This window comes from Cupressus sempervirens, chromosome 10 (genome assembly GCF_028749045.1).
Source record: "Cupressus sempervirens isolate cs-2001-9-10 chromosome 10, ASM2874904v1, whole genome shotgun sequence".
NCBI classification, from domain to species: Eukaryota; Viridiplantae; Streptophyta; class Pinopsida; order Cupressales; family Cupressaceae; genus Cupressus; species Cupressus sempervirens.
In genome coordinates, this window is record NC_143127.1 from 838,906,283 (window position 1) to 838,978,371 (window position 72,089).

The 72,089-nt window shown below is 33.1% G+C and overlaps 1 pseudogene; it reads right to left on the reverse strand.

Annotated features, from left to right (window-relative positions):
* Positions 1-26,568: 26,568 nt before the first annotated feature.
* LOC149536599 (G-type lectin S-receptor-like serine/threonine-protein kinase At2g19130) lies at positions 26,569-36,485 on the reverse strand (annotated as a pseudogene).
* Between the last annotated feature and the right edge of the window lie 35,604 nt (positions 36,486-72,089).

Below are 72,089 nucleotides of genomic sequence, written 5' to 3' on the forward strand. Positions count from 1 at the left end.
CTTAGGTATGATATATATGCATGTTTTTATAGTGTATGAAAAATGTAGTGTACAAATTATGTACTTTTTAGACAAATTATGTACTTTTTAGTTTACGTACTTTGTAATTCATGTATATATAATTTTGACTCAACATTTATGTATCCATAATTTTAAGACTATGTCACCATGAGTGTTGTTGAGAGTACAAGACTAAGCTTTATGGATTTATGTACATCATCCTTTGAGGTTAGTATTGTGATTTATGTACATACATAATTCATTATGCTCTTTATCAAATTTTAAAAATGTATGTATTGTAAATTACAGGACCTCACCACTGTCACATTTGGTAGCTTTTACAGTGCACCTCCTCCCATTATAGAGGGACAACCATCTTATGTGGTATTATTTTTATTATGTGGTGAATATTTAATTTATTTGCAAGCTAGATTTTGAAACCCATTTCAATTAAGCATGTACATGATGAGATATCTCATGTTACACAAGATGATCCATCTGCATCACGAGGTGTCGCACATGATAAGACCACTCATATTACATAGGATGATCCATCTGAGTCCTCTTCATGTGGAGTAAAGAGGACTGCAAATCAGATAGATTAGGTCTTGTTGGCACCTTTAGATTGTGTTTTTATGACACATATTGTTTATTTTGATACACTTTATATTAGGACTGTTAACTATATTATATGTATTTTTTGACTTCATATATCATGTTATGACATGTTAGACCATTTATTATTATTTTATGACTTCTTATCATGCTATTGTATGTAGTACATATATTATTGTGTTATCATGTTGTAAGTATTCAAACCATTTTCTTTGTTGCGACATATTTTATTCATTTTATGACACATTTTGTAAGTATATGGTAAATGAACAAAATTTTTAACTATTTATATACAAACATTAATTTAAACATGTTTGAATGTAAAAGTAATGGAAAAAAATAGGAGGTCATCACTTGAATTGACAATTAATTTATAATATCAAGTGCACACCTTTAACTTTTAAATAGAAGTAAACTCTTGTTTTTAAATGTTTACAACATGTTTCACAATATATTTAAGACAATGTGAATGACATACTTATAGAAGTGAACTCAAAATATAAAACTGGTTCAACACATTTCTTCAAATGACATCCTATAAAATATAATTATAAAACAAAAACACATGTTAATAAAAGCATAAATTAATATGAGCTATCTGATCTATGCAAATATGTGTAATTTGTATGTACTCACTATGTGTAATTGCACAAGATGTTCATGTTCCATCCACCTTAACATTTAAATTTGCATAAATTGTAATTGAGACTTGAATAAGAGGTATATATAAGTTCTCTAATCTACTATTGACAATGCATACATAAATGTAATTAAATATACTAAGGACATATATAAAAATAGCACAATAAAGAAAAAAACTTACATGTGTTTGATTTAAATGTAGTCATCCCACTGTACCATCTGCATCCTCTCTCTTTTGCAATGCATCAATGATTGTCTAGTGCTTGTCCATTGAAATTGTCCATAATACCTTATTGGTGGGTCTCCCTTTGTATCTTTCTAATTTGATATTCATTTCCACAACCAAATGAGAATAGTGTAAAATCTTCCTTTCGGATTAGTAGTCTTCAAATGTTGGTAAACCATTACTTCTTATTAGGTATCTATGTAGCTAGGTTCTAGCTACAACAATAGACCCAACTGGATACTCAAAACCATCATCGTCTACTTGATGACATATCAATTTTTTCTTAGGTTCCAAACATCTAGCTAGCCAATACTCAATATGTTCATTGTTATAATTAGGTGCAATAACGACATAAACATGTCCTACAAGATAAGATAAAGTACATAAACACTTTAATCACGTGTTCATATATAAATAATATGTTAAAGACATGTATCTACTTGAATTATATTAATGACGTGTACATAAATAAATAATATAAATTGAAGCATGATCAAAACAAAATCTAATTACATTATGCATAGTAGGCTATATGAGGTTTGAAATACAATCATAAAATTTTGATGCAAAAGTAACATTTTGACCTTCATTTACTATATCATCTTGAAAATGTGTGTCAATAGGTGCTAACTACTTTTTTTCCAATCTTCAACCCATTTTGTATTGTCGCATTCTTCCCATTCACTTGCAAGACAAAATTGACAAAAACAAGCAAGCTCCCTAGTCCATATAGTCCAACTATTAGAATCTGAACTCCTTAATGAATGCCATTTAGCTAATGCACTAATTGTATCACAGTCATATCTTGAAAGGATATTCTTCTCTTCAACTAGGTATAAGAAATGTTTGATTTTAGACTTCTCACTTGATCCTGTGTATAAATATTTGTTACACCATTCGGCAATTTTATGTGCATTTTTAAATTTGACTTTTTCCTCAAATTTTAATTGCTCTCTACTAAAGCCTCTCTTCACACTTGCACTAGCACCATCATGTTCTCCTTTACCATGTCCAGCCTCAAAAAAACTCCACACATGTTGGATGTTAGTTTGCCTATGTGTCCTACTCAATGAATAGAATATTCTAGCATTCTTAAATTGTCCTATGCAATTATCTAACCATATCCAATGTAGTGTCATTTGAATTTGTCTCTTTTTAAAATTATCAAAAAAGACCTTGAAACAATATTGGACAAAGTCAGATGAATGAAGTTTATTATCACTCATATAAAAATGTTACTCTCTCAATATTTTTTGATCCTCCTCTATACTAACAGGTGCATGCCTATAAACTATATGAACATAAATTATTACTTGCATTGAATTGTAATATTGTGGTTGTACCTCATCTTGTGGTGCAAGTGTGTAGTTCTCTGCAAAGTCAACAACTAAGAGTATAGTACCAATCGGAAATGTATTCTTACATATGCAAAATTTTCCATCAAGCCATCTAGCATATTGAGAGTATTTAACATAGTTTGGTATGATTACACTCTTAAACTCATCCATAAATGTATGACAACTAAATTTATCTATAACTAGATCACACCTTCTTCCAATCTTCCCATCCTTCAATGGATATTCAATAGTTTTGAATCTTTTTACCTCAACTAATTGTTGTCCAAAAGTAGTCAAAGTATTTTCATGCAAATATTCATCTAACAAAGAAAGATTGCCACACATATCACATGTACTAAAAGACATGCATTGAAAAGAAAGTATTGATCATTACGTGGCTTACAAAACGAACTTGATATGAAATCCTTTATAGTTTAAGGTGGTGTTTTTATACCACATTCTTGCAACATTTCTTTACTATGCATGGTACCACCTATAGATTGAAATACATCATAATGGTAACAAAATTGAATATGATTTTTGCAACATGTGATTTTTTCCTTGTTAATCCTTACATACCATGGTTTATACTTTTTAAAAGACCTTTGACTAATGGTAATAGTTAAACACCTTACCATCTACAAATTTTCTAAACAATTCAGTTTGAGTCATGTCCAAAAGGTTTTTAGAATGTGAATCACATATTTTTGAACCAACTCTCAATTTAACAACATCTCTTGAATTAGGTGATACTCTTGTATTATCATGCCAAAAATTTTCAACCAAACTTTTGACTTCACTAGTAAGTTTCATATCACATCTCAGGAGTCTACCATTAGAAGTCGACAAAATATTTGTTGGATTACATTCAAAGTTAACCCTTCTCTTTACAACTCTTTCTAAAGTCTTACTATTCACATTAAGATATCCACTTATGTTGCTATTCAATGTTTTGTCAGTTGTTGATTTGTTAACTAAAGCTGTTGTTATTGTTCGTTGTGCTGCATTCTTATCTTTATAGCAACTTTTCTTTCTGATAACATCAAAGGCATTAGAAACAATGGATATAAATTGTTTTAAAGAATCATTTTTATTCTTGGGTTTTACATACATTCTTAACCTTTTCATTACTTTTCACATTTTAGATATTTTAATTAGCTGCAACAGCAATTGACATTGAAACCCAAATTTCTTATTATAAAAAATATGTCTATATAGTATATTAGGACGTGTCCTAATTTGTCTCCATAAAACCAATCCCTCAAGATTATCTAGCACAACATTATGAAAATGAAAATAATGTTCTGGCGCTTTAGCATCGTTCTGACATGTTTGTTCACTAATTGGTTTTTCTATGTCTGCATTCATACAATTGTTATTTTCAATTGGTATTTAATTTTCACTATTATTTGGGATCTGAATCTTATTTTGAATTTTTCTTGGTATTTCTTTTGGAGCATGCATTTCCATTGGAGTTTGTTGTGCAAGATCATTTGACAATCTATTCTCATGAAGAAAATCTAAATTGTTTAAATTATAACTTGCTTCTAAAAAATCACCAATTTTATCATGAGAAAAAAATTGAGGGTTTGGAGACACACCTGTATTGAATGTTTGTTTAGAATGTGCACCTTAATATCCTTGTAATGGGTTCTCTTCTTTAGCCTCTTCATCCATTGTGGTATCCTCAATGTCTTTCTCCTTTGAAACATTGCTCAATTCTCTAATTCTTTGTCTTCTCTCTCATTGATGTTGTGCTTCACACTCTTTATTTTTGGCAATCTCCTCATTTGTTAGAACTTTTAGTTTCTTCTTTCTTTGTTTTTTTGATCCCATGTTTGCACCAGTTTTGAATTCAAATCAACAACTTGAAAATTGTAGAAGAAGATAAGAAATAGAATAACTATGATAGAGTTTGCTATTGTAGATTGAAATTGTTATTAAATCATTGAAAAATAGTTTGTGGGGAATCTTTTGGGGCCCAATAGGTAGATTAGAATCAAGTACCTAATTGTTTAAAAACTAGGTACTCGATTTTTAAACAATCTGATACTCAATTTTTAAGCAATCGAGTGCCTGTTTGCGTCAACAACTCAAACCAAATCAGGTACCCAATTTTTGAATTACAAATTGGGTGCCTTATTCTAGTTGACATAGGTGAGAATTTGGAATGGCCACAAATTTGCTTCAGGTTATGCCTTGGGGAAAGGCATGGCACAAGCTTGGTCCAACCAAGCCATGCCTTCATAAACCATTTTTTTTCTCAAGCATTTAATCAAAAATTTTAGGGATTATTGTAATTTTTATATGGTTGTCCCCATTTAATTTTTTGATGAAATGAAAATCCGTTATAGGTCTTACTATTTTGATTTCAAAAATGTAAATTTTATAGTGTTATGAGTTCATTTGCTACTTTTCCATTATTTTTTAATCAAGAGTATCTCTTAAATGTTAAATAGTGACATTCACTAAAAATTTAATAAATTTTTAAATTTTTCATACTTTGTAAATTAATTTACATGTCATCAATCCTCACACAATTCTTTTATAGTTGAAAAAAAGATTAAATTTTGATTAAATTATGACTCTGTACATGAGACGTTTTAGAAATTAGCTTAATCGTTAATTAAAAATTAATTAAAAAAATTCATTAAAAATTCAAGAAAAATATTCTCATCAATCTTTAGTGTGTCAAGTAACATTGTTTAAAAAGATTTGCAAAAATTCATTTAGTTGTGTCAAATTATGGTGTATGTATACGAGCGTGGTATGGTCTTGAAACAAGCATTTTGAAAAAGTGGTTTTTAAAGATCCAAACCAAAAAAATAATCTATCATATGGGTATACAAATAAATTACATATTCAAAAAGAAGATCCTAGGCACTACAATTTTTATTTCTAGAGTTTTTTTAACATTTAATCTCTAAATGCCTCAAATTTTGGCATCAATTGACAAAATATTTCAAAAATAGGAAAAACACTGCCACTTTTTGGCCAAAAGTGAGACCCAACTTCTTGCATTGACACTAGTCACTAATGGGATTAGCTCATATAGAAATTACTCAATGACTAGAAAACTTACTCAACTCCTATAGAGATCGGTACATACTTGCTTATGTACATGACTTGACCTATATAGAGTAACGCAGATGCAGTGATGACTGTTTAACTCTGCCTTGTAAATGACTAAGTGGTTCACACTAATAGAAAAATATGGTTAGAGATACAAACAATTTTAACATGAAATCCCATTGAAAATTGATGCAAAATCTTTTAGGCAAAGAGAAATACCTATCAGCCCAATGTTATCCCTAAAGATGAAAGAAGAGTTATTTAAAATGAGAGAAGCCATAATTATAAAACCTATCAAATACTACACCTGGGTATCTAACCTTGTTGAATAGTAAGAAAAAAGAATGGAGATATAGGACTATGTGTAGATTTTAGATATCTAACTATATCACACTTTAAAGAATGTTATGCATTCCACAAGATGGAAGCATTATTATGAAAGGTGTCAGAAAAGGAATCTCTCTCTATGATGGATTTTTTTTTCACGATATAACCCAATGAAGGTCAATGACCTAGAGAAATGCAAAATAATATTTGCTACTCCCTGGAGAACATATATATTTTCCATAATAATTTTTTTGTGGTTAACTAATGTGGGTGACACTTTTCAAATAGCTATGGCTATTGCCTTTAAAGGCCTAATTTATTTCATTTTGGGTGTCTATCAATATGACCCTAGTGCCTACTTCAAGAAGTAAGAATATCATTACAAACACTTAGAAAATATTCTTTTGAGAGCTCTTGAATATGGAATATCAGTCAACCCCAACAAGTGTCATTTTGGAGTCAATGAGGGAAAACTTTTGGGTCATATCATATCTAAAGTAGGAGTGAGATTTGATTGATATAAATTAATTGATAATATTATGGCACCTAAATTAATGACGACTATCCAATCATTCTTTGGTCATATCAACTTTGTAAGGAGATTTTTTTCTAACTTTGGAGAAACTACCAAGCCAATTGCTATGATGTTGACAATGTGAGAAAAGATGACATGGAAAAATGAAGCCTTGCAAGCATTCATAGTAATAAAAAAGGTAATCAAAGAAGCATTAGTACTTAAGACTCCCTATTTTAGGAAACCATTCCAATTTTTCTCTTTTGCACCCTATCACACTTTAGTTGTTGTCATGTTGTAGAAAAAATGAAGCAAGATATAGAGATTCTATTACATTTTTTTTAACAAAGATTCTACAAGAATATTATCTTAGTTATGATATTAATGAGAAGTAGGCATATGCATTGGTTAATGAAGTCAAATAATTTAGGCCTTCATGGGAGCAAATATGATTGCATAAGTACCCAATGTAGTAGATAAGGATATCTTCAGGCAAACAAAACTACTAGAAGGAGGTGTGGATGTATAAATCAAGTCTAGGAATTTATTATTGATATCCAAAATAAAAAATTGGTTAGAGAATGAGGATTGACTAAACTAATGACCAATAAAAATATAGAGGTAGAATAGGTGGATCAAGTTGATCTTGAGCACATAGAGGAGATAATAGAAAGATTTTCTTAGTATCATCAAATAGTTTATTATTTAAGGCACATAAAATGTCATGTTGATTTAAGTGAGAATCAAAAGAGAACTATTAGACTCAAAGCTTCAAAGTATGTTTTGATTCAACGCAATCTTTATTGGAAGAATAGAGATGGAGTTTTTATTTTTTGCTTGGATACATATCAAGTAGAATATATTCTCAAAGAGATCCCTGAAAGTGTTTCTAGTGTCTATTTTTCAACTAAGATAACAACACATAAGATTTTATGTGAAGGGTAGTATTGGTTGTAACTCTTCAAGCATTGTTGTGCTTATGCGAGGAAATATGAATCCTATCAAAAAGTTTTCTAGAAAGTTAAAATACAATAGTGCACTTTCACTGAGGACCTTCCAAAAAAAGGAACCTTGTTAGATGAAAAGGATATAATTCATAGGATAAATAAGTGACAAGAAAAGTGGGGGGCATAATTGAATCTTAGTAGCAACTGATCATTTCACCAAATGGGTGGAGGTCATCCCTACTAGACATTATAATAGCATAGTAGTGATTAAATTCCTAATGGAGGATATTTAAATTAAAGTTCGAGTACCCCACAAGATTATTATAGATAATAATATGTTCTTTAGATCAAAAGAGGTTTTTATTATTTTTTTGTGAAAATTGTCTCCTATTAATCCCAATGTCACATGAGGGAGATGGGAAAGAAGAATCTAGCAATAAGAATATATTAATTATCATTAGGATAATTCTAGATTACAATAAAAGGGCATGGGCCTCAAAATCAAATTTAGCGTTTTGGGTAGATATAATTATAGTTAAAAATTCAATTGCTTTCTCCCTTTTAAACTGGGTCTATAGTAAAAAGGTAAGGCTCCACTTGAACATTTCATTTCTAGTATACAAATACATAACTAAGGATTACTTTGAGGATGTAAACTATATGGAGAAAAGGTCAAATGTACTTTTATAACCTGATCATATCAAAATAAAAATATAGGAGTGGAGTGTTGTCATGTAGAAATAGGTCAAGTTTCTTTGTGATAAGATATCTAGAGAAAGATCTTTTAGTGCAAGAAACTACTAGGTTTTGAAGTGGAATGCTAAGGATTAGGATAAGGGAAAAATTGTAAATTTGAAGCCCTTTGGTTAGGGCCTTCCATAATTTCATAGAAGGTGAGAGAATACTCCTATTTCTTATAGGATACCAATGAGAAAAATCAATAGTTCCTACTGCATGGTCAGCATCTCAAACCCTTTTTTCTCTACAATTAAGAAGGATGTATTTTTTATGTATATGGTAAAATAGTTTTCTTTTTTAATATATTTTAATGTTTTAATTTATGTCTCACAGATACCTTGGCTCTCGCCATATTTGTAAGAATTATGCATCCCTAGATAGAGCCACTGATGGAACACGAAAAGAACATCACTTCAGACAACCCATCAAAGAGAGATTTTTTTTCATTTCATAGGAAATAGAATAATTAATTGCAAAAAATAGAAATTTCTCCATTTCATAGCTATCAATATAGGAGACATCAAATTAGTGAATTTTTGTTGGTTCACAGGCAATTAGTAGTAGAGTTTCAAAATAGAGACACATCACTAATTAATAGGCTTAATAATTTAGAGATTTAGAATATATATTTTTTCTCAAGCATAAAAGGTAAAAATATAGGGAGAGAAATGAAAATTGAAAAGTTAGATTTTTGGTATTAATGAGATTTTATTTGATGAGAAATTCAACAAAAGTATTCATATAAGAAAGGAAAAATGAAGAATTTATCATGCATAAAATATCTTTGAAAGAAATTCATAATTAAATGAGATTTAAATGTTTATTTTATATAATGATTGAAGGTGTTATAATTCACATCATACTATCCCAACTCACATTTTTCATTTCAACTATCAGAGAGAATGGAGTTACCTACTAATAATAATTTGGGGAATGAATATCCCCAGCCAACAATGCAACTAGATTGGATAGATATGCAGGAAGACCAAGTTGACATAACAAATAGCTTATATGCAATAGCATGGGAATTGTTCAAAATTTATGCTAGGTATGAGAGTGACTATTAAAAGATTAGAAATGAATAAGATATGGTTGAAGTCCAAGAGATTGTTGTTGTATTGGGAGTTAGAAATTGAAAAGAGAATCACGTGATGGATCTATTATTGATAGTTAGGATTATTTAGCTAGTATATAAATATTTTGGTGTTCATTTTTGAAATTATAACCAAAATGTATTTTAGTTGCATTAGTTTTAAATTAGTTATAGTAATACAAGGCTCTAACACTTTGTTGCGCCCTTTCATTCTCTATAAGAAATGATACCAAGACCTTATAGAATATAAGATACATATTTAATAAGATTATAAGATAAAAGATAGATAATTTTGTAGTTTTTAGATAGGCACATGCAACTAAAACACAACTCAATTGTACTTCCTTTTTTGAAATTAATATAAAAGACTCTTCTTTTTCTCTCCAGCTTGGAAAATTAAATGTATAGGTACTTGCATCTGAATTGTCTTGTAGGAATTTTTACTATTGTATGATAGATTGAACTACCTATATATTTCTCGATCATCAAAGTTTCATGTGAAAACTATCTATGTAGTCTTTATCTAAATTGGTATTCCTTATCAGGAAGTTAATTCAATTATACTAGGGTTTATTTTATAAGTTTTGTGTCTAGTGGCTAACATGGTAAATGATCATTGTCTCCTAAGAGCTTTATGAAAATAGTTGAGGTAAGCTTGACTCCATTTTCAAAAAAATGAAAAAAGGAGTGTTGATAAAGCATCTGTTTCATTTCAAAGTTGATATACTTTTGTAGTTTTTGAAATTCATTGCCTCATTCATTTGTCATTCATCCAACATTAATACTCACAAATAGTAAATTTACTTTAAAGAAATCCAAAGTATGTAATTTTTTAAATTTTTTTTCTTCAGAACTTCTTGGCATATTGAGAAGAATGGCTAAGTTTTCTTCAAAGTTATCTTCTATAAAAAAACCTCTACTCAATTAATTGAGGAAGAAGAATAGGTTTACCCACATAGGTCCCATAGATCCTTAAGTGAAGGAGAGTTGGATCATAGCTGATCTCTTCTTCATAGGCTAAGTCAAATTGGAGATCCTAGAATTGAGGAGGGAAACTTATAGGATTTCCAGTTAGTTGATTTGAGTACCAATAGGTATAACTACACTTAAAGATGTCTTTAGAAGTTCTTTTGGATTCCTACCTCTAAGAGGCTTTAATGTTAGAAAAACCACAAAGAATTGTAGTGTAAATGAAAATTTACTATAGGTATTGCATTGAATCAAAATAAAAGATCAACTTACTAAACATTGAATAATAGATATTTACTTTTTTTAACCTATAAATGTAGGGCCACACAATTGAGAAAGCATAAAATAATTATTGTAAAGTATTGAAAAATTAAGAAAGAATAGATGGAACTATAAATGAATTCTTTTCTCCATCATTTTATAGTGAATGTAAAACAATAGTTGTTGTAAATGGAGAAAAAAATAGTCAATAAAAATGAAATTATAAGTGACAAGTAATAAAATGTATTTTTTTGGCATTCAAGCACCTACAATTTAGAATAAATGTTGATTAAGACGCTTTCAAATGTGTATTTCTTATAATGAATAGAATATCAGTCATAATTTCACACACCATTCTGGTGTCACTCTTGGTTGTCACCTACTAAGATAACTTGAGCACATTTTCAATTATTAGAGTAAATAATTAATTATTAATTATTTATTCTATTTACTTAAGTTTACTTGGGTTAATGCATTCATTTAATTGTTGTAGTGATGAGTTGTTGACAACACGGGAGTTTGTTCCCTTCTAGCATGTTCCACCTTTTTGTGGAAGAGTGCTTAGTTGGCAACCTTATCTTCTACCACTTTCTAGCTTGTTCTAGAAGCCTCCATGAGACCTTTATATTTGGGCTCTCTCTTTGTATTTTCTCAACTCATTGTAAATACATTTTTCTTTATTTTGCAATATGTTCTCTCTCAAGTCCGTTTAGGGTTTTTCCAAGCTCCACCTCTTCCTTCCTTAGTTTCCCTTTGATAGGTTATTTGCAAGTTGGTGATCTTGGTAAGTTGTGGAGTTGGATTTCATCAAATCCTACATGGTATCAGAGCCTCCCTACAACTTCTTCATTGAAGGATTTTTGAAGCCACAATTTGGAGACACAAACCCTAGTTTGTTTATGATAATTTCTTCAATCTGGGGAAGAGCATTTTTTGGAGCACTTTGGGCTCAAATGAACATTGCCATTGGATCTAGAAGGTCATTTACTATCAGGATTCATATACAATTTTATGATTTTGGAGATAGAGCTCCAGGAGGCAAAAAAAAATTTGGTTGTAGGCCCTACCGTATAGCCATATGGACGATCTGATAAAAAAAACTAAAAAAATATATATTTGGGCCACACCACTATGGCTCCACCCAACAATCACCATGGGGATGCCTATGCACCACCGGCACCTCGCCACGACTGGCTGTGTCACCAAAGCACTTCTGTGACTTGCATGTAGCTCGAGCGCCACCCTCCCTCCACTGTAGCTTGGTGGTGCCTCCCTTTTCTACTACATGTGCCAATGTCACCACTCTTTAGCCTCCTGCACTTCACTCCGCACAATCAACAACACCTGCGTGGCATTTTGAACAATCACCGCAACATTGAGCAATCTGTGGGTGACACATGGCATGGATGCCATGTGGCATCTACCACATGGACCCTGCCATGTCACCCATCACCTTAGCCATCTGTCACATAACATACAAGTGGCACTACCATGTGGCCCTTTTTTTGTACTAACGGCCCCCAAGCTGTCAATTTTTTTTTAGTGTTTTGCTAATGTTAGCATGATGTCACATCATCTTTTCAAAAATGCTTTCATTTCCTTTAGATTTTGGCCCATGCTCTTTCTATCATATTTTTGGCATTTTTCCTCTATGGTGGATAACTTGGGTGTTCCAGGTTTGAGGATCATTTTTCTAGCATGGAATCTTTTTTTTGGGCTGTACTATCTTTTGTATTATCTTTTTTTCCTTTTCTAATCATTATAGCCATCATTTGTAAGAACTTTTATGTATACACACTAAGATAAAGTGCCACTCTTGCATTTTGAGTTCATGAATGTTGTTTTGAGATAATTGTACTTGCACTATTTTTATAAAGCACCATGGAGAGGATAGTTGTTTGCTATTTTTGGCTTTCTCCCTTTTGTTTTCTCATGTCGAGTTGGTGTGACCATGTCTTTATAGGTGTCTGTACCTCTTCCCCTCTCTCGTTGTTCTTGGTTCTATCTGTAGAAGATTTTGGCACACCTTCTTAGTTTCCTATCATCTCACACCGTGTGCATTAAGGGGGGGTTATTCTAGTGTTCTAATGCTTTTTTAGTTTGATGGTTCAATAGTGTGAGCTATGTATTGAGTGGTTGATCATATATACGAGGCAATTGCAGTGGCTAGCTACCTATGCATTTCAGTGAGATGGATAATCTACCATATAGACACGCTTGATTTGTGCCTTCTTCTTCCATGGAGGTTCTTCAAATCAATAGTTTTTTTCTAATAAATTTTTTTTTGGCTTCTTCATGCTTTAGTGATGCTCTTCATGATCACTCTTTATTCCTATTTTATGGGGACATTCCTCTAGTTGGAGGCTTCTTTAGTCCTTCACTAAGTTCTTACCTCTTTTTGGGGGAGGGCTTTTCCCATGTGGTTTTCTCTCTTTCCTAGTTTTTAGAGGTTGCACCTCTTTGCATTGTACATGGGTACCTAACATGGCCTCATTGCTGAAACCCATTCTACATTTTCATCTTAGTTTTGTGAGCTTAAGGCATTCCCCTAAGTTGAACTTAAGGGGGGGTGTTAGAGTAAATAAATAATTATTTATTATTTATTTTATTTACTTAAGTTTACTTAGGTTAATGCATTAATTTTATTGTTGTAGTGATGAGTTGTTGACAACACCGAGAGTTTGTTCGCTTCTAGCATGTTCCACCTTTTTGTGGAAGAGTTCTTAGTTGTCAACCTTATCTTCTACCACTTTCTAGCTTGTTCTACAAGCTTCCATGAGGCCTTTATATTTGGGCTCTCTCTTTGTATTTTCTCAACTCATTGTAAATATATTTTTCTTTATTTTGCAATATGTTTTCTCTCGAGTTCGTTTAGGGTTTTTCCAAGCTCCACCTCTTCCTTCTTTGGTTTCCCTTCAATAGGTTATTTGCATGTAGGTGATCTTGGTGAGCTATGGAGTTGGATTTCATCAACTCCTACATCAATTACTTAAAGTATCGATCAATATAGTGAACTCTCTATCTAATACTCTATAATCAAGAAAGAAAAATCTATCTTATACTCTCTAAAATAAAAATAGTGAATCTCTTTCTTATAGGCTGATAAATAATAATCAACTAATAATAGTCATTTCTTGCATATGTGAGAAGATGAGAAAGTTTGTGGGATTAATAATATTTATAAACTATTTTTAGAAATTATCTAATGGATGTCAAAAAGTATCCAATAATTTAAAATTCATTGGCATGCTCCCAAGTTGATTCATGTTTTTTAGCAAAAGTGAAAGAAGGTGCCTATTTTTTCTAATCTCTAATCTCCCATGAAAAGAAAATCATGGAGGAAAGTTGACTACCATTGAGGTGATTTGAAACATATATTAAAAATCGCATTTTCACAATTCACATCACATTCAAAAAGGTAAGTTAATATGTTGTAGAAGCATGTGATCAAATATTATAAAACTCTATTACTCTAGCTTATTGCATATAATTCTCTAAATTTTCATATTTTTATTGTTATCTAGATCTCCCTCCATATTTATATCATAACATGACCTTGATGGTAAAGATAAATAGCTAATCATGAAATTAGATCTATATTATTATCCATGTTATTGTCAAGCTCATCTTTATGTTTGCATTTGGAGAAGGAGGGAGGAAATTTTTTTTAAAAAAAGTTGGTTACTTTGAGAAACATTTGTTTCCTAAATACAAGTTCAATATAAAGTTTTTTTTATGTATGCCCATATCACATATTAAATATTTATTACTAAATGATGCATCATTGATTAGGTGAATTGAATGAATTTTGAATTAGTAATGAACAAGAACATTTTTTTTTTCTTTTTGATTTATTAGCACCTACTAACTGAATTCATAAGCTACAAAATTCTATTGGAATATTCAAATGGGAAGAGTAATTCTGAGGGGGGAAGGGCGAGGGAGCATGGTGGGGGGGCGGAGAGGGGTGGTGAATTAGAAGTAGCTAAATTTTAGCCTTTTCAAATCCTTTAAAACAAATAACTGAAAGTAAACTACATGCATGTAAACATATTAAATAAACATAAAGTAAAGACATGCATCAACAACACATAACACCAGAATTTGGTAACCCAAAAACGCTCTAGGAATAAGAAGGTAAAACTAGGGTAGGGATGATACCCACAAAATCATTAGAGTAATAATTGTTTGACCACTTTGATGGCCTGCCCTATTAAATTCTTTACACTATGTCAATAGTTACCTGGTTAAAGGATTTAAAACACTTTACATGAAGTGTCACCTTATTAAAGGATTTAGTCACCTCTTCAAAGGATCTAAAAAATAGTTGTTAAGCTAACCTATCAACATAGGATTTTCCACTATCTAATACAATTTCTCGAAAGTATTAGAAATCTTTTGACTTGATTTCTTGGAATCTTTCAAATTGCTGATTTTAGGCACTTGATCTGTTCATTCTAATGTGATCCTTACTTGATCTAATATTTGATCGTAGCCTTGGTTATGTTCTAATCAACTGAATGTGTAATTTCTACTCAATTCACTAAGTCTTTGATGCCCCTATTGTTTGTCCTATTCTGCAATTTTGCTATCTACTTAGCAACTTTCTTAACTTCTATTTAGCAACTTGAAATTGTGGGGTCTAAGCCTCCTTATAAAGGCTTCATCGACTTAGGGTTTACAATGAAATCAAAAACTCAAATTTCCCACCCAAATCCTTAGATTTAGCCTATTGGTTGCATGCCTTTTCCATTTTTCTTATTGGCTGCATGCTAATTGCATAGGAAATGAAAAAGATTTGTTCTTATTCTTATTATCCTTCAAGATTCTTCTATGTTAGCTCAAAAAAATGGTTTACATCTAAGTTTGTGAAGGCACAAACTCATATGCTGATTCTGTGTTACTCGACACATACTGGATTACTAGTGCTCAGCACATACTATCCTGGTTTACTTAGCACCTATTATATTCTGTCTTGCTCAACACATGTATGTTTTTGGTTCACTTGGCAGATGTTGCATTCTGACTTGCTTGGCATCAACTATGAATTGGCACATATATATCACTCGGCTCATATAGTTCACTTGGCACTTGAAGATCACTCGACACTTGTTCTTCACTCGACACCTAAAGATCACTCGGCTCCTATTGGAATTCTGGCTTGGCACATACTATAGCTTAGCATATATAGTGCACTAGGCTTCTATATGAAAAGTGGTTAAGTTTTTTGACACTCAGTTGTCAAAACCAATCTGAGACCAACACATTGTTGAATTATTTCAAAAGTGATGAAATTTCAGTAGCTTGTTGGCCTTTCTTATTTGCTTCTGGCATACTTTGTTAAAAAATTGCTAGTGACCAAAGTTTTTTTTCACCTTCCTCATGACTACATTTGTGTGATTAGTATAAACACAAATTCCTTGATATTCACATTGTCACAAATTGATAGGGGTTGCATGTAATAATAATAATCATGTATAATTTTGGGTTCTCTATCTTGCAAACCATTAAGACATGAATTTTTAAGATATTACCATAAAGACTATGGAACAATCTTTCTTTATACATTAATGAATATGGAAATTGTTGAAAGGTCATATTTGAATGTCATGATTTTTGTTTCTATGAGACTTGTTATGTACATATTCCTAGTGTACTATAGATTGTAACCTTAAACCCTTGACTTATAGATGACCATCTTAGGATAATTTCTCACTAAATCATTGTAACCTCATTTCTCACACACCTTTTCTCTCACTACCTCATTCCCCCCTTCCCCCCCCCCCTCAACCACCACCCCCCTTCCCCTCTTAGGCCATATTCCCCTGAATAATGATCTATCTCTACCTCTAACCTTGTTAGAATCTGAAAAGATTAATAACCCAGAAAACTAGTGCAAAGAGTAAATATCTAAACTATGAATGCAAATGATACAAAATCAAAATAGCATCATAGAGTTAGTCTCCAAGAGAGTAATGCAAATGCTGGAAGCAAAATAGCATTAAGAGGATGCAAAAATAAGAGATGCAAATACAAGCCAGGTAGCATGCTTATATAGGCTAGGAAGAGGGAGGAGGTGTCAACACCAACCAATGAGGAGCAACCATCTATCGGACTAAAGATAGCAAAGTATCTTCCCAAGATAGCTAATGGATGCTCACATGTAGGAAGGTGACACCTCACAACCATTCACCTAATAAGACATGCTTTATTAACCTAAGCGAGATTATTAAAAAGTGTAGGAAAAACCTAGCAAAAAAGGAAAAATAAAAAACTACACTAACAAACCTTTCACCCTCTCTCCCTTCTTTGATGCTCTCACTTACAAATGTCTCCCTCTTAATGCCCTCTTTCACTCTCTCCCCTCCCTCTTTTCACCATATTATACCCTAATTTAAATTCTTTCTCTACCTCATTTCTCTCACCCTCTCCCCCTTCTCATACTCCCAATCTCATATTTTCCCCTTAAATATACTCTTTCACTCTCTCTCCTTCCCCCTTTTACCATATCAAGTTACCTAATTTAACCTTTATCTAGATGACAACTTGATTGTATGCTCACATTGATCTAGATATAATAAATTTTCTTTATAGTAAAATCCTTACATACATCATTAGAAACATTAATTATTATCTTCAAATCAAGAATTGAATTAATTGAGATATTTGTTAGATATTTAGAAATTTGATACCCTCATTATGTTTTAAAATATATGTGTGCTAGCTTTTATATATATATATATATATATCACCACTTTGTAACTTTCACATCATGCTTCTCATATGAAACAACAAAACTTACTACCCAACATAAATCTTAACTTTTCAAACTATTAGTATTTATAAACATAACACTTTGGAGAATGAAATGAACAAAGCTTGTCAACCTAAAAGGGAGCAAGAACTAATTTGGATCACCTATACTTTTTAAACTATTAGTATTAATAAACATAAAACTTTGGAGAATGAAATGAACAAAGCTTGTCAACCTAAAAGGGATCAAAAACTGATTTGGATCACCTATAAACTATGTACTCAATCTCTTAACCCTTATTATTAATTGACTAGTCCCAATACTTGTATGTATCATCCTAATGGCAACCTTTTACATCACATTTTAATAAAGAGAACGACTAATCAATCCTATACGTCAAGCAACTTGTGTCACTACCCTGTATGATTTGGGGATCCATTATAGGTTTTGTTGAAACTACCTAGCATAATTACACTAAATTTTCCAATCAGCATGTCTTTGAGCATCTATACCACATGTAGTAGTAACAATTTTCTTCAAATGTTTTTAAAAAATAATTACTTTTTTTTTTTCCCTTTTACCTTGTTTTGATAACCCTCAAATGCATCCTTAATTGATGACTAACTTCCTAGTTACATTTTCGCTGACTCTTATTTTCCTCTACTTGCGTAACACAAGAAATAGTTGTACCAAGTGTATAAGACTACGATCGTAAAGAATTCTATTAATCACCCAAAAGATGAAACTATAATACCATAACTATATCAAATAATTAGTTCACATCAATGGTCAATAAACAAAAACCAAAATTGATTAAACAATACAAATTATAATACTCAGATATATTAAATAATAAATTTTGTAGAGTATATTAATTTGTATTGCTATTTTATAATTATATAGTTAATTTAAATTAGTAAATAATTGTATTATTCTATATTAATTATACCCTATTAGGGACGACAGGGTTCCAACCCTCCATGTCCACTGTCAATCATTCTTCCTGTATGTCTAAAAAATTGTTCTTTAAAGATACAGTTTTGACATCTTAATCTCAAGATTCTAAAATAAAAAAGAAACCATCCCTTATAATATCGGTCCTTCACCTACCTCCAACCAACAAGACCAGTCCATTAATTTTGTTAGGATGCAACCTTAGCATGCTTCCAATGTTCCTATGGATAATAATCCATTGTTGGTCCCAATGTGGGTGATATAACAATAGAATCCTATGATGATTTTTTGACAATTCAGTACAATGTGTTACAATTATACAAGGAAGACCTCCCTAACCCAACCCAATGAAGTGAAAAATTCAATCTTGGAACATACAGGGACTTACCATTCCTACACATAATTTTCATGTCAAACAGTCTATTCAAAGTAATCCAAAAGATGTTCTTATGCTCCAAGAAGTGAAGTTGGTGTTGTTCGCTTGGATGCAACACTTGCTTTGATTTGGCCTAAGGCTCTTTTTTTCATACTAGAACTAGACTAACACTAGAGCTAAGGATGCCTTCGATATTGCTCTATTGCTTGCATACTATTGGTAGTGGGGTTCACCCTATAACCTTTGTGTCTGGGTCACCATCCTAATTACCCTTCTAATAGAATCATTCGTTGGGAGTGGATGTACAATAACCTTCCTCTCTGATTGGGTTTTGGGGGTGATTTTAACATGGTTGAACACCCTTCTAACCATAGTTAGTTTTCCTTTTTTCACTTATCAAATCCTAAATTTAAAGCCTAGACACTAGCTAGAAACTGTGTTGGTGCCCACGATCTTCTTCTTGGTAAAACTAGCCTTCAAATGCCTCACTGGTGTACATGGACAAATTTGTGTGTAGGGTCCTTTAGAAAACTAAGTTGATTGGACTAGTTTTACATCTCTTCTAATTGCCACATCCTCCCCTTTCCAAATGTTTGGTTGGTCTCACTTGATTTATTTCCACTCTCTCTTTCTTTGCCAATGTATTCCTATGAAAAATGATTCAGATTATAATAGCTTCCTTGATCATCTTCTCACTATTGAGGAAATAGTTAAGGCCCTCTACTCTATGGCTGTAGAAAAATGTTCAAGAGTAGATGGGCTATGAGTGGAATTTTACCAAGCTCTCTGACCACACACTCATGACAACTTTTATGATGTTTATCTTGAAGGAATCCAAACTCTGTCATTAAGAACATTATCAATCAAGGGATGATTAAATTTATCTGCAAAGGGAAGGATAAGGACATTGTGAATAGATGGAGACCATCACACTTCTCAACACCTCATATAAAATAATTGGTAAAGCTTTGGATCAAAGAGTCAAATGTCACACTCAAGAAATTATTTTCCCAGAGAAAAATGGATTCTTAAGGGGGTAGATTTATCTTAGATAACTTAGTTTAGCCTGGGAGACTATGGAATGGGCTCAACAATCATCTCAAGATGCTCTACTTATTAAACTAGATGTTGATTAAGCATACGACTGCATTTGATGGAATTTTATTTGAAAAATATTAAGATGGCTTGGTATTGGTCAAAAAACCTATGACCAAATTAAAATATATTTCATTGATGTTGATGTTGGAGTCTCTATTAATGGTGTTCTCTCTCTAAAGTTTTCCTTGTAAAAATCCATCAGCCAAGTTTTTCGTCTAGCTCCTTTCTCATATGTTCTTGTTGTTAATGCATTAGGATATCTCCTCCATCATGCTCTTAGTGATAAGATGATTAGGGGACTCATAGTTCTAGGAAATTCTAAAACTTTTAACTCTCAGTTCAATAATGATAACATGAGTTGTTCATTTGTAACTCGGGTGACAAAGTGAACAATGTGCTTGATGTTCTAGAGATTTATTGTGCAATTTAGGTTTAAAATTATTTATGCATAAAATTGAACTTTTAATAACAAGACCTAATTAGCTCACTCCATGGATCTCAAGTGAATGGAAGGAGGTGAAACATGGTTCCATCACATGATATTTTGGGATATACTTTATTTTTGGGTTTTCTCTCAAAGATATGTTGAAGTAGCTACTGGCCAAAATCAAGTATAAACTCCTAAATTAGACCAATAAATTTTTGTCCATGGCTGAAAGAATTTAAGTCACTTATAAGATCCTATTAAATCTAGCAACATGCATATTTCCTCTTGCTGGTTACCATATAAATCATGCAACAATCAGTTAACATCATTAATTAAAAGCTTATTGTTTTCTAAAAAGGAAATAAGAAAGGCATAGCCATTACATCTTGGAACCATTGTAGACAACCAAAAGACAAAGGAGGATTTTTTATTAGAAACCTCATCTTCCTTACTAGTAAATGGATCATTAGATTCCTTGATGGTGATGCTCCTTAGAAACATCTAATTTTTCATCGAATCCAAACTGCTACAGTTGAGAGCAGCTAATGATATGCAGTCAAATGGTGGGGAAATCTTTTTCTTTCTCCTTTCTTCAACATCCATAACCCAATTCCATTCAATTCAATCTAGAAATCTTGGCTTACAATTCAAATAAATTAGTCTGATATAATCACTCCTTGAGGCATGAGTTGAATTTTTACTTCCTCTATATGGTGGAATTGCTTGGTTCAACTTGACAATGCTTCTTTGGCTAATATCAAGATTCTAAAAGAAAAATGATTTTTCAAAAAGGGCATTCAAAACTTTCATGATTTATGGGTCATAGTTAATTTTATTTAGAAATTATGGAATTGCCTTAATTCATAATTTGGTTTCTTATCTAGTCAAAAACCTCTAATTTTAAAAATTCAACAACATGTTCCTCTAGAACTTATTTGGTTATTGTCCATCCCATGCCCCATAACTTCCTTTTTGACTGGAAATGGCCAAGCAAAAAAAGTGTTCATTCTTTTTCACTTAAATCCATCTACAATAAACTCTTGGATACCATTTCCTTGTCCACCCACCTTAATCTTAAATAGCATTATAATTTTAAGTGCTCTAGGTGGAATACAATAAATGCTCCTTTTTTAGGAAATCTAGAGTTGATGGATAGGTTCAATTGGTTTCCTAGAAAAAATTTCATGTTAAGATCTCCAATGGTGAACATATTTCCTTTATATCTCCCTCTTTGGCTTTTCCTTCATGTGCGAAAAAGTATACAATTAAACATGCATTTTGGTTTTGTCCTCATTCTCAATGTCTCTTGAATCATCATTTCTCCAATCTTCAAGCTCTTTGCCAACAAGTTTGGACTTGGGAAATTGTTGTGCTTGGACTTTCCCCACACAATAACGTTATTTTAGAGACTTTCAAAAAAATTATCTTAAAATATTTGTGGAGATTTTATTTCTTAATAATCTTTTCCCATAAATTTGATTCAATCTAATTGGAGTGCTCGATGATTTATGCAAATCTCTGCCCACATCTCATCATCCTCTAGTCGCAAACCCAAAACAACATAGAATTCAAGAGGTTCCTAAGTGAGCTTCAAATTCAATTCAATGTATTTTAATAAACTATTATTGATCACAACATAATGTAAAATTTTAGGTAACTTATATCAGTAAGGACTTTGGTTTGGTTTGAACACATTTATGTACAAAAAAGAGGGAGAGTGCTAATGTTATACAAGTGGACTGGCTGTTGTTATTTCTTAGAAGATTATTATTTTTATACTGAGATCTTTCTTTCCATGCTCATCCAAATAGTCATTCTATAATAGCAACAATTGTTGCTCATCTAATGTATTTTCTAGAATTTCTGAGATTGAAACTATTGTCCAAAATATTGTATGATTGTTTTTTGTTGTTGTAATTATTTTTTCATCCAATTTTTCTTTACCTTTATCCAATTTAATTATATTATAATATTTAAACTTAAAGAGTAAATATCAAAATAAATATATTTACATATATTTTTTTAAAATCATGAATTGATTTTCTATTTCATACATACACTTAAGAATATAATACTCATCTATTTATTTAAATATTTTAAACTATTTTTAATTAATTCAGATGATAGGCTTATTGTGGGAGCTTTTGCTCCCAAAAATTACCTTTTCACCAGAAATGTTGTAAGACCTTGTTTTGATTGATTTTATGACGAGATATTGATAAAAATATATTTTTGTAATTTAAAAAAATTAAATTTATTCTTCTCAATCTTAGTTTTAATGTTTTGGCAAGCTTCTATTTTGATTTCTTGTAGATCTTGTAGTTCATAAATTCACATCTACTTATAATATTTGTTCATTCAATTTCATTTATATTTTGAACAAGTAAACAACATTTTAAATTACAATTAATTTCTTCAATTTGATATTCATGTAATGTAGATTAGGCACCATAAAATATCAACAAAATATATTTTTTCTTACAATAGAAAAAAGTACACTAATACAATTTTTTTTTCTAAGTTTCAACTAATTTAATTTAAAAAATAATTATTATTTCTTTTATATTTGATAGAAAATTAATATAAATATAAAATTATTCACATATTTTCAAAGGAATTTTAAAAAAAAACTGTCTAACAAATGTTTTTTATTTTTTATTTTTAAAAAAATAGATGGTGTTTTTAATATCTATTCCAATTGAGTATGTATAAATCTTAGTATTTATAGTGCTTTTATTTGTGACAATTAAAGTTCTATTTTCTCAGGTCAAATGCTAAATTATATATATGAAAATTATTAATTATAATTTTAACTTTATAGAAAAAGATCAATTCTATCAAGCATACCCAAGAAAAAATATTTCTATCATATCAGACTCTTTAAAAATAAATAAATATCAAATTTTATTATATTATCTAGAATTTTAAAAAAATTATATGTATTCACAAAAAAATATTTTTTAATTTTGAAAATTGAAATTATTTTCTTTGCCTTTTCTTTTACAAGATCTTCATTTATGTATGGATTGTCATTATCAATAGTTAAATTGTGTATATATATTTAAGCTATGAGTATGTAGCATTTTGATTTTCATTTATTAGGGTTGATAGGTAATTTACATTATGTTTCCAATGTAGGATTTGATCATATATTTCTTATTAATAGAATTTGTAAAATATTATATAATTTTCCAAGATTTAACAATTGAAAATATTTAAGTATATTAATTATTGGTATATAAAATCTAAAAGGTCTTAGTAGAAATCTTCATCTTTCACATTCACATGAACAAATGACTCCTATTGGTTAATCGTTGAGCGTACAGAAACACGCAATTGCTAGTTAGTTATGTAAGAAATTTGTGTGTGTGTGTGTGTAGATATAAACATATATGTATGTGTGTCTATGCACGCATGCGTATATGTATGTATGTATGCATATGTGTGTGTGTGTGTGTGTGTGTGTGTGTGTGTGTGTACATATGTATGCATATATTTATATATATACATATATATGTAGATGTGTGTGCATATATATGCTTATCTATAAGTTCATATATACATTATGTATATATGAATATAGATACACATATATATACACACACATACATACATACATACATACATAGATACATACACACACACACACACACACACACACACACACACACACACACACACATATACATATATACATATACATATACATATATACATATCTACACACACATATACATGTGTGTGTGTGTGTCTGCGCGTACATACATACATACATACAACACACACAAAAAAAATAAAATAATAAATAAATAAATAAATAAATATATATATAACACGTGACCTCACACACTATGTAAATGTTATATAGTGACTTTCAGAGACATGTATGCAAATAAAAAGTGTGCTTCAAAATAGTTTCCTTCAATCTACCAATCTATTAGATGGTGATCATAGATTACCATTTCAATGATTTAATACAGTAATAGTAAAATATGGTTTCCACTATCTAAACAAAAATTAAATCTTGATTGTAATGAACATAAAAGCAACTGGAAGTCATTCTTCTAGTTATTTAATGTCGATTCTAAAAAATTATAAAATAGAAATGTAAAAATAAAAAGCATTCCCTTATCTAGTCTAATATTTTATAGCATAGTCATTGCACACTAAGGTATGGTTTTTAGTTTAGTCAATATACTCTTACTTTCTATTGAAACTTTGTGTAAAATTTAGGTAGTGACCTTTAGAAATGTCTATGTAGAGGAAAGAGTGGTTCAAAAAAGTTTCCTTCAATCTACCAACCGATTAGATAATGATCATAGATTTCCATGTCAATGTCTTAATATTGTAAAACCAAAATAAGGACTCCACTTTCTAAATAAAAAATAAATCTTGATTATAACACACATACAAGAAAGCACAAGTCATTGTTCTAATTCTTTAATGTCAATTCTAAATATTTATAAAATATAAATAAAAAACTAAAAGGCATTCTTCACTCAAATCTAACATTTCTATAGCATAGTAATTGCACACTCAGGTGTGATTGCTAGTCTAGTCAATATATCAAAATATTTGTACAGATTGTTGTGCTAAGAAACTCAACAAATAAAGAGATTTGAGAAACTACACAATATTGTAGAAGATTTTGTCGCTTGTCACTAAATGAATCTGCTAAAACATTTTTTAATAACAATTATAAAATTACACACTTCGTGAAAAAGATGTAAATCACATACAACTTTTAATGGTAGATATTAATATGTGGAAAATTTGATATCTTTTTAATTTATCTAAAAAATTAAATTAAATACTATAGAATCTCTTAGTGTTCAAAAAAGATTAAACATAGGGTAAAGGGACTTGTATTTGAGTAGAGTCTAGTGGACCATCCTCTTGTGAATATATTATCCATTCTTACCCCACATTTTTACTATATATTATTATTAACTAATCTACATGTAAAAAAATCAATTGTTGATAAAAAAAAAAGACCAATATTTGAACACATGAGAACTTATACATATTATAGTAAAAAATTAAAAAATGAATTCATTAGTAGGTGAGATAAATAACTATTTGTCTCTAATAAAATATCATAACTATCTATTATATATGAAAAAATTAAAAAATGAATTCATTAGTAGGTGAGATAAATAACTATTTGTCTCTAATAAAATATCATAACTATCTATTATATATGTGCCACTCCAAAATTAAAATGCTCACTATTTAATTAATTCCACAAAGAAATCTCATGACAAACATTTAAATGTGAATGAATGGTAAATTAATTAATTAATTTAAAATATTTAATATTTGTAAGATTAGAAAAGTTGTCTATCACTTTTAAACATTTGATATCTACAATAAGAATTTCAAGAATCTTATAATATTACAATTAACATGGGCAAAGCCTAGAAACAAAGAGTCTTAAGTGATGTTTTCCTAATGTTATGTTGATGTTCTTTCTCCTTTCTAGACTTAGTTCCCTATAATTCTCTGTGTGCAATGCAATATCTTTTATTAAAGTAATATTATTATTATTTTTCAAATATTAATCTAAAATTTGTAAATATAGAAACAAGTGAAAAAATGGATTCAAAGAAGACTAAATATGTGCAACAAGAGTATTAACTGTGGTTCAGTAAAACTTGCCTACTTGAACACTCCAACAGAAAATTTTATAAATTATTCAAATATCTGATTACCATTTAAATAGTTATTCAAAGAGAAGAAAGGGAAATTCATGCCAGTGCTAAACTTTATATCCCTACAAACAGTAACATTTTATTATAAAAAATTGTATTTTAAAATGTACACTGTCATCAACTTATGGATATGACGATAAAAGGAACATTGGGAAATATTTCCAGGCTACATTTATTCTGTACTCTCACATAGCAGAGGTTACTCCTAGTCTTAATTTGAAGTTACTCCTAGTCTTAATTTGAAGTTACTCCTAGTCTTAATTAGAAAACACGACAACAAGTAGATTCCTCTCAATTAGATGATGTGGCAGCAAATGGGGTTGCAAGCTTTGGGTTTAACTATGGAGGAAACTCTGTAGTTAAGCGCGTTCAGGCTGGAGTAGTACTGGGATGGGTGACCTCCCGGGAAGTCGATGGGTGACCTCCCGGGAAGTCTCGGTGCTTCACCCCTGTGAGCATCACCTAGATCCAATGAGTGCTAAGTGTTCCATTTATTCTCATGAAAAATGGATTCATGTTGAATCGCTACTCATGAAACATGGGTCAATGAGTTTGACTGAAAATCACACAATTAAATCCTGATATTCATAGCATAATTTGACTTGCTGTGAAAATTATCAGTATATCTATCTTAATCCCTTCCCTTCACAAACCTCTTCTACTTTGGATGAAGGGAAACAGTTGAGCTATCGTTTCCGCTGCCAATCTCCCCTACGAGAACCTGTAGAGACTTTGGAATTTGTGGTACACGAGCCTCCATTGTGCTTTCCAACATCTTCACCACTTCACTCATGCTCGGTCTCTCATTCTCATCGTCTTGAATGCACAGCCCAGCCACTACAGCGGCTCTTCTCACCTCTTCCATATCCGCCTCACTCGCTATCCTTTCGTCCACGAGGCCTCTCGTGTTTCCCTTCTGAATCTGAGATGAAGCCCAGATAGATTCAACTTTCCTCCACCGTTAAATCCAGATTTCTTCGGTCTGATATAATTTCCAACAAAGTCATTCCGTAACTGTACACATCAGCCTTGGGAGTGATAGGAAGGCCCGAGATCCACTCTGGAGCTACGTACCCACGAGTTCCTCTCGTGGTTGTCAGTACTCGGCTGAAATCTCTGCCCACCAGCTTTGCCAACCCAAAATCAGCAACCTTTGGGCTGAAGTCGCTGTCCAGAAGGATGTTTTCAGGCTTGATATCGCAGTGAATGATGCGATCCCTGCATTCCTCATGAAGGTAAACTAATCCTCGTGCCGTGCCCAGTGCGATTTGAAACCGGGTCCTCCGGTCCAACACCTTCTGTACGTCTTCCGCCTGAGAGAAGAGGAAGGAGCGTAAGAAACCTTGGGGCATGTAGGCATACACCAGTAGCCTTTGAGCGCCTTCTACTCAGAATCCCCACAGCCTCACCAAATTCACATCCTGTATCCTGCCAGCGGTGATTATTTCAGTGCGAAACTGCTTTTCTGCTGACGTGGGACCCACTAATCTTTTAACCGCAATAGGCGTCTTGTCTGGTAGAGTTCCTTTGAAAACAGTGCCGAATGCTCCGCTACCCAGTTTATACTTGAAATTGTCCGTTGCTATTCTCAGCTCTTTATAACTGAACTTTCTCAGTGACACTGGCACCTCCTCTCCAAGATTTCTCTTCCACAGCCTTCGGCGCTTCAACAGAAAAAACGCTGCCAACAGGATAGCCAATTGTAAGAACCCCTAATAGGCTCTACGCTGATCACTGCTTGTTTTCTTGGGTGTAATAAATTGTTTTTGGTTTGTTTTTGAATGTTTTAAGCTGTTTTTGGGTTTTTGAGTTGATGAAAAGAAAATACAAATATTGAAAACTAATCTACCTCAAATTATAACTCAAATCTGATTATAATGCTAATCAAATTCATTTATTCAGATGGCTCCTAATGTTTGTACAATACTTATTGCTGGAAGCATACATTAAAAACATCATCATTAATAGTTGAAAAAAACTTGATTTTTGTCTCCGATACGCAACCACGCTGCTGGTTGCTTCCTCTTTGGGCAGCGCCTATCAAAAATCGCAATATTAAATCTCTGATTTTTAATTCATTGTAGCGCTGTACTGTTCACAGCACTGTAGCTACTGTTATAACCCCTTCCAACCTGTAAACAGATTCATCCACTTTTTCCCTACTGAAACACAATATTGACTCCAGAATGAAGTCAACTCACAGGCAAAATTCAAGTGATATTTCACACTCTCAAATTGCATCAACTCTGAAGATACTACATTCTCCACAGTCTGAATTCTTCTTAAACTTGTAGAAACCCTTGTTGCCACAACTTCAAGAAATTTCACAAGGCGAAGTTTTTAAGCAATTCTCATAACCTGCTCTTGAAGGAAGACAAGGTTTGTTTATAAGGACTCCTCAACTCCAGAATGAGTCTCCACGCTCAATGTGGGATAAAAGATATAATAATAACATAAAAAAATGTTATTACATTAAAACTTAGAAAACCACTTTTAATTTTTCCATAAGCTTGGACCCACAATTAATTGAAACAATGGCCCCTTTTATGATATCATGACCCTCACTTAAGTTATATATTATAACTTAACAATATAGGCTCAAAACCAATAATGTTAATTTTAACTAAATAAACATTAATATCTCCATTATTACTCAACATTTTTGAATGTCGTTTGGACTGGGAGCTAACATGATAGAACTGCATATGACCATACCCCTTTTCTAAAAATAGCAGGGGTCTATCTTTATAACTCCAAAATTGCTAAAAATAGCCTGACCAAGCCAAACTCAAAGGAAAACTCATCATAAACAAACTCTGGCAACCTAGAAGAGTACTCTGCTCTGGTCCTTGGAGGATCTCCACACCAAGGTGACCCTCTGTCCAATCTTATTAGCCTACGAGGGTCTTTGATAGGCTAATCACCAGCTAAAGTGATGTCTCTAGCTAGAAGGGAACATCACAGTCCGCCCTCCTTGAAATTGCTTGTCCTCAAGCAATCTCAACTCTGGATGCTGTAAAATCTCCTCGCTCTCCCAAGTAGCATCCTCTACCGGCAAATCCTTCCACTTCACCAAATATTCTCGGATGGTATGTTTCCTCAAGTTCCTCTCTCTAAAATCAATGATAGCCTCCGGTATCAAAACAAGTTTTCCCTCATCATCCAGGGGTGGTAGTACTGTAGAAGGCACAATATGATGCCCTAGCGCCTTCTTGAGGCGTGACACATGAAAAACATTGTGCACCTTGCTCTCCGCCGGCAAGTCTAACTCATAAGCCACCTCTCCCACTTTCTTGATAATCCTAAATGGACCATAGTATCGTGGCTTGAGTTTCTCGGCACCACTCTTCTTGAGAGTGGATTGACGGTAAGGCTGCAACATAAGATACACCATGTCTCCAACTTCAAAAGTCCGCTCAGTCCTCTTCTGATTTGCATACTGCTTTTGCTGATTTTGTGCCTTAGTTAGATTATCCTTGAGAGTCTTAACAAGGTCTTGACTCTCCTGTAACAAATCACCTGCACTGGGCACTCTACTGTCACTCAAAAGCAGATCCATAAAATTGGGTGCCTCATACCCATACAGGGCCATAAAGGGTGACATCTGAATAGACATGTGATAAGTGGTATTGTAGCAATACTCACAAAGATAAATCCACTTTACCCATGCCCTCTATTGCCCTGCTATATAATTTCTGAGATATCCCTCCACCCATTTGTTTACTATCTCTGTTTGACCATTTGTCTGAGGGTGGTAGCTAGTACTCGGAGTGAGCTCTGTCGCACACAACCTGAATAGCTCCTGCCAAAAGTGACTCATAAACCTACTGCCTTTGTCACTTACAATGCTCCGAGGTAAGCCATGTAATCTGAATATCTCTTTGAAGAACAACTCTGCCACCTGTGTAGCAGTGTATGTAGCAGTGATCGGAAAGAAGTGTGCAAACTTCGTAAGGCGATCCACAACCACATATATGCAGTCTCTGCCTTGGGCTCTAGGCAGTCCTGTGATGAAGTCCATAGAAAAACACTCCCACTTCCTATCAGGAATCGAAAGTGGTTGAAGTAAACCGGCTGGATAGGAGTGTTCTTGCTTATTTTGCTGGCAAGTGGGACACTCCCTAACATATTGAAGTACCTCTGCTTTGAGCCCTTTCCATGTGAATCGCTCTCTAATCTGTCGGTATGTCTTGTAGAAACCAGGATGTCCTGCCATAGGTGAATCATGAAAAGATTTCAAAACCACCCTCCTCACTACTGATCCTGGGACCAAAAATATTCGTCCTTTGTAAATGATGAGCTCATTCACAAGGGTGTATCTGCTGTCCTGAATAGTCCCATCTATGAATCCAGCTGCCCAAGTGTCCTTTGCATACTCTGCAAGGATCAAGTGTCTCCAATCCTCCGATATGTTTGTCAGCAAGCCCAAATGGGGCCTACGTGATAAGGCATTAGCAACTACATTCTGTGTCCCCTTAAAATATGTAATGTCAAAGTCATAGGACTGTAACTTGCTCACCCACTTTTGCTGCCTATCATTGAGATCTCGCTGCCCCAAAAGTTGTCTTAGGCTATAATGGTCGGTTTTGATACAAAATTTGCTACCTACCAAATATTGCCTGAATTTGGCCAAAGCATGCATAATGGCTAACATCTCCTTATCATATATGCTGAAGCTCCGCTCTGGCCCTCTCAATTTCCTGCTCTCATAAGCAATAGGGTGCTTCTCCTGCATAAGCACCGCTCCAATGCCCTCTCCAAAAGCATCAGAATGTAGCTCAAAAGGTTTGCTGAAATCTGGTAATGCTAACACTGGACAAGAAGTCATCAACCCCTTAAATTTCTCAAAACACTCCTGTGCTTCAAGAGTCCACAAGAAAGCTCCCTTTCTCATCAAATCTGTCAAGGGTGCCGCATGCTTAGAATATCCATCCACAAACCTTCTGTAGAAACCACATAGTCCTAGAAAGCCCCTCAACTGTGTAAGGTTCACCGGTGAAGGCCACTCCACAATGGCACGAATCTTTTCAGGATCCATGCACACGCCCTCTGCACTGATGATGTGACCCAAGTACAACAACTTTGTCATGCCCAAATCACACTTCGACTCCTTTGCATACAAGGATTCTCTGTCCAATATACCCAGCACCGTGTCCAGGTGAACCAAGTGCTCCTCCCAAGATCTACTATATACCAAGATATCATTGAAGAAGACAAGTACAAATCTCCTCAACTGAGGATGGAAAACCCTATTCATTGTTGCCTGAAAAGTAGCAGGTGCGTTAGTTAGCCCAAATGGCATAACTACAAACTCAAAATGGCCACAATGACATCTAAAGGCTGTCTTCTCGATATCCTGCTCTCTAACTCTGATCTGGTGATAACCTGATCTCAAATCTATCTTTGAGAAGAAGCAAGCTCCATTAAGCTCATCTATCAACTCATCGATCCTGGGAATGGGGTATCTGTTTTTAATTGTCTTCCTATTAAGCACTCTGTAATCAATGCACATCCTCAATGTCCCATCCTTCTTCTTTACTAACACCACTGAAGAAGCAAAAGGAGACTTACTTGGTCTAATGTGGCCAATAGCAAGTAACTCCTTTATGGTTTTCTCAATTTCATCCTTCAACCTCTTCGGATGCCTATAAGGTGTAATCATGATGGGCTTAGCCCCCTCCTCTAACTCAATGATGTGCTCAATACCTCTGTCTGGTGGTCTACCTGGTGGAATGTCACTGAACACCTTAGAGTGTTTAACTCTAAGCTCCTGAATATTAGGAGGATATTCAATCTTATGTTGTTCCTCCTGTGATGGCATCAACATGCACTCTGCTGCCCACTCTACCTGATCATGTCGAATCATTCTAGCCATTCTACGAAAAGAGACCATCTTGAGATCACTGTCTCTGATTGCCTTAAGAATATGTGTCTTCCCATTCAATTTAAACCTCATCTCCATCTCCTTGAGGTTAAGAGTGAACTCACCAATATCGTGCAACCAACTCATCCCAAGAACTATATCTGTATCTCCCATAGGTACAACATAAAAATCTGCCTTAAAGTCATAATTATTAACTTTCAATGGGAGTCCAGTGATCCTACGATCACATTTGAGGACATAGCCATCTGCTACCCTCACTCTAATTCCCCCAAACTCCTCTGTTTGTATGCCACGCTTCTCCACCATCCTAGCATCAATGAAATTATGAGTGGCACCTGTATCAACCAAGGTTATGACTCGCTATCCAGCAAGTACTCCTCTCATTCAGAATGACCCTTCTTGCTTAATACTAGTGAGACGAGCTTCCCTAAGTTGCCCATCTCCTTCCCCATCCTTGGACTCCATTTTAGACAAGTTTTCAGCCTTGTCTTCCTCTTTTTCACCATCTATTTCCTCTATATCAGACTGCTGATCTAAATTATTTGATTCTGATTCCTCATAGTATGCCCACATAACTTTGTTAGCTTTTCCCTTTGGCCTAAGAGGACAATCATGGTTTGCATCATAGGGTCCCTTACAGTAGAAACATAATTTTTTCTTCCTCAAATCGTTTAATGTTTCTCTGTCAAAAGGTGCTGGAGTTTTATCTTTATAATCAATTTTAAAATCAGTCCTCTCTGATTTTTTATAAAATGGTTTGTTATCCTTACTAGAAGATGCTCCTTTGGACTGAAATTTGTTTGTTGGGACTGCATGTTCCATACTTCTTGCCTTTCTCATCGCTTCCTGTAAAGAAATAGGATCAAATGCCTTTATCCAACCTCTCAGTGGTTCGGATAGGCCCTCAATGAAAAGAACTATCAATCTATGCTCTGAAATGTTTGCCACCATGACTGCCAACCGCTGAAATTCACCAATGAAATACTCCAAGTTGCCTGTTTGTTTCAGCTATGCTAAGTCCCGGAAGTAAATCTCTGGATCTTTCTTGTCAAATCTTTCAACCAACCTATCCACGAAGTCCTGGTATTCTGTCACTTGGTTATGCTGAAGTGTTACCATACCATGGTACCACCAATCATGTGCTATTCCCTCCAAATGCAAGGTGGCATATTTGATAGCTTCAATCTCTGTCATTGGCCTCAGTGCCAAAAATGTGTCAAGCTTATGAATCCAAGCTTGAGCTGTCATCTTACCACTCCCATCAAATGTAGGCATAGTAAGCTTGCCTGTAGCCCTCTTCAGCTCACTATTTTGACCTCTAGGCCTCCTATCTTGTCTGAGTGACCTGTAATGCTCTCTCCTCTGATTTACAAAGTGTTCAAAGGTCATCCTCTCCCGAACCTGCGAAGCTAATAATTCCCATTCATCATTTGCAGCCATGAGTGCATTTGCGAATATGGGGTCTCCTGTCGCCTCCTCTACCGGAGCTTCTTCTGGCTCCTTCGGAACAAATGTAGGGCGTGTAGGCCTATCAGCTATTCTGGAATGGGTCCGTTGTGGTCTCTGATTACCTGTAACACTCCTGTTATCTCCCTGTTCTCCCGGCTCCCCATTTTGTCTAATAGGTGGTTTCATCCTTTCTACCATAGTAGTGAGTGCCTGTAATGCCTGTGCCATCTGCTGCTGCCCTGTAACCATAGCATGGTAGAATTCTCTAGTATCCTGATCATCATTATTCCTCCTGTTTCTAGGTGGACTACCATCATGCCTCTCTTCCATATTTCCTGTTTCCTGTAACTGTTCTCTTTCAATCAGAGCTCTCCTACGAGTATGGTACCTGTGTGGTCCAATTTCCAGTGGCTGCATATGACTCCCCAAACCCTCAGGATGGCAGGAACTAGGCTCTGATACCAATGTAAGAACCCCTAATAGGCTCTACGCTGATCACTGCTTGTTTTCCTGGGTGTAATAAATTGTTTTTGGTTTGTTTTTGAATGTTTTAAGCTGTTTTTGGGTTTTTGAGTTGATGAAAAGAAAATACAAATATTGAAAACTAATCTACCTCAAATTATAACTCAAATATGATTATAATGCTAATCAAATTCATTTATTCAGATGGCTCCTAATGTTTGTACAATACTTATTGTTGGAAGCATACATTAAAAACATCATCATTAATAGTTGAAAAAAATCTGATTTTTGTCTCCGATACGCAACCACGTTGTTGGTTGCTTCCTCCTTGGGCAGCGCCTATCAAAAATCGCAATATTAAATCTCTGATTTTTAATTCACTGTAGTGCTGTACTGTTCACAGCACTGTAGCTACTGTTATAACCCCTTCCAACCTGTAAACAGATTCATCCACTTTTTCCCTACTGAAACACAATATTGACTCCAGAATGAAGTCAACTCACAGGCAAAATTCAAGTGATATTTCACACCCTCAAATTGCATCAACTCTGAAGATACTATGTTCTCCACAGTCTGAATTCTTCTTAAACTTGTAGAAACCCTTGTTGCCACAACTTCAAGAAATTTCACAAGGCAAAGTTTTTAAGCAATTCTCATAACCTGCTCTTGAAGGAAGACAAGGTTTGTTTATAAGGACTCCTCAACTCTAGAATGAGTCTCCACGCTCAATGTGGGATAAAAGATATAATAATAACATAAAAAAATGTTATTACATTAAAACTTAGAAAACCCCTTTTAATTTTTCCATAAGCTTGGACCCACAATTAATTGAAACGATGGCCCCTTTTATGATATCATGACCCTCACTTAAGTTATATATTATAACTTAACAATATAGGCTCAAAACCAATAATGTTAATTTTAACTAAATAAACATTAATATCTCCATTATTACTCAACATTTTTGAATGCCGTTTGGACTGGGAGCTAACATGATAGAACTGCATATGACCATACCCCTTTTCTAAAAATAGCAGGGGTCTATCTTTATAACTCCAAAATTGCTAAAAATAGCCCGATCAAGCCAAACTCAAAGGAAAACTCATCATAAACAAACTCTGGCAACCCAGAAGAGTACTCTGCTCTGGTCCTTGGAGGATCTCCATACCAAGGTGACCCTCTGTCCAATCTTATTAGCCTACGAGGGTCTTTGATAGGCTAATCACCAGCTAAAGTGATGTCTGTAGCTAGAAGGGGACATCACACCAATATAGCGAAAAAAGATGTTGTTGCACCAAGTAAAATTGTAAAGGCAGGGGCTTTGTTGCTTTTCTGTGAAATCAGCTGTGGGATCTTAGAATCTTCCAGCCTAACGAAGACGGATTGGCCCTCCGATGACACGCTCATTCCGAATAAATCTCCAAACCACAATCTGCAGAGTGGTGGGTCAGATATACCCAAAGCAAAGGCTGTGGACGAGCAATTGCTGAGACAAGCTTTCTGGCAGCCTTGCTGTGTTGGCTCGTTGTTGATGAAGACTACTTCCCTTTCGGGCAAGTATTGGTTCTTGACATCTAAGAAGTCGTCCGTTGTGCCCCTCGCGTGAGAGCACTGCAGGGGTTTTCGCCGAGCACACCCACTTGACCACCAACCACCTTGAGAGTCCATTTGCTTGGGCGTGAATCCCTGGACACAACTACACACATCATTCGCATTGCACAGTCCATTTGCTCGGTAGATCTCATAGTCACTGCATTGACCTCGGTATGTCGACCATCTCAGACTCCAGCTATCATCATCCATCCAGAAGTAGAGTTGAAATTCACCGTTCTCATTTAACAGGAACCGCCCCGTGAGAGTATGATCTATCGGATTTAGGTCAAAATTGATGTATATTCTTGCGGGAGAAAGCGTCACACATGACCCCTGAACTTTCTTCTGACCTTGCAGTTCTGGGACCTTAGTAAAATGATTCGGCCCAAGGCACTCTCCACTGGACCAATATGGAACAGTGTTATTAAAGAGCATCATCATCTGCGTCTTTCCTGGAGACGTGTCCATTCGGAAAGAGAAAAGGCCACTTGCAGGATCAGAAGAACTCTTCCACGAAGTGAGGGCCATGCCTTTCCACATCTTCATGCCAGGCAACCACGTGTCTGTCGGATGCGCAAAACTCTCCCAAACAATGGCAGACTCGTTGTGGCCGTCACCCAGTACAATGAAATTACCGGAGTCCTTTTTGACTGCTTGTGATGCTTTTGCGCCCCATATAAGTCCACCAAACTGATAGGCCATTAGTTCTATCAAACAATCTGAGATGACCGTCGCTTGCAAAGTTCAGAACACCGGGCAGTCCTTTGACAGGATTATCTCTGTTAGCCACCCAAACTATGGCCCTCTGAGAGAATGGTGCATGCCAGATGCCAATATACCAATTGTTCGTTCCATTCGGACTGAAAAATCCGAATGCAAACGTTCCATTCTTGGAAATTAGGGTCTGATTGCCAGTGAGCGAAACCCCCAGCTGAAGCGTATCGCCAACATCCAAATTGACACCAGTGCAAATATACGCTGCAATACTTGCAACTATGGCTAAGAATAAATGCTTAATTGTCATCGAGGAAGGGCGTAGATGGTGATCCGTGATCAATACTTGCAACTTTCGAGTTTTATAAATAGACTCTGAATAGGCTACGCAATAATCGAGATGGCTGAAGTAGCGCCATCAATTCCGAAAGTCAAAGTCTGAGAGATTTGTAAAAGACGAGAGGCCCGATAAATTTTAGAATGTTATGGCCCTTTGTTTCATCAATGGTGGTTTTTGTCATTACGTATCAAAAAGATCATAAAACTATTATTGTTATGAACAGACTTCTTTTTAATTCCATTAATCCTCTCGTTTGCCTTTTCTCTTTTTATTTTTGTCTTTGCTATATTGTGAAGTGTGAACGATATCTTTCCTTTTTCTTTAAATAGTAGTAAGTAGTGAAATAACGTTCGCCAGCTGTTAGACGTTAAGAGCATGGTTTTCTAACGAATCGCATTCAACCGAAGACTTACAGCAAATAAAAAAATATATCATTTCAACAACTAAAGTAAGTCAAGTCTTCTCTAGAGTGATTCGTGTCGGTCGAGAAACCGGCATGCACCGATAAGGCAGCGGCTATGCAGCCAGCAAATTGGTTGCGGCCCCATATATCTCATGCCCTCCATCTCCATCTCCATGCATCGTTGTCCACCATTGTCGTCAGATAAAATGTCAAATTGTGAGTTGTCTTATTTCAATCATTTTATTTATACTAGTCCATTTTATATTTACCTTTATTATACTTAGTTTTATATTCTGGAATTCATTCCTAATTAATTTTGGTTAATGAGGTAATTTAATTTATCGATGATTTTTTATAATTTGATTTTTTTAGAAAAGTATTAATTTTTAAATTCTTTTTAATAAATTATCTTTATTATGTTTTTAATTTGTTTTAAAAAAAATTAGACATTTTTTTTTTTCTATTAGATATAAGAGTTTCAAAACAAAAAGAGCAACCAAAGTACCATCACAAAAATCAACAAAGAGACCAAGCCTCACTAAGGAAGAACAGATTCAGCTGTACAACATAACAAAAAGAGGAGAAAGACTAGCTAACTAAGAACATCATAGTAATTGACGACCTAGGTAGTCCAACCTAAGGGACCCTCCATCCAAACGATGCTTTTACATTCTTGAATCTGCATCAGCCTGAATAAATTATCCTTTTTAGCATTCACTTTCTTACGGATTTCTCTATTTAGCCCAATGCAAGCTTGCTCAAAACCTTGCAGATCATCCAAGGTTCTACGCCATTGGTATCCATGCTTAAAAGTAGCATGCCCATCATGAAGGAACTGTCTCATCTTGTCTCGCTCGATCAGCATAGTAGCTTGCACCTGCAAAGAAATTTTAAAATAAGTGAGTTTTCGAAAAAATTCAGTAAGGTCCCTTGGCTTACCTTGGTATCTTTCCTCGTTCCTGCATTTCCAGATCTGCCAGAGAATGTTAGATGACAATATATTCCAAAATAAATTGGTATATTTAGGAAGACCATTAATATGACCAGTGATAATATCAAGAATATTAACGTCAATAGGATAAACAATGCCAAACATTCTCCATATTTCTTTAGCAAAAGTACAATCTAAAAGAATATATCTACCAGTTTCAGGAACTCTGCATAAATTACAAAAATCAGAATTAGATAAATCTCTCTTAATAGGTAGCTTGTCCAACATGACTAACCATCTGAAGCATCTAATTTTAGGCTCAACAGAATTCTTCCACAAGATATCAAAGTATTTTTTTCAAACATCAGCATCATAAGAAGAGTACCAAACAACATTGACATGATCAATAATATTAGTATTACAATCTAGAATTCTGTATATATTCTTGGCCTTAAGCAGATTCGTGACCACTCCACCAAGCCATTTACACTTTAGGTGCCTTTGAGAATCAACATGGCATATAGTGGGAAGACCATTACTAGCTTGCACAATCATGTTATAAGTTCTTTTATGGGAATCAGGGATATAAAAAAATTAGACATTATTGTCAAAACTGTTGTTTTTAAATTAATAAATTTGTTGATTTGTTATTTTAGTTATGACTTTTTAAGATTATAAAATAATTTATTTAATAAAAGATAGAAATTTTAAAAATAAATTTGTAGAATATTGTATATAATTGAAGTTTTATAATAATGTTATAGTAAGATTATTTTTATGAATTATTAATTTGTTTATTATTAAAGGTAATTGTTTAGTTTGAATTGGATATAAAGAATTTGAAGATTAATCGAATAATTTAATTTAATTTAATTTGAAAATAACTATTAGGACTTGAATTGAGTATAGTAGACTTTAACATGTAAAAAAATTAATATGTCAATTGAATTGACAAGTTCTTCTTTTCTCCTCATCAATATATTTTCTCTATATTTTCTTAAATAAAAACTCACATAATTTATTTATTTTTATTTTTCTATATTCTCAATATTCAACATTTCATAGTGTATCTATTAATTAAATAAATTAGTTTTTGCATTAAACTACCACTAATTTTGTATGAGATTTATTAATTTTAGTGTTGAAAAATACATATTTTAATGCTAGTATTTTTCTTAGAAAAATAAATTCAATTATATCAATGAACCATTTAAATAAATTTTAAATATCTATACTTAGATCAAATTTTAAATGTAAAATCTAGGTATTTGTGTGCACCTTTTTTTAATGGATGTGGAAAATATTATTGATAAAATAAAAGTCTAATTTATTATAGAATTTTAAAATTTAAAATTATATAAAGTAATAGTAATAAATATTATGTCTATCAATAATAAATAAAAATAACTTTTATTATATGAAAACTTATAAAAAATGGCAAAAAATAGTTTTATGAAAAAACTACCAAAAATGGTAATTTGATATTTGTATTTAAATTTATTTTTCATCTCATTGTAGGGGAAAAGAATATGGAAGATGAATAAATAATAATTTGGAGTTCTAATATATGGTATGCATGCCATTCATCCAACCACATTCTAATTTTCTGTTTGGATACCCAACGATAAATGAGATTACATAATCTTTTGTTTGTTTAAATGAAGATGATGCGAATAATTGATTGGACCCACACGTTTGATGGCCAATTCGATAAGAAAAGGAAGTTCAATGTGCTACTTTTTATTTTGACATCATATCAATAAAGAATCATAGTGTTTGATTATAACTGTTGAAATAACTCATATATATTAAATTACAAATACTTTCGTTCAAAATTAAAACATTGTTAGATAATTATACTTTTACACTTCAAATTTTAATTAGCTGGAATTATAATTTAAATGTTTAAAATAAGGAAAATAATTTTTTAAAGGAAAAATAATTATAATAAAAAATATTTGTTAAATAGTCAAGAGCCTACAACACAATGGTAACTTGTGAGTCTCTTATGGGGGAGTTCTTGGGTTTGGCTCCACTTGAGGTAAACACTTAATAATAATTAATTTTGCACATAATAATAATTAATTCAAGTCTTGGTCGTCTGTCAATCGAAAAAAAAATGTTAAAATTTGAAACAAAAATTATTTGTTTTTAGATAAATTATATTATGCATAGCTTTTGATGTTTTCCTTATTTGTACATTGAATATATTTGATTTGAAATACAGTCTTTTTAGTGTATTTGTAATAAATTTTGATATAATGTATGTTGCAGACATTGCATAATATTGTTATATTTTATTATATAATATTTGATCTAGAATCATCTAGATGGATGCAAAACATGTAAAGATTCTTATGAGATATACTTGATGAGTTGTATTGTAGCATTATGATAATATTTGATGTAATTATGTAATATTGTCAAAAATAATTAAATGTCCAATATTAAATGTAGGGTCAATGGGTTAGGTAACACATTGTTTTAGCACATGGTTTGTGTGACTTGCTACTATATAAGAAGCCACAAGGGTAGTTGTTATGTGTATAAGAGAAAAGGGAAAAAGACAAGAGTTGAGCAAGACAAGGCTTAACTAGTTAGCAAAGATAGCATTTGTGAAGGTTGGAAGCACAACATGGGATGTGTGGATTCATGTTTTTTTACATGGGTTGCTCAATTGTGGCTATGGTTTTGAAGGCTTCCATTGTTTTATTGTAATGATATTTTTGTTGAATAATAAATGGTGATGGATGCTTTTGCAGGTTGGGTTTTTCCCCCAACGAGGATTTCCTAAGGTATATCTTGTGTTATAATTTGTTTGGGTATGTTGTCTATTCTCTTGCATGTGGATTTCAATTACATATTTATTATGGGTTATGTGGTAATGGTTATATTTTTCTTAAAGGTTTTCCTTGCAATTGGTATTAAAGCTATGGTTTTGTTGTTGTAACCCTTGATTGAATCCATGTGCATGCATGAGAGGATAAAAGAAAGGGTAAGATATATGAGTTATTTATTCTAGATCTGAAGGTTTTGGATTTACTGTTACAATGGGATGTTGGCTAATTTTGAACATGTGAAATATTTGATCAAAATGATTTTTTGGATGTTTCATTTAAATGAGGGTTTTATGGGGTAGCTGTAGAAATGACCTCTTGGGTAAAAATAAACCCCACCATTGGATCCAAGTTGATGTTTCCATAAATTTTAATACATAACATGCCCTAGTTTGGCCATTTTGAGAGAAAATACAAATGGTTTTCAAGTTTCAGCCCATGACGGCCATCAAATTTAATTCCATCGAAATTCTCATCAAAAAATAAAATAAAAAATATTGCAGTGGAAGTGGTAAAAAGACTGTTTTGATAAAACAACCATAAATTTATCTCACAATATTGAATTTCAGACTTCTTATAGTTGTTGGAAAGCTAATTCAAAGCACTAGGATAGTTTATTAGGTTTTAAGAGCCCAAAAGTTAGATGTTGTTTATTTTGAGCACAAATTTGGGCATATAGAGTGAGATTTTGGACTTTGGGTAGTAAAAAGAAAGCTCTTAAAAAACTCTATATATTGGTTTAGATTTGGTGGATGTTTGACATATTTATATAATATATACTTTTATAATATTTATATTTTATAAAATTAATTAGCATATAATTTAATCTATATTAAAATTTGTTAGTAGCATACTCGATATGTAATAATTTTTTTGTATTGATTAAAATTTTATCCATAAAATGCTATGCAATTGAAACATTTATTTTCACATATCAACTATTAATTACAATTTAATGTGTTAATTATATTATCTAATCTAAGTTAGTATTAATGTTAAGTTAAAATTTTATTTTTAAATATATAATTAAACATTAATATTTATATCTTAATTGCAAATTTAAAAATATTTAATGTGAAATAGAGATATTATCTTGTACTAATCTAACAATAAAATACAACATAATATTTAAAAACTATGATGACATTAAAGTTGTAAAAGAGTATTTGATATATAATTATTTTAATTTTAAATCTATAATATTTATATATTTAATCACGTAGTAAAATTACCTCTATTAACTTCAAAGAATCCTTCACTATTTAACAATTAATATAAAAGTTATAAGATCAATGAAATTAAAGTGGTCAAAGAGTCTTTAATATATAATATATTTTATTTTTTAAATAAAAAAGTATGATACATTTATTCAACTAGTAAATTTGTGATTTTAATTTTAAATAATTCCTTCACTATGTAGTACTTATTATTAAAATTATAACTATAATTTCTTTGAAAAATATAATTGTATTTGATGAATGTTCATACAAATAATATAAATTTCTCTAAATCTATATCAAAGATTTAATTAATATATAATGTAATAATAATAAAAATCTTTAATTATAATCTAATTAAGTATGTAATTATTAACTAATTATAAAAACATATTAGAACTTATAAAATAGAAAATAATATATCTTAATAACTTTTTAAAAAATCTTTTTTCTAAAATTGATTTTCTCATTTCTGGTAGGAACTTTGACTTATTGCATCTCTTGTTAAAATCTAGATTAGCATTTGTTTTCCTTTAAATTGATTTTTTTTTTCCTATTATTAGACTATTACTTTATTTTTGTATTACACTATTGTTGCATTAGACATTGATTTTTAGGTTTCTTAATAAAAAGGTAAACTTCAAGAAACCCCCTCCAAAAAAAATGTAAAAATCAATCTCAACACAATCTCTAGGATGTGATCTCTTGTAAAGGGGATGATTTATTTTCTTAATCATTGCCTCAAAAGTATAGTTGCTTTCATTGTCTATAAATACAATGCATCACATAAAATTTTGCAAGCATTGTAGCACAAAAATGTAGATTGGATTGAAGTTCAAAAACATTGCATACATTATTTTCATTTGTTAAAATTTGATAATATAAATTAGAAGAGTGAGAACTCAGCCAAGAATGAATATTCTTCTTCACCTCGATTAGTAATGAATAAATCATTTAAACTATTTAAATAAGGAATTGATTTACATTTACAAAAAGCTAGTTTGTTGTCTTGATTTCATTTAGAATTCAAAGTTTATTTATATTGTTTCATCATTTAGGAAAAGTTTAATTATTATTTTGTTTAATTATTATTTTTGTATGGAATTATTGTTTTTAACTGTTTCAAAATTCATTTCACATTTGAATTGTTATATTGAAGATAACTCTAGAGTGTAAATAACTACACAAAACCATGTAGCATCTCTCTCGATGCAACTTTAAGGAATGTAATCTTAAATATAAAACATCCTCAGAATAAACGGTCTTATTTCTTTGAAAGTTTCATTTGTAAAATATACAGATACTTTTATTTTCTATCTAGATTAGTAATTGAGAGGATTACTTGTAATTTGACATGGAGAATACTCACTTAAGTTGGGTTGCACTTATTTATATTCTTACTAGGCTAATGCAAGAAGTTGGGTCTCACTTCTGGCCAAAAAGTGGAAATGTTTTTCTTGTTCTTAAAATATATTGTCAATTGATGCCAAAATTGAGGTAGTTAGAAATTAAATATAAAAAAAACTTTAGAAATTAAAATTGTAGTGCCCAGAATCTCCTTTTTTAATATGTAATATATTTGTATACCCGTATTATTGATTTTGTTTTTGGTATGGATCTTTAAAAACCACTTTTTCAAAATGCCTATTTCAGGACCATACTACACTTGTGTACGGATACCATGATTTGACACATCTAAATGGAATTTTGTGAATCCTTCTAAAGGAAGTTACCTGACAAACCAACAATTGATGAAAAATAATTTCTTTAATTATTTAATGGTTATTTTTTATTAAATTTTGTTTGCCGATTAAACTAATTTCTAAAACCTCTCATGTATGGACACCATAATTTAATCAAAATTTATCTTTTTCAATTAATTTTTTTAATCTCAAAACAATTAAGTATAGATTGATGACATGTAAATTAATTCAGAAGTATAATTTTTAAAAGAAGTTATTAAAGTTTTAGTTAATCTCACTATTTTATGTTTAAGAGACACTTTTGATTAATAAATAATGCAAATATAGCAAATGATCTTATAACACTATAAAATTTACATTTTTGAAATTAGAACAATAAGTCTTATAATAATTTTTTGTTATGTTAAAAAATTAAATGGGCAAAACCATATAAAAATTATGACAATCCATGAAATTGTTGAATAATGCCTTAGTCAAAATTTGATACATAAAGGCATAGGCTTGGTCCCACCAAGTATGTACTGTGTCTTTTCCCAAGGCAAAACCCGATGCCAAATGGAAAATCCTACCCATGGCTTTAGAATCAGGGAGTTGATTCTCAATCCAAAAATCAAGTGCTTGATTCCAATTTAGTCATTGTACAACACCAAATTTTTGTCATATTATTTTGGTTTCTTCTCATCTTCTACAATTTTTAAGCTATTGATTTTAATTTAAAGTTGGTGCAAACACGAGATCAAAACAAAGGAGAAAGAAGAAAATAAAAGTTATGAAAAATGAGGAGATTGCAACAAATAAAGACAAGGAAGCAGATGTCAATGAGAGAGAAGATGAAGAATTAGAGAGTTGAGAAATGTTGGATCTTCAATTTCAAATATTGTTTTACAAGAGAAAGAATTTGAGGATACCATGATGGATAAAGAGGCTAAAGAAGAGAACCCAATACAAGGAGATTCAAGTGCACATTCTAATCAAACATTCAATACAAATGTATCTCCAAACCCATGGGTTTTTTCTAATGATAAAATTAGTGATTTTGTTGAAGCAAGTTATGATTTAAATGATTTAGGTTTTCTTCATGAGAATAGATTGTCAAATGATCACGCACAAAAAACTCTAATGGAAATGCAAGCCCCAAAAGAAATACCAAGAAAAAATGAAAATAAGATTCAAATTCCAAATAACATTGAAAATGAAATGTCAATTGAAAAGAACATTTATATGAATGTAGACATGGAAACACCAGGTATTGATCAAACATGTTTGAATGATATTGAAGTGCGTAAACATAATTTTGAATTTTCTAATGATGTGGTAGATAATCTTCATGGATTGGTTTGATGGAGATAGATTAGGACACATGCTAATCAATTATATAAACGTTTTCTTATAATAAGATATTTGGGTTTCAATGTCAGTCAATGTTACAACTAATTAAAATGTCCAAAATGTAAAAAGTAATGAAAAAGTTAGGAATGTATGGAAAAAAAAGAATAAAATTGTGTCTTTGAAACAAGTTCTATCCACTATTTCTAGTTCCTTTAATGGTATCATAAAGAGAAGTCACTCTAAAGATAAGAATATAGCACAATGAGCAATAACAACTACTTTAGTTAACAACTCAACTACTGACAAAAGCTTGATTAGTAACATAGGAAGATATCTTAATGTGAGTTGTAAAAATTTAGAAAGAGTTGTAAAGAGAAGGGTTAACTTTGAATGTAATCTAGAAAATGGTTTGTGGACTTCTAGTGGTAGACTCTAAACCTGATTCAAACTCTACCCATAATTTATTAAGAAAGTATATGCACACCTCATGATTAGTATGTGGTGGATGGTCAAATAACATCCACTAGACCACTCCCAAAAGTGCTCTGATATGCAGGGGTGTGTGCTCCATCTAATAGATATGTGAGGCTTCTTCTCACTTATCTTGCCACCCATCTTCAAGTTTGTAAAATATCTTTGTAAATGTCCTTTAGTTATTTTTAGCTGATGGGCCTATCTATAAGACAAACACAAAATTACTATTTAATTAAAATTTTAAAATTTCAATATAAATACATCTTTAAAATCATATAAATTTACATCTAATATGTATTTAACTACTTGAATATATCAAAAAGAGAAGGAGAGAATATTGATGCTAATGATTTAATATATTAGGATTAAAGAAATAATGAATCATAAACATACATAACTGTATATTGTAGGTTTGAGTAAATTCTAAACTGTAACTTTGGCTAGTGTTTAATTGTACAGTTACTAGGGTTAGGATTCAAATTATATTTAGATTAGGGTCAAGATTAGGCTAAGGATTAGAAGTGTTTTTAAAAAAAGTTACTGTTATGATTGTGCTTAGACTTTACAAAAGTGTTAATGTTTACAAAATTAGCTTTTAATATATTAAGCATTAATATATATGTTGGTTAAAATTTAGGCTTTAACATTTCTTATTAAAAATTTCCCATTTAGAATTAAGGTTGCAATTTAGTATTGAGGATTTAAGGGCCAGGCTTAAATCTTCAATTTTAACATTAATTATAATTTTGTTAGGAATAAGGTTTCAAACTTCACTTTTATTGTCTAATTATGCATATATAACATTTAGTATCAGTTTTGGGATTAGGTTAAGGGTTTGGATTATGCATTAGCTAGAGTTAAGTTCGAGTGTTCATATTATGATTAGGGTTATTGTGGCACTAGTTCTAGGATTACATTATGGTTATGGTTCAAACTAGGATAAACTTATATAGTTCAATGTTCTCATGGTTGAAGGACAATTTGTGGTAGACCTAAAGATGGAATTGTTGAGTTCAAATTTTTCAGGACAATATTGTTGGCAAAAGAGATTAATAATGAGGGAGACTATTGAGATCAGATTGATGGAACCTATCACGGAACAATCATTATTTTGTCAATAATGTCAAACATGGTACTTGCTACTGAGATAATTTATTTTTTGGTCTAAATATTATCATTTCTTGATTGATGAAGAGAATTTGAAAAGAAAAGAAAGAAAGCACACCTAGAAAATGGTTGAGTTATTTGGTGTACAAAAGGAGCACTAAGACCAAAAAAGACATTGATACTATAGTGTTTTGTTTATCTACATAAATTTTGTAATGAAAGGTAACTCAAGAAAAGATTGAAAGAAGATCAATTAAAGAAATGTGTCTGCCAAGCCTGGTCGAGCAATAATGCAAGCCCAGTAGAAATCAATAGAAGTTCAGTGAAAATCAATAGGTGCCAAGCAAAGAAGAGAAATAGTGGAAGCTGAGTGAAAGTTATTATATGTTGAGTAAAGTTTAGTATGTTTTGAGTGAACTAGTATTGGCTAAGTGACATAATAGTGTAGAGGTCAAATAACAACAAAGAGTGTTAAATAGAAGATTTGACATATCTAAGCTAACTAATGTGATATCTTGAATTATGTGAAGTGTGTGAAAGATAAGCATGATCAAATGGAGGCACATAATAAAAGGTAAGCCATTTTGAGGCCAATTCTAGAAAAATTGTAGAAGAGGTTTCTAGAAGAGACTAAAATTGAAAAGTGGGTAGATTCATTAAATCTTACCAAACCCTAAAATGGATGATTATGCTTAAGTGATAAAAGATCTAAATTATCTATTATAGAGATAGCAGGCTAGAGGCAAAGGTTGTCATGTACTAGAACCTAAGGAAGACAAGAAGTCTAAGGTGTTGCTTCATCTAGTGGCCAAATAGAAGAGACTATAGTTGGCATACAAAGCAAGAAGGCTTAAGAGGATGAATGCTTGAAGGGTGAACAAACTATTAGAGCTAGAGCATATGAATGCCAAGCATAATGGAGGACTAAATTAGAGATATGTAATTTACAAGTGAGTTGTAAGTTATTATCATATCAAGTCTTGTTGTTACTTTCTAACAATTGTACCAGTGTGGATCAATTCTTTGGATTAGGGTTGACCTAATAGTTATTTGTAAATCCTTTAGGCTATGTACAAGATCATGGTGTGCCAAAAAGTGGTGATCTAAAAAATACTTAGTTTTGAAATACCTCAAAGTTTTTCAAAATCTATTCCAACTTTTTTCCCACCCATCCTGATACCAAACCCAAAAATTAACACCTTTCTAAGGCCAAGCATATCTTTCAATATGAACCCTAAGTGGTCAACTTAAAAAATGTCCCAAAAAACATGTTTTTAGCTTGTTCTTGTGTTTTTTACTTCAAACATGTATTTGATGACTATTTTTCCACCCAACTTTGATGAAATGGAAAGGGTTTCTTAAGAATATTCTCAGATTTCCATAAATGTAATGTTTTTCAAATTATGAGTTTAGTAGGTAATTATTACTTATTTTCTAATGGAGTTACATATAAAGTGTTGATTGACACACTGATTGAAAAACAACTATAACTTTCAAATGGTATAACATTTTTGAAATCCAAAAGATGCATCATATTCTATTATTCTTCTACTATAAGGAAAAAAAAGAAAAAATAAATTTTATAAGGTTTTGAATTAGTTAAGGTGGTCAGACATGAGAGTGTTTTTATTCTGAAAAATCCTATTGTAGAAACTTGATAGTTAATTATTTATTTAGAATAAAAATACCCAAAAATATGTGTCATAGCCAGGCATGAATCTACTTCTTATATATAGAATCTTATTAAAAAATATTGTCATTTGATTTTGATTTTAAAAGGTGGTCAGACATACATCCACTTCTTATTTTTATCTTGAATGTTTTGTATTATTGTATTAAAATAAAAAGATTGACCAATCATTTTTAATTATTTTCAGATAAGGCATAATAGTTTAGAAACTAAATTCAATTTTCTAGAGATTATTTTCTCTCAAATTTTTGATAGAAATTTCATAACAAGTTGAAAATTGTACATCAAATTGACATAACCCTATTTTCCTGATCTTTTATTGCCACTTAATGGTATACTTTGGTTGACCATGATCCTGCACATACCATTTAATTAGGTGACATTCTAGTGGAATATACTAAAGTCCTCTAACAAGGCTCACTCGTAAAATGGTGATTGAAATCATTTAACCAGGTCACATTTAATAGTGTGTATTGTAACCTTTATTAGGGTTGGTCATTTACGGGGCATCACTTCAGAAGAGTGAAATTGGGTAGCATGTTAGTGGTGGGTTTTCCCAAATTGGGTTTCCATGTAAAATCCTTGTATTAATATGTGTGAATAAATTTATGGTATTACATGTTTACATTTCTGAAAATTTATTTTGACCTAAGTCAATGGCCTACTAAGTTAAGGTATTGTATGATCTAATGGATGCATGCATATTATGGTTTTATGGATATGAATTTATGTTAAGCACTGAAAAGTTTTATTTGTACATTTGGACCTTGGATAACTATTCATCCCACTCTCGTTTACTCTATAGAATTCCAATAATTGGCATCAAAGCAGTGGTGCCTATCAAAAAATAGTTTGAAGGTACTAAAAGCTTAAGATCAAGATGTACAGAAAGGAGATTCCCAAACTGAACAAGGAAAAATTTTGTTTATGGAAAAGTTTGACGAAGCTACATCTAGGAGGTCTTGGAGACTATGCACAATCTACCATCACTACTGAACATGTTGATCTTATTGGAGCCCTTACTACTTATGACCTAAAAAAGAAGAAAAAAACATAATTAGGCAATGTTAGAGCTTACCTCTACCCTAAGCTACTTAGAGTTTGATGATATCAAAGGACGTGATACTACAAAGAAGATGTGGGATACTATACAAACAATTTATTGAGGAGATAAAAATGTTTTGAGAGATAAAGATGAAAGTATAAGAGGTAAGTCTAATGTCATGAGAATGCAAGAAGGTGAGACCATAGTTTGAAATTGCACAAGAGTCAAAGATGTTTTGAATTATATCAAGGGATAAAATGGTGTTATTGAAGGTGAGACTATGATCAAAAAAGAACTACAAACCCTATTGCCTATCTATGCTATTAGAGTCTCTGCCATACACAAACTATGGTGTATTCTTGGTACTAATTTGAGCCTTTTAGGACTGATTTTGAACTCTCTAATTTTGATAATTTCAAAATTAAAAATGTTGACTCTTCATTCAAAGCTAAACTATCACTGAAAGAACCTGAAGAGAAAAAGAAAAAGGTGAAGCATGTTTCTAGTGATAGTAATACTAATGAAGATGATGTAGAAGAGCTTGAAGCATTGTTGGGAAGGAGATTTTAGAGAGGCAAAGGGAAATACAAAGATAAGATACCTATCATATGTTTCAATTGTAATAAGGTTGGTCATTTTACTGAAGGTTTCTAGAGAAGAAGAAAAATAGAAGTGGAGATAAATATAGAGGTAAAAGAGATGAGAACTATTGGATATAATTGTTCAATTGTGTGTTGTCATTGATGTTACAAAAATTTCATATTAGTTATCAGATAGAGTCTACTGAGCTCAGTTGGTCAGTAAAGTGAATTACAGAGTCTACTGAGCATGCCTAAATATTATGTGTTGTGGAAACACTTTCTACTAAGCTCACTCAGGAATTGAAGGATTTTGTGGCAGAAGTCAGTTTCTACCGAGCTTACAAGGTCAACAAAGGAAATCAGTGTTTACTAAGTTCACTTGATCTCCAAAAGATTTTGAAGAGTTCATAGTGTTTACTAAGCTTGAGTTGGTTAACACTGAAAATCATTTTTGGAGCAGCGTTTACCGAGTAGGGTTAGCCAATGAAGGATTTCATTATTTTCACAAATAATGTTTAATTATTTTATGTAATTTTTGTAGCTTATTGATAATTGTAACTTGTAAATGAGTTGACTAGATAATTTATAAGGTATAAATAGAAGCTCAAGTTGTGAATTCTTAGTTGTAATGAGCAAGCATGCAAGTGAGTTAAGAGGAAAGTGTGAGTGAATTTTGAAGAAAGATCAGATATCCTTGACGATCAAAAAATGTGTATTTGATTAGAGAGGATCTAGTGAAGCAGAATATAGATCTATATCAGCAAAGTTTAGTTGCATCTTATTCAGTCACTTCATTGTTACTTTCTCACCATTGCAGCAGTGATTCCTAAATCTCTTAACAGAGTTGGTCTAACAGCCATTTTGTAAATCCTCTAACAAGGTGACAGTTCTATTGAATTATCCTAAAGTCCTCTAGCAAGGCCACTCCTAGTAGGGTGATTAAATCCTCTAACAAGGTCAAACCTAACAATGTGTTTTGTAACCTTTAACAGGATTGGCTCCTAATAGGGTTCACTTCAGAAGAGTGAAAATTAGTAGCTAGTTACTTGGTGATTTTTTCCCATATTGGGTTTTCACATTCAAACTGGTGTCTCTTGTATTCATGCTATTTGTTTTATACATGCATATTAAATATCTATGAATGCTTAAAGATCAGTAATAAGTTAACACATACTACATCTACCGAGTTATAATATTTTTTTGTGTGGCTACCAAGTGACAACAATAACTAGTTTTTAAGACATCTAAGGGATATATGGATTTGTTTTTGTAGTAACTGATTCAACCCCACCCCCTCCCCTCTCAGTTACTCCATCTACATTTCCAACAATTGGTATCAGAGCTCTTGGTGCTTGCAAGAAGGATTTCAAGGATCTAAGCTAAAGATCAAGATGTCTTACAAGAGGGAAATTCCAAGGCTTAACAAGGATAGCTTTTTAGCATGGCAAGGTCTCATAAGAGTCCATCTGGTTTCCATTGGAGATACAAGATTCAAATATCTTGATGAAGCATATGTAACTCCTGCTGGTACATTATCTGTCAATGAAATTGCTAAGAAGAAGACTCATAACACCATGATGATAGACATTACATCTTCCTTAAGCTATGGAGAATTTGATGATATTAAGGATCGCAAGACTACTTTTGAAATGTGGAACAAGTTGAAAGATATATATGGAGGTGATGATAATGTGAGAAGAGCCAAAGAAGAAAGTTTAAGAGGATAATTTGATTAGATGAGGATGAGAGAGGATGAAAACATTTTCAAATATGTTGAAAGAGTCAAAGCAAGCATCAATGCAATCAATGCTTCGGGAGGAGATATCAAGGAGGAAACAATTGTAACTAAAGTTCTTAGAAAATTACTTCCCATTTATGTAATTAGAATTTCTGCAATTCAAGAAAGAAGATGTGAAGCAAATCATAACAAATTTAGAGGCCATAGTAGGAAGATTGACTACATTTAAGCTAGATAACTATGACAACTATGCTCTAGCTTCCAAGAACATTGAATTAACATTTGAAGCCAAGCTTTCACTCAAAGAAGAGGGCAAGAAGATAAAGGATTTTTAGTCAGAAAGTGAATAAGAATTAGAACAAAGTTCTAACAGTGAGCTTGAGGTGGTTGAAGCTTTAATTGCAATGAAATATTCTAAAGGCAAAGGGAAATACAAAGGTAAGGTTCCTCTAATCTATTTTTCATGTGAGGAAATTGGTCATATTGCTGCTAGGTGCCCAATCAAGAAAAACAAGAATAAGAAGAAAACTCACAAGTGCAATAGCAAGAAAGACTTCAAATATTTGAAAGACAAAGGTAAGAAAACATATTTCATGGCTAAGGATTCTAGCAATTGTGAAAATGAGATTGTTTACATTGTTGTGAAAGATGAATCTAATAATGATGAGGAAGATTAGATGACACTTATCTCTTATGTGAGAAAAAATGGTACATGGATCATAAATAGTGGTTGTTCACATCATATGACTGGTGACAAAACAAAGTTTGAATATTTTGAGGACTATGACGGTGGTAGTGTGAGGTTTGGTAATAATGAACCTTGTTGTATAAGAGGAAGAGGAAGAATCTCACTAAACAAAGAGCTTGCATGTGATAATAGATATTGGGTTGAAGGAAAAAAACATAATCTATTTAGTGTGACATAGCTAATCAATATTGGATTTAAGGTGGAATTCATGCATGGAAAAGAAAGACTTCTAGATAACAAAAGAAAGCTGATTGGATCAGGCATTCAAACAAAAGGTAACCTATTCCATCTTGAACTTGGTGAATGTTCATGTTTTATTGCTCAAGTTGAAGAAAGTTTCTTATGGTACAAAAGGTTATGTCATGTGAATTTTAATTACCTGGTGAAAATAAGAAAATTCAAGAAAGTAAGACACATTTCTAGTATAAAGAAACCTAATGTTGGTCTATGCAAGAATTGTTAGATTGGTAAGATGGGAAAGACTAGCTCTAAAAGTAAGAACAATCAATTTGAATTTTTTTTGGAAATTGTGCATACTCATTTGTGTGGACCTAATGGAATTGAGAGCTATACTAGAGAAAAGTTCATTCTTTTTGTTGATGACTACTCTACAATGATGAATATCATGTATCTGAGAGAGAAATCATAAGCATTTGAGAAGTTCAAATGGTATTTAGCTAGAGTAGAGAAGAAAATAGAAAAAATATTGAAATGCTTGAGATCAAATAGAGGTGGTGATTTCATCTCCCATGAATTCAATAACTTTTGCATTGAAAGGAGAATCAAAAGATAGGTATCAGCACTTGGAACTCCCAAGAAGAATGAAACAGGTGAAAGGAGAAATAGATCTATCATGGACTATACAAGAACTCTAATGATTGAAAAGAAAATTTCTATCAAATACTAGAAAGAAGCTATTAGCACTGTAGTTCATACCTTGAACCAAGTACAGTTGAAGAAGGACTCATTCAAAACCCCCTATGAGTTATGGTATGCCTATAAACCCAATGTAAGTTACCTAAAAGTATTTGGAAGAGAATGTTATATTTTGAAAGAATCTACAAAAGGTAAATTTAATGTGAAGGGTGATGAAGGCATATTTTTGGCATATTCTTGCAAGAGTAAGGCATATAGATGTTTGAATTTGTCTACTCACAAAGTCATAGAAAGTGCACATATGAAAGTTGATGAGTTTACAGAAAGGACTGAAGAAGAAAGAAAAAAGGAACTAAAATATTATAGGAGATTTTTTTTCATTGAACCTGATACAGTGCCAGATACATCTACAAATCATGAAATTTCTACTCTCGAATCTTTAGTCACCAAGTTGCAAGAAGTTCAGACTAGGTTGCAAGAACCCAAGTCAAATTCAGATGCTACTGAGCTAATTCCTACCAAGTCTAAGGACTCGAGCAATAGTCAGATCAACCAGAGCTAGAAGTTGAAATTTAAAATGAAGATAGTGGAACTCAGTCAAAAGGCAAGCAACTTGTATTGGCCAAGTATGTCAGGAGACATCATGCACCAGATGAGATTATTGGAGACAAATCTAAAGGCACTATGAAAAGAAGTAAGCTAAAAGGTACTTGTTTACTTGCTAATTTTGAACCAAGAAATGTGAAAGATGCATTAAAAAATGAAAGTTGGATTGAGGCTATGAATGAAGAGATAGAGAAAATAGAGAGGAACAACACATGAACTCTTGTACCCAGGCCTAAAGATAAAAATGTGATTGGAATGAAGTGGTTAGTCATGAATAAGTTGAATGAAGATGATAAGGTATCAAGAAACAAAGCTAGACTGGTATGTAAAGGCTACTCTTAGAAGAAGGAATAGACTATGGAGAAACTTTTTCTCCTATTGCAAGACTGGAAAGTGTTAGGACCCTACTTGCATATGCTGCACACAAAAGATTTAAGGTATATCAGATGGATGTAAAATTTACATTTCTCAATGGTATTCTAGATAAAGAAGTCTACATTGAGCAATTTGAAGGTTTTTGTTGATCAAGACAAGAAGGCCATGGTCTACAAATTACATAAAGCATTGTATGGTCTAAAGCAAGTCCCTATAGCATGGTATGAAAGATTGCATAACTATCTTATTCAGATTGGTTTTCAGAGAACTAATGATAATAATAGCTTGCATATCAAGGAAGGACCGGATAAGAAAATTGTTTTGGCAAAAATATTTTTGGATGATACTTTGTTTATAGGGAATGATGATCTATGCAAAGAATTTTAAGAGCAAATGAACAAGGAATTTGAGATGTCAATTTTTGGTGAGATTAAATTCTTTGTTGGTCTTCAAATTCAGTAGAGCAAGAATGGCATATACATCAATCAATCTAAATACATCAAGGAGATACTCAAAATTTTGGTATGGAAGATTGTAAACCAGTTGGGACTCTCATGTGTACTAGACTAAAACTTACCACAGATTATGAATCAAAAGAGGTATATCAGACCTTATATAGATCAATGATTGGAAAGTTGCAATATGTAGTTCATAAAAGGCCTAATATTGCTCTTGAGTTGGTATTGAAGCAAGATTTTCAGCAAAACCAAGAGAAAATCAGGTGATGGCAATCAAAAGGATCATGAGATACTTGAAAGGCACTAAAGATTATGGATTATGGTATAAATTTGGAGGTAATCTAGACTTGAAAGTGTTTATTGATGTAGATTGGATAGGAAACATTGATGGCATAAAGAGTACAAGTGGAAGAGCATTCTTTCTTGGAAAAAGGTTGGTTTCTTGGACAAGTAAAAAGCAAAATTGTACATCCCAATCTATAGCAAAAGTAGAGTATGTTGCAACAGCAGTGAACTATTCTAATATCATTTGGTTCAAGTAATTATTGGAAGACATGAAGGTTAAGATCAAAGAACTAGTAGTTATGTTTTGTGAAAATACAAGTGCAATCAACATATCAAAGAATCTAGTAATGCATTCCAAAACCAAGCACATTACAATAAAATATCATTTTTTCAGAGAATTGGTGTAGGATATGGCGATCGAATTGAAATATGTCCATAAAAAGGAACATATTGCTGACATATTTACCAAACCATTACCTAAGGATGAATTCTTGTATCTAAGAGGTAAGTTAGGGGTCATTCACCTATCTAAGTCTCACTAAAATGAAGTTTTAGTGATGCATCAAAAGGTACCAAGTTGAAGATCTATCAATTGATGTAGCATAGTCATGGAAATATTGCATATGAATTAGTACTTAAGGTACATTGTTACTCATTTGGCTTGTGTTGTCAAAGAGGGAGAGTATACTGTCATATCTTTTTGAAATTTGAATTTGATTGTGGAGACTTTTTTGTTTGGAAGGAAGCTATGTAATTTCTTCGCAGAGGGAGATTACATCATTAAAGAAGTTTGTGGCATAAAATCTAAGGGGGAGAAATGTTCTATTAGAAAAGACTTGTTCTGAAATTTCATTGTGCTATGACATGTTGTGTTGCCATCAATGCCAAAGAGGGAGATTGTTGGATACATTTGTTCAATTGTGTGTTATTTTTGATGTTACACTAATGTCATATCAGTTACTAGACAGAGTCTACCAAGCTCAATTAGTCAACAAATAAAATTATAGAGTCTACCAAGTGTTCCTGAATATTACACTATGAAAATAGTTTCTACCAAGCTCACTTGGGGGTTAAAGGATTTTGTGGTAGAAGTCAATTTCTACCAAGCTCACGAGTTCAACAAAGGAAAGTCAGTGTTTACCAAGTTCACTCTATCTCCAAAGGATTTTGCAGAGTTCTCAGTGTTTACCGAGCTTCAGTTGGTTAACACTGGAGATCATTTCTGGAGCAGTGTTTACTAAGCAGGGTCAACCAATGAAGGATTTCATTGTTTTGGGAAATAATGTTTAATTATTTTATGTAATGTTTGTAGCCGACTAATGTAATGCTTATTGATAATTGTAACTTGTAAATGAGCCAACTAGATAATTTGTAAGGTATAAATAGAAGGCCAAGTTGTGAATTGTAAGTTGAAATAAGCAAGTATGCAAGTGAGTTAAGAGGAAAGTGTGAGCGAATTTTGAAGAAGGATCAGATATCCTTGAGGAGCAGCAAAAGTGTAGTTGATCAAAGAGGATCTAGTGAAGCACAACAGAGATCTGTATCAGCAAAGTTTATTTGCATCTCATTCAAGTCACTTTATTGTTACTTTCTCACCATTGTAGCAAGGATTCCTAAATCTCTTAATAAAGTTGGTCTAATATCCATTTTGTAAATCCTCTAACAAGGTGATAGTTCTATTGAATTGTTCCAAAGTCCTCTAGCAAGGCCACTCCTAGCAGGGTGATTAAATCCTCTAAAAAGGTCACACCTAATAGTGTGTTTTGTAACCTTTAATAGGGTTGGCTCCTAACAAGGATCACTTCAGAAGAGTGAAAATCAGTAGCTAGTTACTTGGTGGTTTTTTTCCATATTGGGTTTCCATGTTAAATCTAGTGTCTCTTGTGTTCATGTTATTTCTTTTATGCATGCATATTGAATATTTGTGAATGCTTAAAGATTAGTAATAAGTTAACACACACTACAACTACTAAGTTACAAAATGTTTCTGTGTAGCTACCGAGTGATAGTAGTAACTAGTTTTTAAGACATCTAAGGGATCTCTGGATTTGTTTTTGTAGTAATTGATTCATCGCCCCCTCCTCGCAGTTACTCCATCTATATTTAAAATAGATAACATCAAAGATTATAAAAGATAAAGGAGAGAAGTCTTGCTCCATTGCTAAAGAGGAAACAAAAGATGGTTATGATGACCATGATGATGAATTTGTGCATGTTTCTATTGACACAGGTAAGGATGTGAACAACCAGGGCCTATGGAACACCTAGCCATCTAGATCAACCTTCAAGAGTCAACATAGTGGAAAACACAAAAAAATACAACACCAAGGAGAGAGAGAACAATAATATATTTTATTGGTTTATGAAAATATCAACATACAATCCTAGCTGTAAGGCCTTCTGGGTTATAGCTAGTTATAAATAGATTGAGATCTCGACAAACCAACTTCAAGTTTGCACCTTCTACTTGATCCTCTAAATTCTCTCCACTCTACCTTTAGTCTAAGCCTAAGTACTCTATTTATACTTGCCAAAATGGTTTACAAAAGACTCTAGAACATTACATAATAGAAAGATCGACCTCAAGATGGTCAAAACTCATCCCTAAATAAGATCCTATCATTAAATTCATAATCAAATTAAATACACAAGTTGGCTCCCACTAAGAACCAAAAACATAGACAACTCGACACACACATGAAAACTTGGCATCAACAAGTACTCGGCACCCAAATGATCACTCGGCACCAATAGAAACTCAGCACCCAAAGGATCACTTGGCACCAATAGGAACTTGGCACCCAAAGGATCACTCGGCACCAACAAGAACTCGACACCAACAGGTAGAAAGAACAAAAGCGTAAGATTACAAGAAAACCCAAGATGCTCCTACATTAGACAACTAGGGTTGGAGAAATGATTCTCCTAAATCATGCAAGTGTCACAACTTGAGATGAATCCAACTTAGATTGAGAAATCCATGTAGCATCTTCAATTGGTCTATTCTTTCATTTCACCAAATATTCATAGTAGTCTTTTCCTCTTGTACTTTTACCAACTCCCTTATCCAAAATCTATTCAACTTCTTCAATTTGCTTCTTAAGATAATCATCAGGTACATCCACTTCATCATCTAACTCATGATAGTTATATAAATCTACAACATTGAATATAGGAGATATATCCATGTCATCAGGTAACTCAACTTCATATACATTACCACTGTCAAATTTCTTCAAGATCTTACAAGGTTCAAATTTCTTCATCTTGAGCTTACTATTTGTTCCAATAGGAAATCTTCCTTTCTTCAAATGAACCATTACCTCATCACTAACTTCAAAAACATGATATCTTCTAGACTTATCAGAATTTTTCTTATAATTTTGATTACTTTGTTCCAACCTCAACTTCACTTCCTTATGCAAAGACTCCATAAAATCAGCAAATTCTTCTTCTACAACACTTCTCTTTTCTTCACCAACAATATTTCTCAAATCTAATACTCCTCCAGGATGCATTCCAGTAACAATCTCAAAAGGTATTTTCATTGTATTCCTATTCACAAAATTGTTATATTAAAACTTACTTTGTGCCAACACTACTTCTCAATCACCTGGCTTATCTCCAACTAAACATCTCAGCAAGTTACCCAAGCTTTTATTCACAACCTTTGTCTGTCCATCTGTCTGTAGATGAAATATAGAACTAAACTTCAACTCAGTACCCATCCTCTTCCACAAAGTCTTCCAAAAATGTCCAACAAACTTGCTATCTCTATTAGAAATAATACTTCTTGGTAATCCATGCAATCTCACAATCTCTTTAAAGAAAAGTTCAGCAACATGCTTAGCATCTGATGTCTTCTTACATGGTATGAAATGAGCCATCATAGGAAATCTATCCACTACAACAAATATGGAATCATACCTCTTCACTATCTTAGGTAATCCAAGAACAAAATCGATACTGATGTCACTCATGGGTTTCTTAGGAACAACAATAGGTGTATACAAACTAGTATTTTGACTTACTCCTTTTGCAACTTGACAAACTCCACAACTCTTCATAAAATTTTGAACATCCTTATGTATTTGTGGCCAATAATACTTCTTTTTTAGCAAACTCAATGTCTTATCAATTCCAAAATGTCCAACCAATCCACCACTATGCTTTTCCTTAATTAGATTCAACCTCATGGAACTTCTAGGAATACACAATTGAATGTCTTTGAACAACATACCTTCTTGAATGAAATACTTATCATACTTACTTATGTGATCTGTCAAATTTGGTGATATGCACTCTCTCCACACCTTAGATTAATCAGGATCAGCATCATACACCTCTTTTATTTCATAAAAACCAAGAACTTCAACCTTCATTTCAGTAAAAAAAGAATGTCTTCTACTCAATGCATTAGCAACTCTATTAGTAACTCCACTCTTATGCTTAATGACAAATGTAAAACTCTACAACCAGTCAACCCACTTCATATGTCTCTGATTCAATTTATGTTGACTTCCCAAGTATTGTAAAGCTTTATGATCACTATACAACACAAACTCCTTAGGAATCAAATAATGTCTCCACTTCTTCAATGCTTGAACAAAGGCATAAAATTCTTGATCATGGACAAAATACTTCCTTTTAGCATCATTCAAATTTTCACTAAAGAAAGTAATGAATTTACCTTCTTGACTTAATACAGCTCCTATTGCACTACCACTTGCATCACATTCAACTTGAAATACCTTATTGAAATTAGGTAAGGACAATACAAGCCTTCAACAACTTTTTGTTTCAAAGTCTCAAAACTGTTATTAGCTCAATGTGTCCACTTGAATTCCTTTTTCTCTCCTCTTATTGTCTTAGTTATAACATTACAAACAACACTAAAATTCTTTATAAACATTCTATAAAAATAGCCAAACCATTAAATGATCTTACCTCACCCACATTCTCAGATGTAGGCCATTCCAAAATTGCTTTAACCTTCTCAGGATCCATCTTCAAACTATTAGTTAGAATCACAAATACCAAATACACAATCTCCTCTTGCATAAAAGAACACTTTTTTTTAGATTAATCAACAAATTTTCCTCTTTCAACCTCTACAATACTTGTCTAATATGCTCATGATCTTCTTCCTTAGTCTTACTGAATGTTAGAATGTCATCCAAATAAACAATCACAAACTTACCCAAAAATCTTTTTAGAACTTCATTCATCAACCTCATGAAAGTACTAGGTGCATTAGTCAAACCAAAAGGCATAACCAACCATTCATACAAACCATCTTTTGTCTTGAAAGCTGTCTTCCATTCATCACCTTCTCTAATTTTGATATGATGATAGCCACTCTTTAAATCAATCTTGGTAAAATACTTTTCTACACTCAAACAATCCATTATGTCATCCATCCTTAGCATTGGAAACCTATATTTTACTATGATCTTTTTTATAGCTCTAGAATCAGTACACATTCTCCATTCTCCATTCTTTTTAGGTACTAATACAACATGTACAACACATGGACTCAAAATTTCTTTGATTAATCCTTTCTTGAATAACTCATGTATTTGTCTGTTAAGCTCTTCATTCTTTGTAGGTGTCAATCTATATGGTGCTTTATTCAACAAACTAGCTCTAGGAATCAGATCCATACAATGACTTATACACCTCATTGGAGGTAAACCATCAGGTATATCCTGTACAATAATATTGTTATATTCACTCAACAAATTCTCAATTTCTTCTGGTACTCAACTTTCATTAGTTTCTGTTGTCACTTGGTCACCACTAACTGATACTTGGCTAACATGTTTTGTTGGCACACAACTCAGTCCTCTAGAAATTATAGCAAAACAAACTTAGTTCCTTTCCATTTCCTTTTCAAATTGTTTCCCATTAACCATGCAAATTTTCATAGTAGTACAATTCACCTCATCTAGACTTTCTATTAAAGGTAGCAATATCTACTTCTTCCCATTCACCCAAAGGCTATATTGATTCAACCTTCAGGTATGTGTAGGATCATGGTGTGCCAAAAAGTGGTGATGTGAAAAAAATAGAGTTAAAAAATGTCTAAAAGTGCTTCAAAATCCACTCTGACTTTTTTTCACTTATCTAGGTACCAAACCTGGAAAGCAAGGCCCAAACCTTGTTAGCTATCCAATTTGATATCAGATACTCGATATTATATCAGATATTCGATATAATTTTAGATACCTGATAATGTGTACAAAAAAATATAGAGTACAAAATATATATAAAGTAATATGAAATAATAAATTAATTCTTACATTATATAATCATAAAATAATAAATATATATTATATTGTTTATGAAGATTAATATTTTTATATTTCAAAAATCATAATATAATATAATATAATTTAGTATAATATAATAGTATAATATAATATAATATAATATAATAATATGATATGATATAATAATATAATAATATAATATAATATAATATAATAGTATAATATAATATAATTTAATATAATATTATAATATGATATAATATAATAGTATAATATAATATAATATAATAATATAATATAATATAATATAATAAATATAACAGTATAATATAATACAAATGTAATATTTATTTTTGACCTGCGAGGTGTTTGAAAAAAGACAACCTGTGGGTCATGTCAAATATCAGATTTTTTTTTTTTAATAACAATGTCTTTTCAGGTATCATGTATTATATCAGATAGCCAAAAGTGGTAGTGTTATATAAAAAAAAAAAGCAACCTGCGAGGTTGTTTGCACAATTGTATATATCAATTTTTAATGTGGATATCCATTTTACTATCAGATACTCAATAATAGGTTTTTTTTTGTTTTTAATGAATGTTAATATAATTTTATTATAAAATTGTTAGTTTTAGTTGAATTTGTTAGATTTTAGGGTTTTTTTGATAAAAATTATTAAAATTTAGGTTTTTTCTAATATAAATTATGTTTTGAAAATTAATAGGAATGGTTGATCAAAATGATGACCATGAGGCAAGGAATAATATTCCTTATAACCCCCCACCAAACAATCTAGTGCCCCTACAAAATCATCCACCAAATGATCCTTTACCCCCTCAAAACCCTCCTCGAATTAAGGATTTGATAACTGAAAATCTCATTGAATTGAGGGTTTTGCAAAGAACATATAATAATTTACCTACATTGTCTCCTATATTATCCACATTAAAAACCATAGCGAGTAACATTGAAACCCTTACCAATGTACATAATGCCACTCTTCATTGGCATGACCAAATGCATAAAATGTTTGATGATGGCTTGGATCATGATGAGGTTGCAAGCCTCAATATAACCAAAGATGACTTGGTCAGCCTTTTTGCAAACCCAAAAACTGGTTTACTAGTTGATTGCAAAAAATCTAAATTATTGATTAAATGGTGCACAAATGACGACATATGTGCAAACTTTTGGGATTGTTGGTGGATGGTTTTTGATATCCCTCCACATAGAAATTTAGAGGTGCCATTTTATTTCCTTAAAAAATTGCATGCAGAATTTGTGTTGAAACTCAAAGTGAATTATTGTAGCATGAAGCCCAACATGGGTGTAGGACTAGGAGCTCCTTAGGATAGATCCTCTTCCCAATAGAAGAAAACTGACACTTTTCCCCCCCTACTAATGTCTCCCCCCCTCCTCGACTGTAGCATCCTAATATTATCGTAGAGGCTAGCTCTTAGACCATTAAAGCCATTCATAGATTGAGTAGCCTATTGATATCTTAGACTAGGTCAGTCCTTCCTCTCCATGTTGATGATGTTGGTGTCACTTCATCATCAACTAGCTCATCACACGTTTGTGTGCCTCACACTTGCATTACATGTAAGAATATTTTCATAGGTCCCTTAGGTGATCTTCTTGAGTATCATTTTGTATTAGATGAATATACACCAGATGTAGATGCAAAGGCTACAGACCCTGATGCGAGAGAGGAGGGGAATGCAGAGGCATGGAATCCTTCTGTGTTGATATGTGTATACATTTTTTGTTATGAAATATGTGATTTAAAGTTAATTTTTATAATAGAGTAATTTTAATTTTTAAGCCATAGTGACTTATACATGTATGTGATCTTCATTCATGTTTAGTTGATGACAGAGGAGGAGTTGTGATAGGTTGATGATGCCATGCTCTTGGCCATTTAATTTTTCCTTGAGACATCTATGGTACATATGTTTTGTTCTCATTATTTTTTCTATTTGATATTGTAGCATATATGGTTTCTAATCTTTCTATTATCTTGTAGATATCACTGGTCCTTGAGGGACAAAGTGCGGGGATGAGCCAACACCCATTGACAAAGGAAAGGTAATTAGGTGCTTTCTATTTGATTTAATATCGATGCATTATTGTAAATTTTTTATGGTAATGGAATTTAATTACATTCTTTATTGTATATAGGTTGTGGCTACCAGCAATGAGCCCATACAGATTCTATGTCGTAGATGCTCAGGCATTTCTATTCGTATCAAGAGCCCCATCGTATGTATAAGTATCATTTATTTTTCATTTTCCTTATCTTCATAAATAAATTCAAAACTGAATTCTGTGATATTAATGACTACTATTTTCTATCTCATAGGAAACTCCTAGTGCACACGAGGTTTGATGGGAGAGTTTTGGAGATTTGATGATGCAGCCACTATATCCTGAGGAGGAGCCTACACTAGTAATTCATAGTTTTAATTCATGATTAAATATGTTATAAATTTAACATGCTATGAATTACAATGTTATAGTTTAAGTTGTAGATTCATCTAACAAACATATTTGAACATACACAACCCACAATCAGTGAAGTATGAGCATTGGCCTAGGCATACGAGAGGACTCCTGACTGGTGTAGGAGCTTGATGCGAGAGGTATTTATTATGAAAGTTTAAAAGAATGAATCCTCATTAAAAAAAGATCATTATGCATTTGAGTAATTCAATGTAGGATACAAAGAATCATATAAATTTAATAGTCTAACTTTGGGTTTTCCTTTTTTGTTTATGTAAGAGGCATCCAATCCACCTAGTGCAGTCAAGAGGTTACATTTTGATGATCCACTAGCACCCTAGCATAGTATAGTTGTCATAGGATACATCATGAGACATTTTGAGATGGCATATGCCACATTGTTTACAGAAACAATGATATTATACACATTATGATGGCATGATCAGCCACATTTTGTAATGGATCTACGTATTTTGATATATATATTTATGTACTTTGTCAATGGATACACAATCGTTGATATATATTTGTGTAATTTATCAATGGATACATGTATTTGATATATATTTGTGCCATTTATGTGCACAATGATATACATATTAATTTAGTATCTAGTATTGTTTAATTTATCGTGGATCATGTGTATCATTCATGTTTATGGAATATCATTAATTTTGATCATGTTTGTTATATTCAATTCAAATGCAATAATTTGTGAATAACATTTTAACAAATTTTATTCTCAAATTTGGATGCAATGTTTAATTTGAAGTGCTATCATGACAAAAAGACACTTGTTAACCTTGTACACAAGGTTCACATAACCCATACTGATCCACTTAACAAAACTGACTTCATTAATGCATGCTATAATTTTACACCTTATATTCGTGTTTCAAAATTTGTATGGTTGTGCTCAAACCCCTAACTGACTCTTTGCACTCATTTTCACTTTGCAAGAAAAAGTTGGAAAAGTTACAAAATTGTAATTTTGCAACTTTTGCAATTTTGAACAATTTTTTATATAATTTTAAATTCCTAATTAGATAGGTTTACCAAACTTGGTAAGGGGTTATTGATAGCCCTTATGAGCTTTGAGTTATGAACCTTGGAAGATCAACCTCAAAACAAACTTAGAGCATCTTGGAAACTCCTCAGTACAGGGTGGTCGTGGATGATGGAGGGTCTCCGTGGCTAGAACAAGGGTGTCACTAGGGTTCACCTACCCATCTGGAGCTAATGGAGCTAACAATTCGATGCCAAGATCAATAGTTTCAAATTTACGCTGTGGTGCACCTATGAACTGAGGCACACTACGAGTTTTGGCATCGACTGAGATTGTTGTACTAAATCTAAATGGAATGTGATCTCTCAAAAATGAGATAGATTATTTTAGGCCTTGGCATCACCGTCCTTTAGAATTCAACATTTCATTGATAGCCATCATGAGCTCTGAGTTACAACCCTCAGAAGATTGACCTCAAAATGCACTTAGAGCACCTTGGAGACTACTCAGTATGAGGTGGTTGTGGACAATGGAGGGCCTCCATGGCTAGAACAAGAGTGTCACTAGGGTTCTCCCACCCATCCAAGGCTAATGGCACTGATGATTTGATGCCACGATCAACAAATTCAAAGTTATACTGTGGTGCACCTATGAACTGATGCACACTGCGAGTTTTAGCATCGAGTGAGATCAATATGCTGAATCCAAACTGAATGTGATCTCTCAAAAATGAGATAGTTTATTTTAGATCTTAGCATCACTATCCTATAGAATTTGATGTTTCATCGATAGCCCTCAAAAGCTTTGAGTTACAACCCTCAAAAGATTGACCTCAAAATGCAGTTAAAGCACCTTTGAGACTACTCAGTATAGGCTGCCTGTGGATGAGAGAGGGTCTTTGTGGCTAGAAGAAGGGTTTCACTAGGGTTCAACCACTCATCTAGAGCTAATGTCATTGAAAATTCGATGCCAAGATTAGCAGTTTCAAAGTTACATTGTGGTGCACCTATGAACTGAGGCACACTGCGAGTTTTGGCATCGAGAAAGATCGTTGTACTAAATCTAAACAAAATGTGATCTCTCAAAAAATGAGATATCTTATTTTATGCCTCGACATTATAGTCCTGTAGAATTCAACATTTCATCAATAGCCCTCACGAGCTTCAAGTTATGACCCTCAAAAGATTGACCTCGAAATGCACTTAGAGCACCTTGGAGACTACTTGGTACTGGCTACCCACAGATGATGGATGGTCTCTATGGTTGGAACAAGGGTGTCACTAGAGTTCACCCACCCATCTAGAGCTAATAGCACTAATGATTCGATGCCAAAATCAACAGTTTTAAAGTTACACTGTAGTGCACCTATGAACTGAGGCACACTACGAGTTTTTGCATTGAGCGAGATTGCTGTGTTGAATCTAAATGGAATGTGACCTCTCAAAAATGAGATAGGTTATTTTATTCCTCAACATCACCATCCTATAGAATTTAATGTTTCATCAATATACCTCACTAGCTTCAAGTTATGACCCTTGAAAGATCGACCTCAAAATGCACTTAGAGTACCTTGGAGACTACACAGTACGAGCTACCTGCAGATAATGGAGGGTCTCTGTGGCTAGAAAAAGTGTGTCACTAGGGTTCAACCACCCATTCAGAGATAATAGAACTAATGATTTGATGCCAAGATCAGTAGTTTCAAAGTTACACTATGGGGCACCTATGAACCGAGGCACACTGCGAGTTTTGGCATCGAGTGAGATCATTGTGCTAAATCCAAATGGAATGTGATCTCTCAAAAATGAAATAGTTTATTTTAGGCCTTAGCATCACTATCTTGTAGAATTCAATGTTTCATCGATAGCCCTCATGAGCTCTAAGTTACGATCCTCGAAAGATTGACCTCAAAATGCACTTAGAGCACCTTGGAGACTACTTGGTACGAGCTATTTGCAGATGATGAAGGTCTTTGTGGCTAGAAAAAGGGTTTCATTAGGGTTTACTCACCCATTTGGAACTAATGGCACTGACGATTTGATGCCAAGATCATCAGTTTCAAAGTTACTTTGTGGTGCACCTATGAACTAAGGCACACTATGAGTTTTGGCATTGAGCAAGATCACTATGTTGAATCCAAATATAATGTTATCTCTCAAAATGAGATAGGTTATTTTAGGCCTCAAAATTTTTGTCCTATAGAGTTTTACATTTCATCGATAGCCCTCACAAGCTTTTAGTTACAATCCTTAGAAGATTGACCTCAAAATGCACTTAGAGCACCTTGGAGACTACTCAGTATGAGCTACTCGTGAATGATGGATGGTCTCTATGGCCAAAACAAGGGTGTCACTAGGTTCACCTACCTATCTAGAGTTGATGGTACTAACAATTTGATGCCAAGATCAGTGGTTTTAGAGTTACACTATGGTGCACCTATGCACTAAGGTACACTACGAGTTTTGGCATCGAGTGAGATCACTGTGCTAAACCCAAATGGAATGTGATCTCTCAAAAATGAGATAGGTTATTTTAGGCCTCAACATCACCATCTTGTAGAATTGAACATTTCATCAATAACCCTCACAAGCTCTGATTTATGACCCTTAGAAAATTGACCTCAAAATGCACTTAGAGCACCTTGGAGACTACTCGGTATGAGCTACCTCTGGATGATGGAGGGTCTCTATGGTCAGAAAAATGATGTAACTAGGGTTCACCTACCCATCTAGAGCTAATGGTGCTAACTATTCAATGTGAAGATTAGTGGTTTCACAAGTACACTATGGTGCACCTCTGAACTGAGGTACACTACGAGTTTTGGCATCGAGCGAGATCATTGTGTTGAATCCAAATGGAATGTGATCTCTCAAAAATGAGATATATTATTTTAAGCCTTGACATCATCATCCTTTAGAATTGGAAATTTCATCAATAGCCCTCATGAGCTCTGAGTTATGACCCTTGGAAGATCGACCTCGAAATGCACTTAGAGCACCTTGGAGACTACTAGGTATAGGCTACCTGCAGATGATGGAGGGTCTCCGTGGTTGGAACAAGGGTGTCACTAGGGTTCAACTACCCATATAGTGCTAATGGTGTTGACGATTCAATGCCAAGATCAATGGTTTCAATGTTACACTGGGGGTGCACCTATAAACTAAGGCACACTGCGAGTTTTGGCATTGAGCAAGATCGCTATGCTGAATCCAAATGGACTGTGATATCTCAAAAATGAGATAGCTTATTTTAGGCCTCAACATCACTATCCGTTTCATCAATAGCCCTCATGAGCTCCAAGTTATGACCCTCAGAATATTGACCTCGAAATGCACTTAAAGCACCTTGGAGACTACTCAGTATGGGCTACCCGCAGATGACGGGGGGTCTCCATGGCTAGAAGAAGGGTGTCACTAGGGTTCAACTACCCATCTGGAGCTAATGGCACTAGCGATTCAATGCCAAGATCAACGGTTTCAAAGTTATGTTGTGGTGCACCTATGAACTGAGGCACACTGCGACTTTTGGCATCGAGCGAGATTGCCATGCTGAATCCAAATGGAATGTGATCTCTTAAAAATGAGATAGATTATTTTAGGCCTTGACATCACCATCCTATAGAATTTGGCATTTCATCAATAGCCCTCACAAGCTCTAAGTTACAACCCTTGGAAGATCGACCTTAAAATGTAGTTAGAGCACTTTGGAGACTACTCAATACGGGCTATGCATGGATGATGGAGGGTCTCCATGGCCAAAAACAAGGGTGTCACTAGGGTTAACCTACCCATTCAAAGCTAATGGAATTGATGATTCGATGCCAAGATCAATAGTTTCAAAGTTACGTTGTGGTGCACCTATGAAATGAGGCACACTACAAGTTTTGGCATCGAGCAAGATCATTGTGCTAAATCCAAATCGAATGTGATCTCTAAAAAATGAGATAGGTTATTTTAGGCCTCAACATCATTGTCCTATATAATTTAACATTTAATTGATAGCCCTCATGATCTCTGAGTTACGACCCTTGGAAGATCGACCTCGAAATGCGCTTAGAGCACCTTGGAGACTACTCAGTATGGGCTGCCCATGGATGATGGTCTCCATGGCTGGAAAAAGGGTGTCACTAGGGTTCACCTACCCATCCAGAGCTAATGGAACTAATGATTCAATTCCAAGATTAGCAGTTTCAAAGTTACGCTGTGGTGCACTATGAACTGAGGCACATTGTGAGTTTTGGCATCAAGTGAGATCACTATGCTAAATCCAAATATAATGTGATATCTCAAAAATGAGATAGGTTATTTTAGGCCTCATCATCACCATCCTATATAATTTGACATTTCATTGAATAGCCCTCATGAGCTCTGAGTTACGACCCTTAGAAGATTAACCTCGAAATGCACTTAGAGCACCTTGGAGAGTTCTCGGTACGGGTTGACTGTAAATGATGGATAGTCTCTGTGGTCAGAAAAAGGGTGTCACTAGGGTTCACCCACCCATCCAAAGCTAATGGTGCTGATGATTTGATGCCAAGATCAACGGTTTCAAAGTTACAATGTGGTGCACCTATGAATTGAGGCACATTGTGAGTTTTGGCATTGAGCGAGATCACTGTGCTGAATCCAAATGGAATGAGATCTCTCCAAAATGACATAGGTTAGTTTAGGCCTTAGCATCACCATCTTGTAGAATTTGATGTTTCATTGATAGCCCTCACGAGCTCTGAGTTACGGACCTTGGAAGATCAACTTTGAAATGCACTTAGAGCACCTTGGAGACTACTCGATATGGGGTGGTTGCAGAAAATGGAGTATCTCCATGGCTAAAACAAGGGTGTCACTAGAGTTCACCCACCCATCTGGAGCTAATGGTGCTGACAATTTGATGCTAAGATGAAATATATGAATGAGATGGTAGCTAACCAAAGCTTAGAAGATTATTTTTATAGTCTTATAAAAGTTTTTTGTGAGAACCTTGCTATTGAAAATTTAGAGTATATGAATTATTCTAATGATTCTAAGCATGAATGCAAGATGGATCCATTTCTCAAGAGCATTCAGCTAGTTGATAGTTGTTATGAACTTTGAGCTACCTTAACAAAAGGAGGGAACTCCTTGACCATAGAGGAAGAGTTGGCATGGTTGTAATAATGCATGGCACTTTTAAGAATAAAGTCAACTATTTTAGCCAACCGATGAATGAATTTATTTAGCATTTGTCTTGTTACTAGTTAGGGTAGAGTAGGTTAGTTTTCAAGCTTGCTACAAGTGTTACCTTTGGATAATACTTGTCAATTATCGAGTGTACATTAAGTCTAAATTTGGCTCGTTAATATCTTTCCTTTCTTGTACGTAGATTCAATAGGAATTTTGAATTCTAGCTCAATATTTTTTGGTAAGTATGATGATGTATCACTACCATGTCTCTCTTCTAATAAACCAACATGGAAAAAGGTTGAAAGGTGAAATAGTTATTTTAATTTGACATATCTTTAGAGATGTTAATTCACCCCCCTTAGGATCATACAACCAATAGGCTTTACTAGAGTCATAATAACCAATAAGGATTAATTTTTCAATGTTATTATCATAATTCATTATCTTCTCTTTTTGGGATATGTTAAACTAGGTTGACTGAGTCTAGAATAGGTTAACCTAGGTCCAACTATTCCAAAATAGGATGACCCAAATTGACCTATTCCCTAGGGACTTTGGGTCCCAATGCAATTTTTTTCTTAGAGTTGTAAATTTGGAATTTGGGTGACTTGTAGTGATGTAGAGTAAGCACAAAGAAGCACCAAACAATCAACCTTCTATCTGAAAACCTCCAAACTCCACAAGGGCTAGGCAAAGGATATGACCCACTTCCAAATGGATACTACTCTGATACTACAACTTTCCAATAGGGTCACAAACCCAACTCTCCAAAGAAGAAAAGAATCCAACTTCTTCCTACTTGGATCAACAATGGACTACTACCCCCCAATTTGGGAAAAGTTGTTTTATGGTGTTCCCAACCTTTCTAACACAAGTGTTAGCTTGAGGCAACCTTAACTTGACCAAAACAAGGAAAATCAGTAATAAGACCTATTGCTGATAACACACAAAAATAAATGCAACATTTGACCTACTAGGCAATTAGGCCTCCTAGTTCAGTTTTCCAGCAATAACTCAAAACTCTTCTAATGGACTTGGCCAACAAAGTATAGTTTTAGATACCATTTTCCAAGGATTAAAAGTCTCCAAATTTTGAAAATTTCACTCCACTCCAATATGCCTTAACCCCAACCATGCACTCAGGCCTAATTAGCAACTTTAGGCATGGTCTACAAGGTAATGGCCAAGAATGGGTTCATGAAATCAATCTTACAGCTCTAGAGTGTTATCCTAACCCCAAAAAAAGTGTCCTACTAATTCACCAAGTCCTCAACTCCTTTTCTTCACCTTACTCAAAAAAATTGCACAAACAAGGTCTAATACATGGGTAATCTTAGACCTAGGGCTTGCTCCCATAAATCTCTGCTACAACCTCCTATCTCAAGACCTTTAAAATCTGATAATGCATTTCCCTAACTTGCTCCATACAAATTTGGAACAATTTCCAACAGTGGAGTTTCAAGTTAGGGCCATTTCTTTGGCCAAACCCTTGTTTTGAGGGTTTCACAGGGCAGTCACCAAGAAAAATCAATAACTTGATTATCTTGACTAATGAACACTTGAAATCAAAACCAAAACTTCATATATAAGCAAGGCTATCAAATCAGTACAAAATTTTTCACTTTCCAATCATTGTAGGTCGTACTGTATGAAAAAACCAATCAAAATAGTCCAAAAATAGTAGATTTTATTGATTCCAAAGAGCAAGTACTTATATTTCTTCATGTTCTCTCTCCCCTCGGGTGTCTAGAGCCTTTATAGGCCATTAAAAATGGGTAGAACTACCTCATGGTATTTTTAGCCATTGGGAGTCATTTTTGAAAAAGTTGTCATATTATTGCAAAAGTTGCTAATGCAACTTTTGCAATTTTTTTGCAATTTTTGTTATTTTGAAAAACCTTCTTCCTAATTCAATTCTTACCATTCCTAAATGTTATTCTAAGACTCAAAACACCTAAACTATCCTAAAAGACATAAAATAAACCAAAATTTCACCTTTTGGACCAAATGATGCCCAGGTTCATAATAACACCTTGGAGTCTTGTATCCATTACATGAGTGGATGGCCTTAAGTAGATTTATTAATCAATCCTAACACCTTATTACATTAAACAAAATGAATAGTTTTATTAGGTGTTCTACACCATGTAGGATTGGTTTTTTTTTTTTCCATTGTAGAATTTGAGCATTATAAATTCATGAAACCCTGAATAATACATGTATGCAAGAACTTATCACAAATA